The 68,713-nt window shown below is 33.9% G+C and overlaps 3 protein-coding genes across 14 annotated transcripts in view; all 3 read left to right on the forward strand.

The window, feature by feature from the left end:
• LOC111371662 overlaps nt 1-2,076 on the forward strand; it is a 4,444-nt gene extending 2,368 nt beyond the window's left edge. Inside the window, exons 2-5 of one of the 2 annotated variants that reach the window (XM_022993773.1) lie at nt 1-122; nt 702-1,172; nt 1,490-1,599; nt 1,682-2,076. The exon at nt 1-122 is cut by the window's left edge and continues 334 nt beyond it. In XM_022993773.1, the coding sequence (XP_022849541.1) occupies nt 1-122; nt 702-1,172; nt 1,490-1,599; nt 1,682 (704 nt within the window). In that variant the 3' untranslated portion in view covers nt 1,683-2,076. The remainder of the gene's footprint in view (nt 123-701; nt 1,173-1,489; nt 1,600-1,681) is intronic. The other variant, XM_022993774.1, reaches the window with a different exon arrangement.
• Nucleotides 2,077-32,951: 30,875 nt separating this feature from the next.
• On the forward strand, nt 32,952-39,908 carry LOC111371663 (3-isopropylmalate dehydratase large subunit, chloroplastic-like). Of its 9 annotated transcripts, XM_022993777.1 has the most exons (8): nt 32,959-33,215; nt 33,667-33,827; nt 35,165-35,257; nt 35,368-35,502; nt 35,604-35,771; nt 38,805-38,957; nt 39,050-39,118; nt 39,210-39,908. In XM_022993777.1, the coding sequence occupies exons 5-8, from the start codon at nt 35,703-35,705 to the stop codon at nt 39,345-39,347; spliced, it is 429 nt and encodes a 142-aa protein (XP_022849545.1). In that variant the 5' UTR covers nt 32,959-33,215; nt 33,667-33,827; nt 35,165-35,257; nt 35,368-35,502; nt 35,604-35,702; the 3' UTR covers nt 39,348-39,908. The 9 variants fall into 9 exon arrangements, 7 of the variants coding, with proteins under 7 accessions (XP_022849548.1, XP_022849547.1, XP_022849549.1 ...); XM_022993780.1 differs by having other exon boundaries at nt 32,955-33,215; nt 33,697-33,827; nt 35,368-35,771; XM_022993779.1 differs by having other exon boundaries at nt 32,955-33,186; nt 35,368-35,771.
• A 4,093-nt stretch (nt 39,909-44,001) lies between these two features.
• Nucleotides 44,002-50,367, forward strand: LOC111371238 (TOX high mobility group box family member 3-like). 3 transcript variants are annotated; one of them, XM_022993128.1, is made up of 8 exons: nt 44,002-45,085; nt 45,573-45,611; nt 45,986-46,021; nt 47,918-47,953; nt 48,369-48,404; nt 48,823-48,858; nt 49,267-49,302; nt 50,169-50,367. In XM_022993128.1, the coding sequence occupies exons 1-8, from the start codon at nt 45,000-45,002 to the stop codon at nt 50,239-50,241; spliced, it is 378 nt and encodes a 125-aa protein (XP_022848896.1). In that variant the 5' UTR covers nt 44,002-44,999; the 3' UTR covers nt 50,242-50,367. The 3 variants fall into 3 exon arrangements, with proteins under 3 accessions (XP_022848896.1, XP_022848895.1, XP_022848897.1); XM_022993127.1 differs by lacking the exon at nt 50,169-50,367; XM_022993129.1 differs by lacking the exons at nt 47,918-47,953; nt 48,369-48,404; nt 48,823-48,858; nt 49,267-49,302; nt 50,169-50,367 and adding an exon at nt 46,115-46,297.
• The last annotated feature ends 18,346 nt before the right edge of the window (nt 50,368-68,713 follow it).

Raw genomic sequence — 68,713 nt, forward strand, 5'->3', positions numbered from 1 at the left:
TCACCCTATGCTATGATTGTTATCGGTCTACTAAACACAATCACAATGGTCGCACTCAGTTTTTGGACAACTACAAAGCCAAACAAGATTCATCACAGGCAACACAGATTAATCCCTACACGGTATGTCTAACACATTTCGATGATGTCCTATAAAAGTTAATTTTCATTCAGTAGAGGTGTCAATCAGTTCGTACCATCTTCAATATTTTAAGTTCGAGACTTAGATTTTTCATGCAAAAATATCTTTGATGTTCAACGTGTTAATTTTGGCAATTTGTTGCTAAATAAAGTTGTGTTTGACACTAAATAAATTGTTAATATAAAAATTTGAGATTTGTTCATACTATCAAAGACTAGTCACATAATTTAACGAAGAACTTACCAATTTGACATGAAGAATAAAGTAAAATTTTCCTGATAGTTGTTTTTTCTGGCAGCAAACTTACAGTTCACACTATGTACATCATCCAAATCCAAGCCCCAGTGCTTCAACGGTGGCTCATTGACTCATTGTAAAATGCCTCAGTATTGCATTAAACAATGAATCATGGGATGATCGCACTTTTAATGGATTTAATTTAATAAAAAACTTAGGTGACTAATTATAAATTTGAACACAAAGGTTAGCTAACTAATTTGGAGCTTTGCTATAGTTTCTTTTGACCAATGGCGTTTATATTGGATTATATGAATTGACAGAGAGAGATGGAAGAGTTGCGCGAGATTGCAAGAGCTCATTATCACGCAGGTGCTCAACAAGTTCAGGATTTAGCACATGAATTCTTCAATTCTATGGACAGTGATGGCGATGGCCGGATTGATTTTTTTGAGTTCCTAGCATTCGTGAAACAGGAAGGCCATTACCAGATGCATAATCTAAGCTTTTTCAAGGAGTTAGATAGAGATGGGAATGGCTCACTGGATTTTTGGGAGGTAATGACTTTATACTACATCATAAAAAGCAGAAGGCCATTTTGCGATTTTTGTACAAAGTTTGTACCGGGAATATTTTTCTCGTGTGTGGAATGCTCTTTCACCCTATGCTGTGATTGTTATCGGTCTACTAAATGTGATCACAATCACAATGGTCGCACTCAGTTTTTGGACAACTACATGATACTCCAAGCCAAACAAGATTTATCACAGGCAAAACAGATTAATCCCTGCACGGTATGTCTAACACATTTCAATAATGTCCTATTAAAGTTAATTTTCATTCAGGAGAGGTGTCATTCAGATTGTACCATCTTCAATATTTTATGTTTGAGACTTTGATTGTTCATGCAAAAATATCTTTGATGTTCAGCGTGTTAATTTTGGCAATTTATTGCTAGATAAAGTTGTGTTTGACACAAAATAAATTGTTAATAGAAAAATTTGAGATTTGTACATACTATCATAGACTAGTCACATAATTTAACGAAGAACTTACCAATTTGGCATGAAGAATAAAGTAAAATTTTCTTGATAATTGTTTTTTGTGGCAGCAAACTTACGGTTCACACTGTTTCTGGCAGCAAACTTACTGTTCATGCTATGTACATAATCCAAATCCAAGCCCAGTACTTCAACAGAAATTGTTCCAGCAAATAAAGTGGTCAGTTTCTGCATTCTTAAGTTGTTATATGCTTGAAAAAAAATCTTAATAAACTGGGAATTTTTTCTTATTATATCTTCAGAACAAATGGAATGTTGCATTTAAAGCATTTGAGGCAGCCCTAGCCATTGGAAATATCGCTGGCGCAATGTGTACAATCTCATGAAGCCAGATTCTGCTTCAGTAAATGCCATGGCGGAACGTATATTTCCAACAAGGGTTGGGGGATCTAGATTCATGCTGCTTTAAGGGGCTTTGATGTGTTTGTATCTATTACTTTTCCCCTTTTTTTTGGCCGGTGACTCTGTGTCGGAGCTTTGAAGTTTTTGTTTCTTTAAGGGTGGAAAGCTTCAATTGCACAAAACATTTGTGTGCATATATTGGAGTTCTACACGAGTATTGTATTGCAACAACTATAAACGTGAATTTTTTTCACGTCGACTTTTTCAAAAATATTATGCCCCTGTTTCGTATCAATCTTTTCCTCAGTATAAGTATCGCCACAGTTACAAATGCAAAGGGTTGATAAACAAGAACATATGGATTCCATTTGAAGACAGGACAGACATCGATATATGCTAAAAAGGTATAAAGAGGTTTCCTATGATGTTCTCACCGGGAACAAATCATAGTAGTAATCTTCTATAGTCAGCAAACTATTCCATGAGACAAGGGATCCAAGTACAAGAATTAAACCAAGGAGCCACCATTGCCATATTTTTTCCCTGATATTTAACATTAAATTCCTAGCAGCACAATTTGAGAACTTAGGAAAATTCAAAAGAATAAAAATCAACGTCAACCTCAATACTGCTTGGACTGGAGATTCCACTTTGATTAACATTATTCATGGCGGCTGCTCTCTTGTCGAAACCAATAGCAAATAACTGAATATTGTTTCCAGTCTGTGTATTCTTGAATTTAAATATTGAAGCATTTGAAAAACTTGTTTAGATTGATGTAATTGAAGATTCTAATAATCTTGTTGAAAGCAACTGGTTTAATCAAATAAACGTGGGATTACCTCGTTTCATTTAATTATTGAAATAAGAATCCAGTAACTCCTTGCTAAGAAGGGACAACTATCATACCGATATAGAAAAGTATTCTTCCAACGTGTACACTCTAGGTTCTAGTTCAAAAATTGAAAAATCGAATAAGATTCGAATCTCCCTAAATTTTTTTAATTAATTTATTTTAAATATATCAAATTATTTTATTTTTCTAAATAAATTTACTAACTACATAAGTTTCATATTTCTAATTTTCAGTTCAAATCCAATTTAATTAAATTGGCCTAAATTTTATCCAAATCTATTACTCTACCGTTGTGTCGTTTCTACTATTCTGGAGAAATCGAGTAGAAGCTCGACAACGCCTTTATTAATTATTATGAGCTCACAATCTTTATTTTCCTGTGATTTTAACAATCAACTCTACGAAGAACTTAGCAAAGAAAAATGTAAAAGACACATAAGATTGAACTACGTTATTTTGTAAGACTTAAGATTGTATATATCATTAGTTGAATTAATATAACTTTGTAAATAGTAAAATATTTAATTATAACACAGAGACTGGTAACCAAACCCGAATGATTCTATAATTAAATTTGGACCCGATGGTTCAACTTACTAAACGCCCAAAAATTTCAGGTCCGGTATCCTAAAATACAAGCTCATGAGCATCATCTTATATTCTGGATTGTCTTGTATCTCTGACCGTTCCCTAGTCCCTATCATCTCCAAATGAACTGATTCCAGGATTGTTTACGTGGTAACACCAAAATAATCTTTCTCTTTGTGCTAAAAAATAAATGATTCTTATGATTTGCAAGTTAAAATGATGGTTACTCACTTTACAATATTTTCAATTGGCAGCATTCTTGGCTTTAGAATTCTCTACTTTGTTTTATGGAGTCAATGAGATTAGGAAATAAGAGATGGAATTAAGACCGAATCCAAGATTCTGACTTCTCAGTTATTAAAAATGGTATAGGCAATATAGGATTACTTAGAAGTCTCTCATTTTTATTGTAATATAAATTTCATTATTGGTTTTCTTAAGTTTCAGCCCCCTTATCGAAAATCCTGGATCCCTCCCTGGTTGAATTCAATTTGTAATGGCTTCCTCGATCATCATTCCAAGCTCTTCAACATTCGTCAAGGTTTTAACATCTCCATTTGTATCTGCATATAAATTCATGTATGTATTTCTTTTGTAAAATGCTAAAAACAATTAATATTTTTCTCCAATTTTTCCTTTTACTTTCTAGCAGAAAGTGTAAGTGTTATGCACTATATCCAATCCATATAGGTTGTAAATACTTTTAATATGTTTAATGCATTTATTTTTGGCAAGATCTATTATTTTTTTAAATTAATATTTTAATAAATAATATTAAATAATAAAGTCCAAAGATTCAAGTTTAAGTAATTTGTTAATCACAAGAAGTTGTGATTGTGATATGCAAATTACATATGATTGGATCTTGAATAAACCATGGTCATAAATAATAGTGAGATACGAATATTGTTATTATTGATAGATCATCACGTGTGGCATTTCTCACTTGTGAAGTAAGTTACTGATCTCATAAGCCAAAGTTTGGTGACACTTAAATGAACGCGTGGATGTTTTGTTATAGAACGAAACATTGAAGACCCGCTAAAAGATTTCACATGGATAACTATCTGAGTATCAGTGGTTAATCTCTAACGTTCGATAACGAAATTGGTCCTTTGACTTGAGGTCGCCATAGTACCTTGTATGAGAATAGTGATGCTTTGAATGTGTTGGATGTTGCTCTGTCAATGGTCGCTAATACGGCATTGTTCGGGTATGTCAAGAATCATGTGAAGAATGCGATTGACCAATAAAGGATTCGTCATTCTCAAATAGTAAGAGATTGTGACCTGCATTTCATTCAGTTAAGTTGATAACGAAATCATTGGCCAAGGTATACTCAGAAGTCGAAAATGAGTTTTCGACTTATATTGATTTAATAGTTGAATGAAAGATATAATCAATAATTGAGATTGACACATTTCTATATCTCGTAAATGATTGGATCATATTGACGAAAGGATTATAGTTTCATGGTAAACAAACAAGTTTGGTTTTGTCATACCACGTGACATTTTTCATCACATGTATTACCCTGAAACATTGCTAGATGTCAATCTGGGACGGCAAGTATGAATTGGTGATAAATTAGAAGGTTGTTTTAATTTTTCAATTTTGATTAGATCAAAATAATATTTCACGTTGTTAGATATCATGATCGGGAACCTGATGGGTTACACACAAAAGAGAATTGGAAGATTATAATTTGTAAATTAATTAATTTAACAATCGTTGATAAATTAATTAATTTGGTTGGTTATTTATAGGCCCGAATTAATTAATTAGATTAATTAATTCACAGACTGGATTTAATTAAATGGATTAATTAAATATTGGACCAAATTTGGCCAAGCCCGTTTGGGCGGCTTATATAAATACTTGGCTAGGATTTTCTATTCGTAGAGATTTCTCATAATTCTTACTAGCACAAGAGAAGAAAATCTTGGTGGCTGCAATCTACTCTTTGTGCGGGATTTATTGAAGGCTGGATAAGTGGACAGCTGTGGGAGGCAAATTCGAATTGTTGGAGCAAAGATAAAGCAAATGAGTTTGCAGATTCAAGAAAATGTACAACTTTTATTACTATTTCTATCTAAATATAAAGATGAATCATGGTGGAAATTGAAATTCGTTTTATTTTCGCTGTGCATGATAAGTAAATTCCCTACAGTAGTATCAGAGTCTACTTTGTATTTATTAGAAATTGATTTACATGTTTATGAAATCAAAAATTGATTTTTCATGATGTTCTTGAATCTAGCAATTAATGTATTTATATCTCTTTAAATTTTGATTTTGAAAAACAAAAAAAAAATATATATTGGTTAGATCAGGCGGCTTGTCGTTGCCACCGCTGCAGAGTGTAGCGGCGTAGCACTCTGCCGCTGCATATAAGTAGCGAGAAAAGCTCTTGCCGCCGCTGGGCAATCGGCGTCGGTCTTGCCGCCGCGACAGATGAATAAGGTAAAACCAAAAAAAAAAAAACAAATTTTTAAGGTTAGGGTTTTCTTTAGGGTGATGGAGACAGGGGCCTCTAATGCAATTTATGAAATTGCAAGCCACGTATGCAAATTATTTTGGGGAGTTGTCTTGAAAATTTTAAATAAAGGACTTGTCATGTAAATTGGATAGTTGAGGGGCCTGTTTTTAATTTTAACTTGGGTTAAATTGTAATTCTTAAAATGGGTTTTGAATTTAAATTTTAAATGGGTTTTAAAATAGTGATTCTAATTGGGTTTGACCCATGTTTTAATTTGGGCCCAAAACTAAGATTTTATTTAAAATTGACGACTTTAACATTTTTGTTAAAATTAAATATTAACTTAAATATTTAATTGTTAACCCTAGATTGAATTTTGTTTTATTTAGGAATTTTCTCATAAATTAAAATGTTAATTCAATTTTATTAGAGTTGGACTCTAATCTCGTGTTAATTAAAATATGATTTTAATTAAAATTATTTCCCCAATGTATATATTGCAATTGGAGTAGGACTCTAATTTTGTAAATACTTAAAATTTGATTTTAATTATCCCACCCTAAAATTTTAAAGAATTAGAGTTGGACTCTAATATAATATTTGATTAAAATTTGATTTCAATTAAATAACATCGCGCAATAATTATGGAATTAGAGTTAGACTCTATTTCGAGATTTAATTAAAATTTGACTTTAATTAAATCGGCCCGCAATTTGAGTTAATTAATTAATAATTATTTCGATTCATTTATTTAGATAAGTTTTGACGACTATAATTGCTAGATTTTTGAGACATTGTATATAATATTAGATATTATATAGGAAACATTTATGTGATGAATGTCTATTAATGGATGATTATGGACTTGACCATATGGATGTGTTGAATGATTGATTTAATTTTTGCATTTTATGGGCATGCGAGTTCTTAATTGTTTTGGACCTACGAGTCCGTTAGTATTATTGTTGTTATAGGCCTGCGAGCTCTTTATTATTTTTGGACCTGCTAAATCTAAACCATTTCATTTTTTTTCAACCACACATTTAAAAAAAAACAATATTCTAAACATTAAAATTTGAAAAAAAAAATGGGGGCCAAACGAGGGCCAAGTTTACTTGAAATGTGAATTTTTCCTATGTATAATTGTGAGTCCATTATTTTTATATATATATATATATATATATATATATATATATATATATGATGAGACCATGGCATTCTAAATCCCTCGTTAAAATATTAAGTCGCTATTATTTGTCTTCCGTCATTATAGTGAAAAATGAGAATCTTAAATCGATCCCAGCTTATTAAATACACTCAAGGTTGGTCTATTAGGAATATGTTTGACACTATGAAATATTTGATATTTCTGAATGATGGGTTTGATTTAACTAAAATTTATCGATTGTTGAGTACACTCAAGAAGATAAGTTTTAGAGGCATGTTAAGCTAACACATAAGATGTGTGAAGGCAAAGAGTTGTCAGCTTAATGATCTGAAAGTTCTATGGAGATAAAATTGATAATAATATCTACCCAGATGTTTTATTAAGGTTTGTTGAGTACACTCAAGATCTTAATATAATGAATATGATCCAAACCCACTGGGAATCAAATGTGGATTTGAATAATTTATGTATGAAGGTCATGAATTTATTTTAAACAGTGGGAGCACGTTTAATTAAAGTTCATATTGAATTTGTGCAAATGCATTACAATACATATTGATTCTATATTTTTTCGTCATTTATAATTTTTGAATCATGAGTAATCATATGAATTTGGGAGGTATATTGGATGCTAACAAATTGACCGGATGAAATTTTCTTGATTGGTATCGCAATTTGAGAATCGTTCTAAAGCATGAGAAAATTGGGTATGTCTTTGAGCAGTCCCTTCTAGAGATACCTATTGAAAATTCCACTGAGGAAGAGGTGGTTGCTTACAACAAACGCATTGATGATGATAACACTACAGCATGTGTGATGCTTGCAGCTATGTCACTTGAGTTGCAGAAGCAACATGAGGGTATGGATGCTTACACTGTGGTTTTTCATCTCAAGGAGTTGTATGGTGAACAATCTCGTGTGGAGAGGTATGAGACCTCTAAACAACTGTACCGATGTAAAATGGCAAAGGGACTTCAGTCAGTGCTCATGTGCTGAAGATGATTGGTTTCATTAAGAAATTAACTCAATCGGGTTTTATCATGGATCACGAACTAAGTATTGACTTGGTTCTACAATCTCTGCCAGATAGTTATTCATAGTTCATCATGAACTTCAATATGAATAAGATCGAATACACACTCCCTGAGCTGCTTAATATGCTTAAAACTATGGAGCCCAATGTCAAGGCTAGCACTGGGTATGTCTTAGCCATTCAATCCTCCAAGGACACAAAGAGGAAAATCAAAGGAAGTTTTAAGAAAACATTCAAGAAAGCTAAGGGAAATAACAAAACAGTCAAAGCAAGCAAGGACAATATCAAATCGGATGACCCATGCTATCACTGTGGAGTGAAAGGTCATTGAAAGAGGAACTACAAGGCTTACCTCGCTAGCTTGAAAGGAAAGAAGTCTTCTGAAACTTCTACTTTAGGTATTTTTGTTATCGAGGTCAATATGTCTACTTCATTAGCTTCTTGGGTATTAGATAGCGGATGTGGATCTCATATTTGTATAAATATGCAGGGACTAAAGAGAAGTAGACCACTACAGAAAAGAGAAGTTGACCTGTGCATGGGGAATGGAGTAAGAGTTACCGCATTAGCTATAGGGACATACTTCTTACCACTGCCTTCGGGCTTAGTATTAGAATTAGAAAATTGCTATTTCATTCCCGTCATTACTAAAAACATTATTTCTATTTCGTGTTTGGACATGAAAGGTTTTTCAATTAATGTTAAGAACAGATGTTGTTCGTTTTATAAAAATAAGATCTTTTATGGTTGTGGTGTGTTGCAAAATGGAATTTACATTCTTGATACTGAGTCATCTATTATGAGTATAGAAAATAAAAAGCATAAAAGTGATAATTTAAATAATACCTATCTCTAGCATTGTAGATTGGGTCATATAAATGACAAACTCATTTCCAAGTTACATAAAGATGGATACTTGGGGCCAACAATCATTTGATAAATGCGAATCGTGCCTATTAGGCAAATGACCAAATTTCCTTTTACTGAAAAAGGAGAAAGAGCTGCAGAACTACTGGGACTAATACATACTGATGTATGTGGACCCATGTCAATCACCGCTAGAGGTATTTTCTCTTACTTCATCACATTTACTGATGATCATTCTAGATATGGTTATGTATATTTGATGAAATTCAAGCATGAAGCACTTGAAAAGTTCAAGGAATTCAAACTTGAAGTGGAGAAATGGACAGGTAAGAATATTCTCATGCTAAGATCAGATCGAGGTGAAAAATATTTAAAGGAAAATTTTTTATATTATTTAAAAGAGAATGGGATTCTCTCGCGATGGACTCCGCCATATACATCGCAACATAATGGTGTATCTGAACGGAGGAATCACACATTGTTAGACATGGTACGATCATTGATAAGCCATGCAAACATCCCAAAATCATTTTGAGGTCATGCACTAATTGCTACGTGCTACACACCAAATCGTGTCCCATCCAAATCGATCGACAAAACTCCATATGAGTTATGGAGAAAAAAAAGACCAAAATTGTCTCATATGAAAGTTTGGGGTTGTGATGCTTATGTGAAGCGAAATGAATCGGATAAGCTTGAGGCTAAATTTGATAAATGCATATTTTTGGGATATCCAAAAGTGACAATTGGATATCAGTTTTATAATCTCGTTGAGAAGAAGATGTTCATCTCAAGACGTGTCATATTCCTAGAAAAAAGAGTTTATTCTAGGAAAGTGTTGTGGGAGCAAGATAAAACTTGAAGAAGTTCAAGAATCCACAGATACTGTTGACCAATTAGATGAACCTGAGTCTGATACCACACTTGCTAATGGACAAACTCTTAATCAAGATGAAGAGACTCTTGAGGACACTCTAGCTCAGCGTAAATAAAGTAGGATCATTCGACCTCCTAGAAAGTACGATTTCATGATTACTAATCAAGTATTATTAGTTGAGGATGATGAACCCACAAATTATGTAGAAGCGAAGTCAAGCGTTGACTCGAAAAGACGGCAAGAGGCCATGGAATCCGAAATGAACTCAATGTATGAGAGCAAGGTTTGGACCTTGGTCGACCTTCTTGGTAGGATAAAGATATGGGAGAAGCAGCGTATATATTAGAAATCAAGATCTATAGAGATACATCTAAAAGATTGCTTGGCTTATCTCAATCTTCGTACATAAACAAAACCTTGAGAAAATTTAACATGGAAGAGTCCAAGAGAGGTTTGTGTCATATGTCACATGGAATTTACCTCTGAAAAGATATGTATCGTAAAACACATGATGAAAGAAATCGCATGGATAAGATTCCTTATGCTTCGACGATAGGATCTATCATATATGCGATGCTATGTACAAGATCAGATATTTCATATGCTCTAAGTGTTACTAGCAAGTTTCAAGCAAACCCTGGTAAGAAACACTGGAACCCTAGTAAGAAACACTGGATAGCGGTTACGAATATTCTTAAGTACTTGAGAAAGACTAAAGATGTGTTCTTGATCTATGGAGGAGATGAACTAAAGGTTCATGGGTATACTGATACTAGCTTTGACAAGGATGAAGCAAGTCTCAATCTGGATATATGTTTACTCTCAAAATTGAGCTGTTAGCGAAAGAACCGAGGTCTCATCAACGATCCAAACATGTGCTAAGGCAATATCACCTCATCAGGAAGATTATACAAAGAAATGAAATAAAGATAGAGTGAGTTCCCATAGATGACAAAATTGCAGATCTATTGACAAAGCCGTTGTCACAACGAAACATGATCGTCGTGTGGATACTTATGGTATTAGATACATGAGTGATTGGATCTAGTGCAAGTGGGAATTTGTAAGTGTTATGCCCTAGATCCAATCAATTTAGGTTGTAAACACTTTTAATATGTTTAATACATTTATTTTTTACAAGATCTATTACTTATTTAAATTAATATTCTAATAAATAATATTAAATAATAGAGTCCGAAGATTCAAGTTTAAGTGATTTGTTAATCACAAGGAGTTGTGATTGTGATATGTAATAACGAGATACGGATATTATTATTACGGATAGACCATCACGTGTGGCATTTCTTACTTATAAAGTAAGTAGCTGCTCTCATAAACTAAAGTGTGGTGACACTTAAATGAACGCGTGGATGTTTTGTTATAGAACGAAACATTGGAGACCTGCTAAGAGATTTCACATGGATAACTATCTGAATGACAATGGTTAATTTCTAATGTTCGGTAGTGGAATTGGTCATTTGACTTGAGGTCGTTATAGTGCCTTGTATGGGGACAGTCACCCTTTGACGGTGTTGGATGTTGTTTTGCCAAGGGCCGCTAATACAGCATCGTTTGAGTATGTCAAGAACTGTATAAAGGTTGTGAATGACAAATAGAGGATTCGTCACTTTTAGATAGTAAGAGATTGTGATCTGCATTTCATTCAGTTAAGTTGATAATGAAATCTTTGGCAAGGTATACACAGAAGTCGAAAAAGAGTTTTCAACTTATATTGACTCAATAATTAAATGAAAGATATGATTGATAATCGAGATTGACACACTTCCATATCTCGTAATTGATCGAATCATATTAACGAAAGGATTACAGTTTCATGGTAAACGAACAAGATTGGCTTTGTCATACCACGTGACATTCTATATCATATGTATTACCCTGACACATTGCTAGATGTCAATCTGGGATGACGAGTGTGAATTGGTGATAAATTAAAAGAGTGTCTTAATTTATCAATTTTGATAAGATCAAAAAAATATCTCACGTCCTTAGGTATCGTGATCAGGAACCTGATGGGTCACACACAAAAGAGAATTGGAAGATTGTAATTTGTTAATTAATTAATTTAACAATCGTTAGATAAATTAATTAATTGGGTTGGTTATTTATAAACTCGAATTAATTAATTGGATTAATTAATTTATGGACTGGATTTAATCAAATGGATTCATTAAATATTGGACTGGGTTTGGCCTAGCCCGTTTGGGCAGCTTATATAAATACATGGCTAGAGTTTTCTATTCGTAGAAATTTCTCATAATTCTTGCTAGTACAAAAGGAGAAAATCCTGGTGGCTACAATATGTTCTCTGTATGAAATTCATTGAAAGCTGAATAATTGGACAGTTGTGGGAGGCAGATACGAGTTGCTGGAACAAAGACAAAGCAAAATAGTTTGCAGATCCAAGAAAAAGTACAACTTTTATCACAATTCTAATCTAAATACAAAGATAAATCCTGGTGAGAATTGAAATTCATTTTATTTCTACTGTGCATGATAAGTAAATTCCCTAAAGAAAGATGTTGGTTTCTCAGTCTTCTCTCCAAGCCTTCATTTTATATACAGAGTTCCAAGAAAATTGCAGCTGTGATGGCACCACAAGAATCTGAGCGCAAATCATCCACAACTGGTTCAGTGAGAACATTTTTTGGGATAAAGTTTGTGATTGTTCTCCTGGATTTTCCGATTTCTTGGATTTTAATGGTGTGATTTTGGTAAATTTGGGATATTTTCCAGGTCAAAACTGGGTTGACCATGACTGAGAAGATACTAGAAAGGGCTTCAGAGAAAACCCAATTGGTCCCTGGTGAGAACGTGTGGGTGAATGTTGATATTTTGATGACCCACGTTGTTTGTGGCCATGGTGCCATTGGAATTTTCAAGAAAGAGTTTGGAGAAAATGTAAAGTTATATGCTGAAGAACATTTTCTATGATTTGATATTTTAAAATCCTGTGTGAAATTTTTAGTATTTATAGTGCGTGAGATGAGGGGAGATTTTTGGTATGATATACATTGTTGAGATTGAACATTGTTATATGGACTGAATATTATGTTGGAATATGAATTGAAGAGACTTAGAAATTGATTTGACTCTGAATTGTGGATGTTGCTGCTTAATTTCAGATGAGTTGGCATGACTCGCAGGTTTTAAAGGAGTGAATGATGAGTTAAATGATCATATTTTGATAACAAATTGTAACGATTCTGTGATCTCAGGGGTATTTTGGAGCTTGGATTTAGAAACAACGATTGCTGTAGATTAAGATCATCATTTCTTATGTCCAAGGCACATGATGTGACAGATTATTTTATAGAAACATAACATTGTAGGATGAATACATTCCTGCTGTGATACAATTCATTCTATTCGAAGATTCTAAGGTTTCCTAATTCCTAGAGCCAAACCTCAAAATGATTCAATCGAAGCTGAGAACTCTTTCCTTGTTAGCCTTTTAGCAATGGTGAAAATAGATTCTTAGTTGAACATTAGAATTTTGAACATATTGTGTAGAGGAAGTTTATAACAATGAATGTCAATATGGAAATATTGTCTTCTTGTCCCGTGATAAACTTTCATTTAGTAGGTCAGCCATGTTATCTTCCTTATTTTGACTAAAGGATCTCTTTCTAGAATGGTAAGTTGCTGAATCCAAATGTAGAATTTTTTGGAATTTTTTACAATCAAAGGCACAGTAACATTTTCTTGTTTTGAATTGGTCTCTCTTCCTTTTAGGTTTAGGTTGTCACCATGACTCAATGGTTATCTATACAATGGAATGAGCAATTGAACTTCTACCCTTCTTGATAACCTTATGGGATTTGTGCTTTTTTACTTCATTCTCATTCTGAAATTTTCTCTCAGTTGAATCTTCAGTCTGCTCAGCCAAAAAAACCATCCTTTGTCTGGTCCCATGACGACTTCCACTGAGATTATGGATTTGAACTGAAAGAATCTCACACAATTGCTTTAGATGAGCGAAGCATTAATAATACTTTGAAAGTTACGCTATCCAAGAAATCCTTTTCCCCCATATTACTTAAGGTTATTTTAGCTATTACTATTTTTTAATATTTTACCCAAAAATTATGTGTGTTATCCTGTTTGAAGGCTACATTCATGGTTCTGCCATAGTAATGAGTGGTAGAAGCCACTTTGTTTTCCACTAGCGTGTTCTTTAAGATAATTTCTTGTTCATTTTAGCAATCTTGACTCTTGTCATTTTGTTGCTATTTCCTTTTTCCAAATATTCTTGAATGATAATGAAAAGAATTCAAAAACTTTTAAGCTACGCAAACACAATAAACGATCACAATAAACTATGTTTATGTTTTTCTTACTTCCTTCAAAAAAAAGTAAAAGATAAGTTTCATAGTTGAAGAGTTTAGTAGTTAATTACTTTTTCCCTAGTATGATAATAAATATAACTCACCAAGTTTTTTAATTTGTTAGGTCTAAAAGTGTAATTGACAATTCTGTGGACCAAACGAGCTTAATTGTATATTTGTAAAAGTCAGGGACTCAATTGAACAATGTTGTAAAAGTTAGGGACTTAGGGTACAATTTTGTAAAGTTGTTTGGTAGGGACTAGGGTTTAAATCTAAGGATCAAATCAAGAATGCGACACCGAAATTTCGCTAGCTTCTCGCCCAGCCATCGCTCGAGTGTAAAAACCAGAAAGGTCATCGCTCGCTTTTTGCCCCCGTCTCACTCAAGCGAAACAGTGTCGTTTGCTTTTCGCTCGAGGGACAGTGTTATTCGAAAAATCCTATTTCGCATTTTTCGAGATTTTTACATGGCCCAAGACACATATTGACCCCAAGTATAAATAGAACAAGTATGGGATGTGAGAAGAAGGTTGCTACATTATTCTTTCATTGTATAACATCTATACATCTTTGTTCAAAAGATCCAAGGCGAAAATCATTGGTGATTCACATCCATAACATCTTGTGAACCAGGAACCATGTCTTGGGAAAAACATCAATCTTCATAACCCAAAACACCCTGTCTTCCTTTATCTTGTAAGGAAGTGACTCTTTCATTGGGGAATTGAGAGAGGTGGATTGAAGCGCAATTACAAGTACAAGAACAAGCGGTTCTCGATGTTCCAATTGGTAGTACAATCATCTAAGGACCAGGAGGCTATAGTGGACAGCAGATTGGGTTGCAAGAGGTAGATCGGGAAGTCTAGCAGGAGGCTAGAAACATCTACAGTAGTAGATCGTGAGACTAGAACAGCGGGTCTGATTGGGTATGGAGTTTGATATAACTTGTACTTGCTGAATTAGTATAGTGGAGGCAACTGGTTTGATCCTAGAGTTTACCCACGTTGGGGTTTCTCCGTCATCATATATTGTGTTATTTATTGCTTTCCACAATATTATAACTGCGGCATTAAAACATAGGATAATTGGACTTGTATGATTAATCAACTAGACAACTAATTAAAGTGACTTGTTGCTTTAGTTAGATTAATTTCGGACGTAAGGTCAAATTTGTTAAACTATAATCTAGAACGTAAACTCGATAAAGCATAAATTTAAATTTAACATAGCAAAGCGTTCCTAGGTTGAACTTTCAAGTAGTATCAGAGCCTAAACACGTGTCCTGGCCTTACATTAGTCTAGATGAGTACTTCGTTGAATGTGCTGCCCATTTTGATGGAAATAATTATGCTTATTGGAAAGTGAGAATGGGGGCATTTTTGAAATCTATGGATGAGAGGATTTGGTTGAGTGTAGTTAATGGTTGGTCTTCCCTAATACCACAACTAACAATGTAATCCTACCCCCATAGAAAATTGGTCTAAGGTTGAATTGGATAGATGCAATTGGAATAGTAAAGCCTTACATGCCCTATTTATGGCTATTTTCCCTGAGGAATTGAGGAGAGTGTCCATGTGTGAGGTAGCGAAAAATGTTTCGGATATTCTAGAAACCACACATAAGGGAATACGGGTGGTTAAGAATTCTAAACTGCAGATGCTAGCCACTAGGTTTGAAGAGATAAGAATGAGAGATGATGAGACATTTGATGTCTTTTATGCGAGCTTAAATGAAATAGTGAATTCCTCCTTCAACCTGGTGAGAAAATCCCCGAGCCTAAGATAGTTAGAAAAATTCTTAGATCCTTACCCGAGCGTTTCAAGCATAAAGTCATAGCTATTGAGGAAAGTAAGGACATAGACACAATCAAGATAGAGAAGTTAGTTGGATCTCTTTAGACCTATGAACTGACCATAGACAACCCAGCTAAGGAAAAGTCCATTGCCTTGAAATCCGCTAGGAAGAATCGTATGGAATCTTCTGATTTTGATTCACCTAATGATGAGGAGATGGCGTACTTGGCTAAGAAATTCTAAAAAGTGTTTAGAAAGAAGAATCTGCAAGAGAAATCGAGAGGTGGCCTCAGTGAATCTAGGAGGAAATCTAATTCCATTAGATGCCATAACTATCAAGGTATAGGTCATGTGAAGAAAAAGTGCCCTAGGCTAATAGAGTTTGGGAGAAAGCTATGAATGCTACTCTCATTGATGACGAGTCTAGCTCAGACAATTAGAGTGATAAATTCATCGTGAGGAGAGTGGAAAATACGTTGCCTTCGTAGCTGAGGTTAAGAGTAGATCCGAATAGAAGAGTGAAAGAGACGAGGACTAGATGGTGGTGAGGATTCTGGAGATGATCCTATGAGTGATGAAGATATCAAAGAGGCCTATGAGAAAATGTATCAGGAGAGCTTGAAAATTCTCAATAAAACCAAGGCCTTAAGTACGATCCTTCTGGAGCTTCAACTAGAAAAAGCTAAGTTCGAGACATACGTTAAGAAATCTTCCACTGTCTTGAGTGAGATTAAATCTATGAACGAAGCCTTAGAGTCTCAGGTTAAGAATCTCACCGGTGAGCTTAAAAGGTCCTCTAGGAAATAGCGAGTTGACCGCCATGAATGAAACTTTGCAAATCCAAATAGTGAACTTTGTGAGCGATTTAGAGAATTCAAAGTCTCAACTTCTTGCCTTCACAAGTTGTTCGTCAAAGCTAGATAGTCTTCTAGGAAAAGGCAAGCTGGCTAGAAATAGGGGAGGTCTAGGATATAAAAGTAAAAGTCATGATGTTGCTAACACTTCTAAGACCACATTTGTCTTTGCTACTGACCAGCCTAAACATGTACCTAACCTCGAACCTAAAGTTAAGGGATCTGTAGGAGAGAGGTCTACTAGACAATGTAGCACCCCTCGACCTCGGAACCGAAGCCAGAGTTCACATAACACAGGTCCTAGGTTTATCCCTACGTGTTATCTCTATGGTGAGTTTGGTCACATTCGCCCTAGATGTCATGAGTACCTAAACAATATGAAAGACTTGAACTTGAAAAGGAATAAAAATCAGGTGTCAGTTGGTTAGATTGGATTCCTTGCTGATCAAGTGAAACGTTTGACCTAATCGGTGACATAGCTGTCTGGAAATAATCCCCATTCTAGACAGGCTTGAGTGAAGAAGAGCGATTTTTCGAATTTGGTAGTAGATCGCGGTGCTCTTAAAGGAAAGAGCACTTATATACGTACGTAATTAGGTATTTTTTGATGCATGCCTGGTTCTCGTTTGACATATTATTGTTGCATGCATCACATGTATTGTGTTTATTTTTTGTTTTATTTCATGCATGTGCATTTTCACTTGTTTATTTTGGCACATGCATATTTAGTTTTGTCTTTGTTGTTGACCTATAGTTGACTTTTCGTTTTGATTATCACAAACATATCACATTTATTTCTAACAAATTTGTTTGAGTATTGATAGTCAACATGCAAACCAAACTTTGAAGAGGCAAAGTGACGATCAAAGGAAAATCAACATGGTGGAGAAGTCTAAGTAGGCATGTACGTCAAGATAAAGAGTCATATTGAAAATAGTAGACTTAGAACTCTTAATCTCATATGTAAAGGTAATATGCTTCAATAGTTTGGCAATATATTGTAAAAAGACTCAAGTGTCAACTTTATACGCAAATATTTATTATTTCACCAAAACACTTTCAAAATATTTTTCCAAGGTAACAAACTCAATCTTATTTCATGAAATGATAAGTATCTTGAAAAATATCTTAAAAAGTCGTATATAAATATTTCTCAAAGCATTATTTTTATCAAACGATTGGAGAAAATCGATTTTTGCCATAGCGGACATCCGATAGAGAAACGGTAAAATTTTTTAACCATTCTGACTTCATAAAAAGCAATGACTAGTGGACTGTCCGGTATGATAGAGGACATCCTGTAGGCCTCGTCCGGTATGGCAGATATTTGGCGGTTTCACTGCTTTAAAAACCGCTTCACTTTCTCATTTAAACTGACCTTTCCTTGAGCATTAAAGTGAAGTTTTTATTGATCTCAACTACTCTTTTAATTCTTTAGAAGATCAAATTAGTTACATCTTGAAAAAAAATTTGAGTGATCCAAATTATTACAAATATTGTTCTATCTCAAAATTTTCAATGCAACACTTGAACTATATTGATTGCAATCTATTGAAGTGTAAAGCCTACTTCTCTCTCAATTTGGAAAACAAGTAAAAACATCTGTCAAACCTAAACTTTATGTTTTAACTACAAAACCTTTACAACTTTTTCATATGGATCTTTTTGGACCTTCTAAGATGGCTAGTTTAGGCGGTAAATATTACGCCTTTGTTATAGTTGATGATTTTTCAAAATTTACTTGGGTTATGTTTTTAAGCTTAAAAGAAGAAGCCTTGAGAGTCTTTAAACATTTTTGTAAGAAAGTTGAAAATGAAAAAGGCTATTCTATTACAACAATTTGAAGTGACCATGGTGGAGAATATGATAATGATGGTTTTGATGATTTTTTGTAAAGAACATGGATATAAACATAACTTTTCGGCTCCTATAACACCTCAATAAAATGGTGTCGTTGAAAGGAAATATCGTACATTGCAAGAAATTGCTCGTACTATGTTAAATGAAAATAATTTGCCTAAATATTTTTGGGCCAAGGCCGTTAATACCGCTTGCTACGTCATTAATAGAATCTTAGTAAGCAAAAAGAAAACAAAAACACCTTACGAACCTTGGAAAAATTGAATTCCAAATATTAGTTATTTCAAAGCTTTTGGAAGTAAATGCTTTATTTTAAATACAAAAGACAATTGGGAAAAATTCAACTCCAAATTCGATATTGGAATTTTCCTAGGATATTTTTCGACTAGCAAAGCTTATAGAGTCTTTAATAAACGAACTCTAGTCGTTGAGGAATCCATGCACATTACTTTTGACGAGACTAACTATTTTGATCGAGAGAAAGGTAGCGATGATGATGTAGGTTTGGAAGCTCCTTTTGAACAAATAAAAATTCAAGATCAAAATAAGGAGGCACAAAATGAGAAATCAAATGCACAAGAAAATGAAGAAAGACAACCCGAAAAACAAAGTGATCTTCCTTTACCAAAGGAATGAAGATTTGTTTCATCTCATCCTAAGGAGCTAATAATTAGCGATCAATCAAAAGGTATCACTACTAGAACTTCTCATAAAAATCACTTCGGTAGTTGTGCATTTATTTCTCAAATTGAACCTAAAAATTTCAGAGAAGTCGAGTTTGATGAGTTTTGGATTCTAGCAATGCAAGAAGAATTAAATCAATTTGAACAAAAATCATGTTTGGAACCTAGTCGCTAGACCAAAAAGTCAAATCGTTATTGGAACCAAATGGATTTTTAGAAACAAAAGAGATGAAAATGGAATAATTGTACATAACAAGGCTAGATTAGTGGCCCAAGGTGACAATCAAGAAGAAGGTATTGATTTTGAAGAAACATTTGCACCTGTAGCAAGATTAGAATCCATTTGTATGCTTCTTGCATTTGCATGTTACAAAGGTTTTACACTTTATCAAATGGATGTTAAAAGTACATTTTTAAATGGTTTTATTCAAGAAGAAGTTTTTTTTTTAGCAACCTCCCGATTTTAAAGATCACAAGTATTTGGATCATGTATTTAAACTTAGAAAAACTCTTTACGGTTTGAAACAAGCTCCTAAAACTTGGTACGAACGATTGAGCAAATTTCTTCTTTCAAACGGTTTCTCGATTGGAAAAGTGGATACTACACTTTTTGTAAAACTCATAACGAGGATATGCTTATTGTTCAAATTTATGTTTACGATATCAATTTTGGTGCTACAAATGTTCATCTTTGTGAAGAATTTTCAAATTGTATGAGTAAAGAATTTGAAATGAGCATGATGGGTGATTTAAAATTCTTTCTTGGTCTTCAAATTAAACAAGCAAAAGAAGGAATTTTCATAAATCAAAATAAATACATATGAGACATGCTTAAGAAATTTGATATGCATGCCATTAAATCTATGAACATACCAATGAGTTTATCCCTAAAGCTTGATAAAGATGAGCAAGTCACATCCGTGGACGTCACAAAATATCGAGGTATGATCGGATCTCTTCTTTATTTAACTGCTAGCAGGCCCGATATTATGTTTAACGTATGCTTATGTGCTAGATTTTAATCTAATCCTAAGGATTCTCACTTAGGTGTTGTAAAAAGGATTTTTAGATATATATAAGTGGAACTAGAACCTTTGGACTTTGGTATCCGAAAAGCACACATGTTGATTTAATTAGTTATTCGGATGCTGATTGGGCCGGATATAATATTGATCGTAAAACCACTAGCAGAAATTGTCACTTTCTAGGCTTTGCACTTGTGTCTTCGTCTAGCAAGAAACAAAATTTCGTTACACTATCCATCGACGAAGCGGAATACATTTCGACCACAAGTTGTTGTGCACAAACACTTTAGATGAAACAAACTTTTTGTGATTATCACTTACTTTATGATCATGTGCCTATTTTATGTGATAACACTAGCGCTATTAATTTGTCTAAAAATTCCGTCTTGCATTCACAAACTAAGCACATTGAAATTCGTAACCACTTTCTTCGTGATCATCTACAAAAGGGAGATATCGCATTAGAATTTATGAAAATCGAAGACCAACTAGCCGATATTTTCACCAAACCTCTCGCGCATGATCGATTTTCTTATATTAGAAGAGGTTTATGTATTATTGATGAGTATGATATAAACGGATAAAAAAAGTTGTTACTGGTGAGTCCAACGACCTATTCGGTAGAATATTTTGTACCACACAAGTCCAAGCGGACTGTCCGGCACAAGCGTCTGGTTTGGCAAAAGTTTTTGAACTTCTATCCTATCGGACGTTCAATACATTGCGAATCAGATTTTTAAATTGCGAATAAAGGGCTTTTTTCTTCCATTTCATTTTCCTTCCACGCGATTTCTCTCTCTCAGCTCACTTGACTTTCACCATTTTCTCATCTAACTTCTTCAATTAAACTCCAAATTGTTTATTCCCCTTCCTCTATATCATTTTCCACTTCAACATCTTCTAATTTCCTTCATTTTTTTTTAAATTCGAAACCCTAGCCCCATTTCTTTCAAATTTCTTCAAACCTCAAAATGGCGGGCTCAAAACAAACGGGAAAAAAAACAAAAGCAAGGGCAAGCAGGCTTCCACAACCATCTTCTACCAAAGAAATGGATTTTGAGCTCGAAGTGCTGGTAAACCCATTTGAAAAGTCACCCACTCTAATTGGTAAGAATGTAGATTTTTCGAATTTCACTATCGAAGAACCTGCATTTCACATAGAAGAATTTTTTGAAAATTGGGTTGGATATCTGTTTGCACCTTAGAAGAACATGCCTATCCCCGACTGATGAAGGAATTTTATCACAAAATGGTTATCACTTGGTCAGATGAAATTTCTTGTTTGATTAACAATGTACATGTCACAATTACCAAAAACTTAATTCGTGATATCCTTGAACTTGATAGATGTGATACGAAAATTTGTGTTCATAAAGCTCATTTGACATTTGAAGGTTCCTCCCCGGCCGACGCTTGTTGTCGTGTAACTGGAAATTATTTTGAAAATATTACGAAAATTAGTGCAAATCAACTCACTCTTCCATACAAAGTTTTACAAAATATTATTGCGCATGTCATTCTTCCTAGGAAGGGCCATCGGGATGAAGTGAACTACTTTGATCTTTTCATACTAGATTCATCCCTTGTTGGTCGAAAATTAGATTTCCCAACCATTACCGTCGATCTCATGAAGCTTATTCATTCCTCTCGTTATGCAAAGGCATTGCCTACGGCATGTTACTTACGAAAAATTTTAAACACTTTGACGTTCCATTGCATGATGAGGCCTTTGTTAAACTCCATCCCACCGATACTATCAACATACAAACACTCAAACTCATGAAAATTACTAAACCACACGGTCAATGGGTGGCTAAAACAAAAGGGTTTGACCCCACTTCGGGACCCTCTACTTTAGCGTTTGAAGAAGAAAAAGGGGATGAAGAGGAGGCAGAAGATACTTCGCATATTCCTCGTGCTCCATCCAACATTCTCGGCTCAAGTACTTCATGTCCTTTGGGTGGTCGTTTCACATTTACTGAGGACCACTATAATCTTCTAAATGGTCGGATTGATTCTCTTACGACTACTGTTGATGGCCTTAGTGGAATGCTTCATCAAATTCAACATCAACAAGCTCGAATTCAAGCTCAGCAAGATGCCATTTTAGCACAGCAAGAAGAGATGCAGGCTTGGCAAAATGAGTTCTATGTGCAGTTCTTTGTCCACTTTCCTCCTCCAGCTCCTTAGGCCTATCTGACTTTTGTTATCGTTTTACTTAAAATTTTCACTTGGCTAAATATCTTTCCTATGTATTTTGAATGTTACCTTCTATTGTACTTACTTTGATTGCCTTCTTTATCTACTTTATATGTCGTTATTTTTGCTTATGCCAAAAGGAGGAAGTGATATTGGATGATTTTGCATATCGATAGGGGGAATATGAGTATAAAATTTAGGGGAAATATGAATATTATTATGCATATCGATAGGGGGAATTATGTCCAACTATATACTTCTCAATTCTTTTAAAATTGTTTTCATATTGCAAATCATCGTGTTTGTCATAATCAAAAAGGGGGAAATTGTTGACCTATAGTTGAGCTCTCATTTTGATTATCACAAACATGTCACATTTAATTTTAACAAATTTATTTGAGTATTGATAGTCAACATGCAAACCAAACTTTGAAGAGGCAAAGCGACGATCAAAGAATAATCAACATCGTAGAAAAGTCTAAGTACGGCATGCACGTCAAGATAGAGTCATATTGAAAATAGTAGACTTAGAACTCTTAATCTCATATGTAAAGATAATATGCTTCAATAGTTTGGCAATATATCATAAAAAGACTCAAGTGTCGACTTTATACGTAAATATTTATTATTTCACCAAAAACACTTTCAAAATATTTTTCCAAGATAACAAACTCAATCTTATTTCGTGAAATGATAAGTATCTTGAAAAATATCTTGAAAAGTTGTAAATAAATATTTCTCAAGGCACTACTTTTATCAAACGATTTATGCCATAGCGGACGTCCGGTAGAGAAACGGTAAATTTTTTTAACCATTCTAACTTCTGAAAAAACAAGGCTAGTTGACCATCCGGTATGATAGCGGACGTCCGGTAGACCTCGTTCGGTATGACAGATATTTTGGCGATTTCACTGCTATAAATACCTCTTCACTTTCTCATTCAAACTAACCTTTCCTTGAGCATTAAAGTGAAGCTTTTATTGATCTCAACTACTCTTTTAATTCTTTAGAAGATCAAATTAGTTACATCTTGAAAAAATTTTAGGTGATCCAAATTATAACAACTATTTTTCTATCTCAAATTTTTCAAAGTAACACTTGAACTATATTGATTGCAATCTATTGAAGTGTTAAGTCTACTTCTCTCTCAGTACTCAATTGTGATCATTCCATCAAGAGAGAAGTTTTTCACTTGTAATATCTCATTTTCGATTGAGGGTCGTGTTGAGGTCCCAGAAAGTTCAACATTGTAAAATGATCGGTTCTCCTTAGTTGTAAGTCACCGAAAGCTTTGTATAAGGTTGGATTGCACCATAAGTCAATCACATTTAGTGAAAAATGCCTTGTTCGTGACGGAGGGCTTGGTAAGGGGGGACGTAGATCGTGATTGGATCGAACCTCCATACTATATCGTTTGCTTGCTCTTTTTTTCGAAATTATTTTGCTTGCACTTTTTTTTATTTGTACATTAATTATATCACCATTTATTTTCGAAAAAGATTTAAATAACCAATTCACCCCCTTGTTGGTTAGCCGTTCTTGGGCTTTCATTTGTGTGTTTAACTTTATTTTATTTAGTGTATGTCATTTTTGAAAAATGAAAAACACAAAAACATTGAAAAATTGAAAAAGACAAAAATAGTTGATTGTGGAAATTGCTACAGCATTTGAACTTGGACGTTGTGATCATGTAGGAGCTAAAATTGATACAAAGTTGAGTTCAAGTATTATTTTGATACAGGATAAAGTTCATGAATAAATTTGATAAAAAGAATATAGTTCATGTACCATACACATAATTAACTTATCAAGTGTTTGTCACATTATTTACATGTAGAACTCCATTTGCAAGGTGGATTATTCCATTAATTTTGATTGAAGAAAGTTAACTCATGATATTTGATACCAAACCAAATTTTATGTATAGTTTTGATACGTTCATGTACAGTTTGCGCATTTAGCTCTAAAAGTGCTAAGTGTTCTTTGAAAATTAATTCCGACTTAGAAAATTAATTCATAATAATATAACACCTACTTATAGAATTTGTAGGTGAGAATCACACATTTAACATAACTAGCAGGAATAATAATTAGCTAGTAGAATTGCATTGTTAGTCCCTATATTGACATAGTAGCAAACGGATCCTCAGTATATTAATATTGGAATTTAAACTCCCAATTTGTCATTTTATTGCACTGTGGCCCTCAATGAATGGAACCATCTAAACGTAAGTCTTCCATGTGACTGTGTGAGAGGCAAAATGTCATAACTCAATTCAAATAGAAAACAAAAAAGAAACATCACGAAAAAAAAAATAATAATTAGGATAGTAGAAAAAGAAGCCCCCAAAAGCCATAGAAGTGTTCGCTCCCATTTTTACGCATCATGTCACTGTTGACTATCCATTGCCACAATCGGTGGCTTGGGTTTAGATTCTAGAAAAAGAACAACCCAAAAAGAAAGAAAAAAGAAAAAAAATTACAAACTTGCACACTTTCATAAAATGGTAAATTTCAACATTCCTTATAAGCATCTATTTAAAGGCCCACCAAATCGTAAGCCAAAAATTATTTTTCTCTCTTAACAAGGAAATGAAAAAAACTAACAAATGATCTTTCTTTTCTTTAAAATCTTTATACATATTGCCTATGTAATTATGTGAATGTATCAATAATCACATATAAACACATATATTAAGGATAAATATATATGTACAGAGGGGGTTAACAACCATCTCACAATGTATGACAGGCCCCACGTAAATTTAAAAACGACAGTTCGTGGTCCCTACTCTTGTTGTGAGTAATAGGTAAATAAATTCAGTACATGTAGCATTGTCCATTTATTAATCCCATTTTTCATTATGATGTCTTTCCATCCATTGAGGACTATGATGCAATCAGAACGAGAGGGTTGTGATGCATACTAAAAAAAAAAAAAATAGGGTACCATTTTGCTATTTTCAATATATTGGAGACTGATTTTGCAATTTTCCTTAATCAGCTTTTTAGCCAAATTAATCATAAACAGACTAATAGGCTAGCCATCGCACGACACTAATCTCCACCTCATGCCCCCATTTCCTCATTTTATCTAGACTGGATTCTACCAATCTGATGTGATCTAAGAGCCGAGCCAGAAGAAGGCAAGTACGAGATGAGACCCGTTGATAATTGAAGGTGGACCGATGACGCGATCGAGAGCAAAACAAGTGAAACAAGTGATGGGATTGCTCGTTCAAGAAACTATTGATGAAACCATGTTCGAGACTCAAAATGGGACAAGTTTCGTGCTCGGGTCGAAGGCCGAAACAAAATGGATCAATGCATTACAAGCAGCCGAAGAAGAGAGTGGGCAGTATAACCATGCAGTAGCACTGTGCGGCCGCATGACATGATACCGAGAATTCAATGGCCGAAATTTTATTACCATGCAGTAGCATAGTTCATTTCTGGGGCGATTTTCCTTTTTTCCGCGTTTTTCCTTATTTTACTAGAATTTCATTCTAAATCAAACTCCTACCATATTGGACGAATATTTTAGGAATTTTGTTATATTATTAGAATTATATTTCCTTTTGACTCCTATTCGAGGAATAGTATAAATAGGAGAATATCTTTTCATTGTAAAAACCTTTGAACTTTGACTATTGCTTAATATTATAGAGAGAGAATTATTCTTTCAATTTAATTGTTCTTCTTGAATAATCTTGGAACTTATCAAGATTCAATTTCTTGTGGCGTTCTTTCAATCGGATTGTGGGTTCTTTCAATTGTAATCAAGGGGTTTTAGGTTCTTCGCTAATCTAGGGTTTCTTGGTTCAATTCTTGGGGTTCAAGATCCAAAATCGGGTTAGTATTGGCGTTCTTGGGTTCTGCATCAATCTCGTTGTGGGTTTCGTAGTTTCCATTGTTACGGGGTTCGCATCAGTTGGTATCAGAGCTTTGGCTCCAATTTAATCAGGTTATATCCTTTGTTTTCTAATTTTTTTCTTCAATTCCTTGTGTTCTTGTGTCCAAAAGGTTTTTTTAATCTTTGATCCAAAAAATTTCATCAAAAATCTTCAAATTCCATTTTTGGGCTCAATTTTCACCCAAATCAGTTTTAGTTTTCTTTGTTGGTTTTGTTATTAATTTTCAGATTTAAAAAAAAATTACTGTTCATCTGTACAGAAAAAAAACTGTTAAATATTATTGATCCGTCAAATACCAACTTTTATTATTCATTATCGTTTTTAAATTACTTGGACACATTAAATCATTCCATTCCTTCAATTCGAGTCAAGCTTTAAAAGTTTTCTTTGAGTCATTTGTTACAATTATTGAGTCACATCCGGTTTGGAGAATTCTACACGAATTGATTGATTGGTTGAGTTCATTGATTGTTCCTAGAAGCAATTGTTGAAAGAATTGAGTAGTAAAAGGTAGAGAGGTGAGCTTAATAGAGGGTAAAATCTATTATGTGTGTTTTCGAGTGACTTTTGGTGAGGCAGTAAAATAAAATTTTAGTGTCAGGATGTTAGAAAGGGCATAATCAAACTCAAGCCGACAAGGTAATAATAGCAATGCAACGGAGGATTTAGTGCAAAGGTTTGAGAGGGCATTTGGAGATGTGAGAGATAGGTTGGAGAAGCAGGAGGCTTGGATGAATAGATTAGATACATCGGTGGCTAATCTTAGTTGGGGGCATCGAGTGGATGTATCCAATGCCAGAGGATTGGATAGATGGGAGCCTAGGAGGGAAAGGCGAGAGAAGTATGTATATGGGAGTGACATCGGTGAAGATGAATTTCGTGGTGTTGAGATGGGAAGGATGAGGAATAGAGGAGATAGGTTCGACAGGCGAGGTCGGAATGATCGCGGGAAGGAGTTGGATGGAAACTTGGGAAATATAAAAATGACAGTTCCTTCATCCAAAGGAAGGAGTGATCCCGAGGCATACCTGGAGTGGGAAAGGAAGGTTGAAATGATCTTCGAGTGTTATAACTACTCGGAGGAGAAAAAGGTGAAGTTAGCAATTTTGGAGTTCAGTAACTATGCAATTTCATGGTGGGATCAAGTGATTACTTCACAATGTAGGAGTGGGGGAAGACCAATCAGCACTTGGGAGGAATTGAAGTCATTGATGAGAAAGAGGTTTGTTCCTAGCCACTATTACCGAGAGATCCATCAAAAACTGCAAGGTCTATAACAAGGGTCGAAAAGTGTAGAGGACTATCATAAGGAGATGGAAATACTCATGATTAGGGCCAATGTAGTGGAGGATCGGGAGGCTACCATGGCACGATTCTTGAATGGGTTGAATAGGGAAATTGCCAATGTAGTGGAGTTGCAACATTATGTGGAGTTGGAAGACATGTTGCATGTGGTTATGAAGGTAGAGAGATAGCTGAAGAGGAGCGGGGTAGCTAGGCAGCCGTTAGGAACTTCGAGTGTTAATCCATCTTGGAAGCCAGGGTGGAACAACAACAATAAAGGTGATAAAGTTGTACCTAAAGGTAGGAATGAGTGGCAAAAAGGGAAAGAAGAAAGTTCTAGCAAAACAGCACCCAAAACAGATTCACAACTATCAAGAAATAGAGACATCAAGTGTTTCAGATGCTTGGGGTCAGGGCACATTGCTTCTCAATGCCCAAATAAACGGGTAATGGTTTTGTTGGATAATGGAGAAGTGGTGAGTGAAAGTGAAGGAGAGTTTGAGGACATGCCTGCATTGGAGGACATTGAAGAAGAAGAAAAATTGGAGTTTGCTGTTGGGGAATCGTTGGTATCAAGGAGAGCTCTTAACACTCAAGTCAAAGTGGATGATTTGGAACAGCAGCGAGAAAATATATTCCACACATGTTGTTACGTCAACGATAAGGTATGTAGTATGATTATTGATAGTGGGAGTTGCATGAATGTAGCTAGTACAACTTTAGTTGAGAAATTAGGACTAGCATTGTTAAGACACCCTAGACCTTATAAATTGCAATGGTTGAATGAAGGTGGGAAAGTTAGGGTGAATAAAAGAGTTTTAATTAATTTCTCAATTGGGAGTTATAGTGACAAAGTAGTATGTGATGTGGTGCCTATGCATGTGGGTCATATCTTGTTAGGAAGACCATAACAATATGATAGAAGGGTCACACGTGATGGTTATAGGAATCGTTATAGCTTTTTCAAGGATGGTAAGACTATTACTCTTGTGCCATTAACACCAACACAAGTGTATGGAGATCAAATCAAGCTGAAAAGTGAGGAGAGAATAAGAGAGTCAGGAAAAAGGAGAGGCAATAGTGAAATCATCACTAACAGAGAAAATAGTGAGGTGGCTAAGAGTGGAGAAAAGAAAGAGTCAGCTGGGCGGAGAGAAAAGCCAAAGGTCAACTTCTATGCAAAAGAGAGTGAGTTGAAAAAGGCTATGAGCGATAATAGGCAAATAATATTGTTAGTGTACAAGGAGTCCCTCCTCAATTTCGAGGATTCTAATACATCCCTCCCTAATTTGGTTAAGTCTTTATTGCAGGAGTTCGACGATGTGTTTCCTGAGGAGATGCCAAGTGGATTGCCACCAATTAGAGGCATCGAGCACCAAATTGACTTTGTACCCGGAGCTGTCATACCGAATCGACCAGCTTACCGAAGCAATCCTGAGGAGACGAAGGAGCTTCAAAAGCAAGTGGAGGAGTTGATGAGCAAAGGTTATGCCAGGGAGAGCATGAGTCCATGTGTTGTACCTATTTTGATGGTGCCTAAGAAGGATAGGACTTGGAGAATGTGCGTGGATTGCCGAGCTATTAACAATATCACGGTAAAGTATCGTCACCCAATACCTAGGCTAGATGATATGCTTAATGAGTTGCATGGTACTTGCATTTTTAGTAGAATTGATATTAAGAGTGGGTATCATCAAATTCGCATGCGGGAGGGTGATGAATGGAAAACGGCGTTTAAGACTAAGTATAGATTATATGAATGGTTAGTTATGCCGTTTGGACACACTAATGCACCGACCATTTTTATGCGTTTAGTGAACCATGTTTTGCGTGCTTTTATTGGGAAATTTGTTGTAGTTTATTTTGATGACATCTTAATCTATAGCAAAAACCTAGATGAGCATTTAGAATATTTAAATTATGTGCTTGTTGTGTTTCGAAAGGAACAACTATACGCTAATTTCAAAAAGTGCACATTTTGCATGGATAGAGTTGTTTTCATAGGATTTGTGGTTAGTGCTAATGGGGTGGAAGTCGATGAAGAAAAGATAAAAGCTATTAAAGAATGGCCAACACCTAAGACTATAACTGAAGTTAGGAGTTTTCATGGATTGGCTAGTTTTTATAGGAGGTTTGTAAGAGATTTTAGCACCATCACCACACCGTTGACTAAAATAGTAAAGAAGAGTGTAGGTTTTCATTGGGGAGAATCTCAAGAAATTGTATTTAACACAATTAAGGATAAGCTATGTAAAGCATCTATTTTGGCATTACCAAATTTTGATAAAACATTCGAGGTTGAGTGTGATGCATCAGGAATAGGTATAGGAGCAGTGTTAATGCAGGAAAGGAGACCTATTGCTTATTTTAGCAAAAAGTTAAGTGGGGCAGCATTGAATTATCCGACATATGACAAGGAGCTGTATTCACTTGTTCGAGCATTGGAGACTTGGCAGCACTACTTATGGCTAAAGGAATTCGTGATACACACCGATCATGAATCTTTAAAGCATTTGCGAGGTGAAGGTAAGTTGAACAAAAGACATGCGAGATGGGTAGAGTTTATCGAGACATTTCTCTACGTCATCAAGTACAAACAAGGTAACGAAAATATAGTTGTTGATGCGTTGTCTCGAAGGTACGTGCTTTTAAATTCATTAAGTACTAAATTACTGGGTTTCGAGCATATTAAGGGCATGTATGAATCTGATTGTGATTTTTCTAATATTTATGCTTCATGTGACAAAGGTGCATTTGATAAATTCTATAGGCATGAAGGATATTTGTTTAGAGAAGATAAGTTGTGCATTCCTAATTGTTCTTTGCGTGAATTATTGGTAAGGGAAGCACATGGGGATGGTTTAATGGGACACTTCGGGGTTCAAAATACTTTAGACATGTTAGGGGAACATTTTTATTGGCCTAAAATGCGACATGACATAGAACAAATATGTGGAAAGTGCATAACTTGTAAAAAGGCTAAGTCTAAGGTTCAACCCCATGGTTTGTATACTCTTTTGCCTATACCTAGTGAACCTTGGGTAGACATATCTATGGACTTTGTGTTAGGTTTGCCTAGGACAAAAAGGGGTCGGGATTCAATATTTGTAGTGGTCGATAGGTTTAGTAAGATGGCACACTTCATACCATGTCATAAAACTGACGATGCTACTAATATTGCAGACTTATTCTTTAGGGAAATAGTACGTTTACATGGAGTACCTAAAAGTATATTGTCTGATAGGGACGTGAAGTTTTTGAGTCATTTTTGGCGTGTTCTGTGGAGTAAGTTAGGAACTAAGTTATTATTTTCTACAACTTGTCACCCACAAACAGATGGACAAACTGAGGTAGTTAATCGAACTACGACTCAACTACTTAGGACAGTGATCAATAAAAATCTAAAATCATGGGAAAAGTGTTTACCGTTTATAGAGTTTGCATATAATCGAGCCACACATTCTACTACTTCGTTTTCTCCTTTTGAAATTGTTTATGGTTTTAATCCACTAACACCTATGGATTTAATGCCTTTGCCTGTGCATGAACGAGGTAGCTTGGATGGGAAACGAAAAGCCGAGATGGTGAAAACACTTCATTAAAAGGTCAGGATGCAGATTGGAGAGAAAGGAAAGTTGATTGCATCAAAAGCAAATAAAGGAAGAAGACGCGTTACATTTGAGCTTGGAGATTGGGTCTGGGTACATTTCAGAAAAGAGCGTTTTCTAGAACAGAGGAAGCCAAAATTGCAACCACGAGGCAATGGACCATTTCAAATCATCGAGAGGATCAATGACAATGCCTACAAAGTGGATTTACCTGGTGAGTATAATGTTTCAGCTACTTTTAATGTATCTGATCTCTCTCTATTTGATGCAGGTTCAGATTCGAGGATGAATCCTTTTGAAGAGGAAATGGATGATGTGATCCAAGAGCCGAGTCAGAAGAAGGCAAGTACGAGACGAGACCAGTTGATAATCAAGAGCAAAACAAGTGAAACAAGCGATAGGATTGCTCGTTCAAGAAACTATTGATGGAACCATATTCGGGACTCAAAATGGGACAAGTTTCGTGTTCGGATCGAAGGCCAAAACAAAATGGATCAATGCGTTACAAGCAGCCAAAGAAAAGAGTGTGCAGTATAACCATGCGGCAGCACTGTGCAGCCGTACGACATGATACCGAGAATTCTATGGCCGAAATTTTATTACCATGCGGCAGCATGGTTCATTTCTGGGGCGATTTTCCTTTTTTCCGCGTTTTTCCTTATTTTACTAGAATTTCATTCTAAATCAAACTCCTACCATATTGGACGAATATTTTAGGAATTTTGTTAGATTATTAGAATTATATTTCCTTTTGACTCCTATTCGAGGAATAGTATAAATAGGAAAATATCTTTTCATTGTAAAAACCTCTGAACTTTGACTATTGCTTAATATTATAGAGATAGAATTATTCTTTCAATTTAATTGTTCTTCTTGAACAATCTTGGAACTTTTCAAGATTCAACTTCTTGTGGCGTTCTATCAATCGGATTGTGGGTTCTTTCAATTGTAATCAAGGGGTTTTAGGTTCTTCGCTAATCTAGGGTTTTTTAGTTCAATTCTTGGGGTTCAAGATCCAAAACCGGGTTAGTATTGGCGTTCTTGGGTTCCGCATCAATCTCGTTGTGGGTTTCGTAGTTTCCATTGCTACAGGGTTCGCATCACAATCATTGTTCAAACACATTCGCTTAGTCCTTTATCTCACTTTTGTTGATTTTCTTTCTGAAGTGCTTGATGTTTCTCAATTGATTTTTATTTATTTATTTTTTTCCCGGCTACTTAGGGATGGGGGACCTAGTTTGGCCATTTTGGGATGGGTGTGTGTTATTAGTTTGAACTAATTTGGGGATGGCCGATTGTTGGGCTGAAATTGTATAAAGATTTACCAATTTAATTTTAATTGTAAGGATAAATATTATGGTCCCTTTTGGTACTCTTTTTTTTAAAATATATTTTTCTCTCTCTTATTTTTAACCACATATTCTTTATTAAAATAATATTACACGTAAATCAAAAATATTTCCTTATTTCTCAATTACACATTTTTCATTAATTTACTATCTAAAAATGCAATTTTACATAAAAATATCTCACAAACACCCTTTATATTTATGGACAGGTGCGGAGCCAGCACCCGGTGAGGGGGCGCGGCCGCACGTGCTGGCTCGGCCGAAATCTTCAGATCCATCAGGTAGCGCCAGTTGCAGATGCGCGGAGTCCAGTTTTTGTTTTTGATTTTTTTTTTTTTTTTTGCAGGGTTCAAATGTTGGGCCTCTTATAGTTAGCCCAATTGTTAAATGAAAATAACCCAATTTATCAAAGTCCAATTACCCAATAAAATTGAATCAAATGCCCAAATAACTCCCATTTCTCCCAAATCGTGGAACGGTGGAAGGCTGGAAGAAAACCCTTTTCCAATTTATTCAATTCTTCCTTCCCCGCTCGCCCCTACCAGCATGACGCTGCACACAAGTGACGAGACACAATGGTGCCGGAGACCACCGATTTCGCCCCTGCCCTGTAGGCTGCAGTGTGAGACACTTCTTCCTTCGCCAACGCCGGTTCGCCCTTGATTTCTAATTGTTTTTCTAACATGACTTTTAACTTCATTATGAAAATCTTACATCTTTTTGAGTTTTGGAGTAAAGATAGATATATTGTTGTGTTATCTGTTGATATACTAATTAACTATACAACAAGTCATAAAATATTGTATGATTAATAAATAGGGTGGATTAAAATTTAAAAGTACAAAATTTAATTAGAAATACGATTACTGCAACTTGACTTATCTTCAAAATTTACTTCTATTAATTATTATATTCCTCAAATATTGGACTGAGGGTGAGGGATATAATTACATAATTGAACAGTGCCAAAATATTATGTGAGTGCTTACATTTTTTAAATGAAAATTTTCACAAGGTATGAATAGTATGATTGCCTGTTTGTATGTACTGAGTGCTAACTGCTAAATTGACAAATTTAATTTAATTTTATTGTAATTTGTAGGTGCTAACTGCTCAACACCATGTTTAATAGTTTAAGGGTATCAATTTGGTGTGAAATTGGAACAAAATCGCGGAATTCTTTGTCCACTTGGTGAGCTAGTTCTCTGGTTCACTGGTTGGAGACTTGGAGCCAATATTAATGCTAAGGGATTCCTTCCTCAGGTCAGTGATTTAAGTTGATTAATTGATGTTAAATATGTTGTGATTTATTCATTTGGGAATTAAAAAATTGCGAATTGTGATTTATGAATTATGATAAGTAATTTACGTTTTATGAGTTATGATTATTGATTTAAGAATTTATGTTTACGAAATTATATTTGCATTCGTGATTTATGATAAGTAATTTATATTTTGATGAGGAATGATTATTGATTTGGAAATTTATGTTTACGAAATTGTGTTGTGAATTGTGATTTATGATATGTAATTTATGTTTTGTGAGTTATGATTATTGATTTGAGAATTTACATTTAGGAAATTAGTCAAAGTGATAAAATTTAATTGACAAGATGTTGGCCGCTCAATTCAACCCATGTGTACTTGATTTTTTTTTAATCAATTGTAATTGATCGTAATATTGGACTATTACGATCGTCGACGGTCGTCAGTCAACGATCAACGGTCAACCCGCCCTGGCTGGACTTGGATCTTAGATTCACCACTGTTTATGGAGTTACGCATTTATTATTTTATGGATTTGGTGTTTTGTCAATACAAGTTAGGTACCAAACCTCTTGTTTGTTACACAATCAGTTGTTGAATAAAATGTCCAGCTACCGACTAGTAAGCAAGAGCCGCTCGTGTTATGGCTCATTGCTTTTGATGGACTATATGGCAAGTTTTCACTTTTGAGGTTTACTGTCCTTGTCCCCTCTCTGGTTGGCATCACATTTTTTCTGCAATGCTAAAACATGAGTTCACAAGTCCAGAGCACTTAATGAACAAGATTTTCCCGATGTAAAATTAAATGAATTAGTTCTATATTTTCTTTCCCTCATTTTATGGTTTTTCTTCATAATATTGGGAGATTATTGATGCCCATTGAATAGCTAATAATTTACAATGCAGTGTTTAGTATGATTTTTAGGTTCCTGAAATATAAGCTCATAAATGTCATCTTATATTCTGGCTTGCCTTGTATCTCCCTAGTCCCTATCATCTCTAAATGATGCAATTCCTGGATTGTTTACTTGGTAGCACCAAAATAATTTCTTCTCTTTGTGCTAAAAAATACATGATCCTTATGATTTGCAAGTTAAAATGATTGTTACTCAGTCTGCAATATTCCCAATTGGCAAGCATTCTTGGCTTCAGAATTCTCTACCTTATTATTATTATTTTGGAGTTAATGAGATTATGGAATAAGAGATAGCACTAAGAACGCTAGATTCTGACTTCTCAGTTATTAGATGGGAGAGGCAATATATTACAAAGATGCCTCTCATTAGTCATTTTTATTGTATATAAATTTTATTATTGATTTTCTTAAGTTTCAGCCTCCTTATCAAAAATCCTAGATCCATCCTGGTAGAATCCAATTTATAATGGCTCCCTCGACCATCATTCCAAGCTCTTCACCTTTCATCAAGGTTTGAACGTCTCCATTTGTATCTGCATATAAATTCATTTATGTATTTATTGTGTAAAATGCTAAAAAAATTAATCTTTTTCTCCTATTTTTCATTTCATTTTCCTGCAGAAAGATGCGGGTTTCTCAACCTTCTCTTCATAGCCTTCATTTTATATACAGAGTTCCAAGAAAATGGTCTCCAGGAAAATTGCGTCTGTGATGGCACCACAACAATCTGAGCGCAAACCATCCACAACTGGTTCGGTGAGAACATATTTTGGGATAAAGTTTGTGATTTTTCTCCTGGTTTTCTGATGTATTGGATTTAATGGTGTGATTTTGGTAAATTTCGGATATTTTCCAAGTCAAAACCGGGTTGACCATGACTGAAAAGATACTAGCAAGGGCTTTAGAGAAAACCCAGTTGGTCGCTGGAGAGTGTGTGGGTGAAAGTTGATATTTTGATGCCCCATGATGCTTGTGGCCCTGGTGCCATTGGAATTTTCAAGAAAGATTTTGGAGAAAATGCAAAGGTATATGCTAAAGAACATTTTCTCTTGTTTGATATTTTAAAATCCTATGTGAAAATTTTCATATTTATAATGTGCGATAGGAGAGGAGATTTTGGTGTGATATACATTGTTGAAATTGAACATTGTTATATGGACCAGATATTATGTTGATATATGACTTGAAAAGACTTAGAAATTGAATTGAATCCGAATTGTGGATGTTGCAACTTTATTTTAGATGAGTTGGCATGACCCCCCAGGTTTCAGTGGAGTGAATGATGAGTTGAATGATAATATTTTGATAACAAATTGTAACGATTCTATGATCTCAGGTGTATTTTGGAGCTTGGATTTAGAAACAACTATTGCTGTAGAAACATAAAGTTGTAGGATGGATACACTCCTGCTGTGATACAATTCATTCTATTCAAAGATTTTAAGGTTTCCTAATTCCTAGAGCCAAACATTAAAATGATTCAACCGAAGCTGAGAATTCTTCCCTTGTTAGATTTTTAGCAATTGTGAAAATGATTTCGTAGTTGAACTTTAGAATATTGAACATATTAAGTAGAGGTAGTTTATGACTATGACTGTCAATATTGAAACATTGTCTTCTTGTCCCATGATAAACTTTCATTTAGTGGGTCAGCCATGCTATCTTCCTTATTTTGGACTAGAGGATCTCTTTCTGCAATGGGAAGTTGCTGATTCCGAATGTAGAATTTTTTGGAATTTTTTCCAATCAAAGGCACAGTAACATTTTCTTGTTTTGAGTTGGTCTCTCTTCCTTTTAGGCCTAGGTAGTCTCTATGACTCAATGGTTATCTGCACAAAGGAATGAGCAACTGAACTTCTGCTCTTCTTGATAACCTTGTGGGACTTGTGATTAGCATCTAAAAGTGCTTCAAGATATATCATTTACACGGCATTTTACATTCACTTTGTTTAAAAACGCTAATGTTAGTCTCTAATTTTAATTCTCTTGCCGTAAATTCAATTTCCATAAATACATGGTTAAAAATGCAATTAATTGAAATACGTATTTACATGCATGTCAGCATGAGTATTATACATTTGAAAGAGTATCTATTTGATGTATTTCACATGTATTTCCAATTTAGAACAAGTGGAGCAAGTGGAGGAAAATAATGTTGAAAAGTCAAAAATAGTGACTGTCTGAAGCAAGAAGTAGTCGTCGGTAAAATATTCATAACTTGAGCTGCAGACATTGGATCGAGGTGATTCAAGTTGAGTTTCAAAGATAATTAATATTTATACAACTTTCATGTTTTTGAAGAAATCAAATTCGTATCACAAGGAAGCCAAATTTACCGTCCAAAGTCCAGCTTGTTACCTGCCGGATACAGCTTTACCTGTGAAGCAGGACCCATTGTTTTTGTCATATCTGGAGTTATATAAATCCAATGAACCTTATATTTGAACCAATGGAAAGCTAACTCAAGTGACAATAATTAATCTGTTGATCATAAGTCCAAACTCGCTGTACAATGTATCTGAAACTTGGCATCAAGTTGCATGTTCTAGCTGTCTTGAAGCTGGACAGAAACAAGTTGCATTGCCTACTTGAATTTTGGATGTTCCTTTGCCTATAAAAGGAGACCTTGGCCACGATTTTGAGGGAATCCAATCCTCTCCATCATATTCTAGTTTCCTTCATTTTCTTTGTAACATTTTACTATGTATTTCTAAATATTTAGCTAGAGCTAAGGGTGAAACTTTGATGAATGTTTAGTATTGTCTTTGATCTTTCATTTTGTTTTTCAATGTTCATCTTCTTACTTGGTTGAAGTATATGTTCTACAAATGGTTTTGGTTTGTTAAAAACTTTGATTTATTGTTGACAATTTTAGCACAATAAATGCTTAGATAATCTCTACATTCAAACAACTTATTTTGACATATTCTCTCAAACAATTATCAAGATCTATCTTTTAGTATATTTGTGATTAATGTTTTATCTTCCATATGAGATCACTCCTTAGTTGATTTGCATATGAGTTAAATTAAAGATCAAGGGCAATTTTTACTCATTTATCCGAAGTGAATCCCCGACGCTTTAGTGTTCGTCTTCGTCGTATTTCCACCAACCGTTTATTACTCATAGAATAGTTTATTTCATTCCAATTCCCTGTGGTTCAACCTTGGACTTCTGAGATTTACTACTTGCAACAACTTGCACTTGGGTTTACAACCTTAAAGTTGTAGCAACTTGTGCTTTTTGCTTCATTTTCATTCTGAAATTTTCATTTATGAATCTTCGGTCTGCTTAGCCAAAAGAACCATCCTCTGTCTGGTCCCATGACGACTTCCATTGAGATTATGGGTTTAAGCTGAAAAGATCTCACATAATTGCTTTAGATGCGTGAAGCATTAATAATACTTCAAAAGCTAAGCTGTTCAAGTTAAGATCTCACATTATGGGTTTAAGCTGAAAAGATCTCACATAATTGCTTTAGATGCGTGAAGCATTAATAATACTTCAAAAGCTAAGCTGGTCAAGTTAAGATCTCACATTATGGGTTTAAGCTGAAAAGATCTCACATAATTGCTTTAGATGCGTGAAGCATTAATAATACTTTGAAAGTTAAGCTATTCAAGTAATCCTTTTCCACATATTACTAAAGGCAATTTTAAAAGTTTCTATTTTTTAATATTTTTCCCAAAATTGTGGGTTTGAGCCTGTTTGAAGGCTACATTCATGGTTCTGTCATAGTAACAAGCGGTAGAAGCCACTTTGTTTTCCTCTATCGCGTTCTTTATTTTGGCAATCTTAACTCATGCCATTTTGTTGCTATTTCCTTTTTACAAATATTTTTGAATGATAATGAAAGGAATTCTAAAACTTTTAAGCTATAAACAATCACAATAAACTATGTTTAAGTTTTTCTTTTACTTCTTCCTTCAAAAAGTAGTAAAAGATAAGGTTCCTAATTGAAGAGTTTAGTAGTTAGTTACTTTTTCTCTAGTCTGATGATAAATATAACTCACCCAATTTTCAAATTTACTTGTTGCTTCTCTCTTTCACTATCACAGGTCTGCCATCGCGAAAAGGTTGTTATCATACCGGATCATTATATCTTCACTACTGAAGAACGAGCAAATCGTAATGTGGATATCTTGACGGATTTCTGTGTTGAGCAAAATATTAAATATTTCTATGATATTAAAGATCTTGGGAATTTCAAGGTATGGCTACACCATCTATTTGATGCTAAAGGCTTCTTTCTTACATGGGTTTGTATGTAACACAGATTAAAACTTGATGTGCTGACATACAGGTGAATACATATTATAAAGGTGTATGCCATGTAGCTATTGCCCAAGAAGGACATTGCAGACCTGGAGAGGTACTTTGTGTTTACCAAAATTAGAGAACTCTGCTATCGTTCCCTCACTATTTTCCTAAATAATTCTTCGATTATTTATTTCTATCATTAGGTCTTGCTGGGTGCAGACTCACAAACATGTACTGCTGGAGCATTTGGTCAGTTTGCAACTGGAATTGGTAATATTGTTGCAAATTTTGGAGGGTTATCTTGCTTCCCTTACCCATCAAGTTCATCATTCTATACATGAAAGTCAGCTGCAATATCCACCAAAGGGTAATTAGCACAAAACGTCCATACCTTTAAGGTTTATTGCGGAAAATGCCCCACTTTTTTTTTTGACATTTTTGCCCTTATTTCCACCTTTCTTTGTGAAAAACATCCTTTCGTCCACTGACCATCACTTGCTCCATTAATTTAGTACAAAAATACAGTTTTATTTTCAAACATCAAGGGCAAAACAGTCTCAACCCATTTACACCCCTTCTTTCCGCCTTTAAATTGTTATTTCAAAACCAACACTAAGCAGCCAAATGAAAATAATGGATGAAATTATTATACTAAATAAAGAAAAAAAGGGTGAAGAACATTGTATTTATAAACTATGGCTACTATTAGATGGGTTATTGAAAAATTTAAAATAATAAATGAAGATATATATTGAATGGATTATCAATGAACTGGTGATGTTCATTTCCATTTTCATGCTTATTAAGGGTGTAACCAATGGGTAAATTGAGAAGAACAAGTGCAAATTTGTTGCAATGAAGTACCTATAAGATTTCGATGGTGAATGGTCCATTTGGCCCAATGATGCAGTTGAAACTGGTCCTAGCCAAGGTGGAGTTAACTTTGTGATAATAATTCCTACATCGTAATAATTTAGTCTAAAACATCCCTACTTTTAAAATATGTTTGCATAAAATGTCCCTATCTTTCTAAAGTATTTGTGAACAAGCTTTCAAGTTTTCAAAAATCTTTACAAAAGCTATCCCTATTTTATTCTCTTGCAACTTGTTTATACACAGCAATACAAACTCCATAAATATACCAATTCAATCACAGCATCTCAGAGACAAATTAGATAACAATTTAGCCACCAAGTAAGCAAAGTCTCAACACAAAATCAACCCACAAATATAATATAACATTCCAGAGGCAACTTTTCATTTCAACACTGATAAATATCCATTGTGCAACAAAGATATGTTTTGACTATGCTAAAATCTATCCAATAGTTCAGGGATATCAAATAGGTTGTTAACGTGCTACATTATATCAACTAACTTCATTGCACTACCTGTGCAATAAAAGAACAAAAACAAAAGCAAAAAGAAATGAGCAGGAGAACTTGGCAGGCAGATGAATGCTAATTGGGTGCTAGAGGTGGTGCCCCTTTGCAGCCTCTCCTGTTGTGTCATAGTTCACCACATTTAGTACAAGTGATTATCAACCCTGATATTTTTCGTTGACTAGCTAGCGTTCCTTCAAATGTCTGCGAAGTACTGACACTACTCTTCGACTTTCTGGACCTCTTGGGCTGACTTGAAGAAGTCATCTCATTTGCCTCTTTTCCTCTATTTTTCTTTGGCCTCTCAGCCCTTTTGTGTACACTGGTAGATCCAGAGGGTTGAGGCCTGGGGTAGGCCATGATTTCGGCCTTGTTATGGGAGAAATTGATGGTTTGTATGTCTTCATTAATGCATCTTTCTTGTACACGTCATCTACGAACTCCATCACATTAAGGCCTCTAGATACAACTGAGGCTCTCACATGGCAATAGAGAATTTTAGATAGTTGCCAACCACAGCATGTATAGGTTCTTGCCCTTAAATCCACAACATGTAGTATAATCCCGGCATTGTGTCAAACTTGAAACTTTTCATTGCCTACGTATTTAGCCCACTCCATCCTTACAAGCTTACTATTTTTTTTTAGAATCTTCTGAATTCTAGGTCCCACTGCTGTTGTCCATTGATCACAAGCCTTTCTATAGGCTACAATTCTCTTCATCAAATACACCCTTATCTCCTCTAGCATGGTTAATATGGGCTTCTCTCTTGCATTCATAATTGTGCTATTAAACGACACATAAATTATTAAGAAGCATGTCACATTAATTCCACTCTCTAAAGTGGGATTTGCTCCAATGAGCAGCTGGTTTCGGTTTAAGCCAGCCATAAGCAGCCGGGTCCAAGTCCAATATCCGTTGCATGTGCCGCAGCCAATGTGATACAGTAATAGCTCTAGCTGCATCCCACAAACAATTCTTCAAAGTCAATTCGTTGTGGCACAAACTAAAATTCTTGTATAGATGTCTAATGCTCATTTTTTGCTCTGAATTCTCAAACAATGACTCAAGTGCATTAGTCAAACCCTTTTGCTTATTGGAAATGAATGTCCAGTGCTGACTATGACTATTGTGTATATGTAAATTATCCCTCGATAACTCCAAAAACCATCTCCAATTTTTCCTATTCTCAACTTCAACAACTGCGTATGCCACCAAGTACATACCATTGTTAGCATCAACACCGATTGCAGTCAATAATTGCCCGCCATGCTCTTTTTTAAAAAGCAACCATCTATCCCAATTACCCTTTTGCAACCCCTAATGAAACAGTTCCTCAATGCACCAGGGCAATGTAGAGTGATCTGAATTCTCCAGCATGTCCCTCAACTACAGTTGTGGTCCCAACATTTGTCCTCTTCAACTCCTCACAATAATCCTTCAGCATTGTATAATGCTCCACCATGCTCCCTCTAATTTTTTTCAAGTGCATTCTCCTTTGTTTTATACACTTGCCAATGTGAGATGTCACTCAAACCATCCCTCTTAACACTCTCCATTAATGTACTGATAGACATATTGGCATTAGCACTCCAATCAGATAAATAGTTGGCTACCAAATAGGTTGAGGTCACTCCGGAGTTCTTATACACTATAGGGAAAGTATGGTTGTCGACAAACATCTTGATCACAAAACTTGTCTTATTATGCTCTCTTGTAGCATACTAGTCCCATGGACAATTTCCCTTACACTTGGCCCTCAATCTGCGAGTGTCATCCTTTATAAATTTGATCTCTCTGTTGCTTCTAACTGAATATTAGGTGATGGCAGCCTTTAGTACTAACTTTGACTCAAATACTAAGCCTACACAATCAAAAAAAAAAAAATTGCATATAGATCTCATTAAACTAAAGTGCAAAATGGATGTAAATGGAAGTAGAGGATATGTTTCAGTTACCTAACGTGAACACTGGATCCTCCATATCTATCACTACGTTGAAAGAATTATTGGAGACCCTACTTTCTGAAGTTGTATCGCCTCCCTCTTCACTATGAATGCTCCGTAAATCATCGGAGTCCCCGTAGTCGGTATCGGAGTCCCTAACCTGGAGCTCATCCCCTAAACCAAACCCAAAATCAAAATGAATTCTTTGACTACTAGTTTCAGCAGTAGTTATGGGTTCCTGTTCCTGCTTCATCTCATAATCGGATTCCACCAAACTTTCAACTTTTTCTTCTCCCATCGGTTCTTCGTTTTGATCTTCAAGCACAACTTCATCCTCTTCCGAACTCGAATCACTGACATTTGTATCTTTCTCATTCTAGTATCGTAAAGTTCCCTCATACTATAATCACAATTCTTCAACGTTCTCTTGCCGAAATTGGTCAGACCAATTACCTTCAGATATTACACGTAAATCGAAAATATTTCCTTCTTTTTTAACCATTCATTTTTAAAAAAAAAATACTATTCCTTTCATTTTCATTCCCAAAAAATGAGGACCAAACAAGGGTTTAATATCTACCCATTCATTTCCATTACTTTTTATTTTCTTTTTTATTTTCTTCAGTCAAAAGTTGCATGCCGATGGGACCCATACTGTCTATTACTTCACTGAGCCGTCCAATTTGTCATTTGGATGTGAAATTTACAATAAAATAATATTATCATTGTCAACACCAATTACAATACTGTCCTTACAATAGTTTTGAACTAGGAATTGGCAAGTTGAGAAGGAGGGTGAAATTGTAAATCTATTTCCAACTGTTGTGGTCGCATTATTGTCGTCTGACACACGACTTCAATAGTTGGTAGAAATGTCTCTGGCTCGTGGGTTGGAAATGTTGGAAAATGGGGGGAAAATGAGAAATAAAGGGGCTCAAATCGTAATCTATCTTTAATACCAACCGCAATGTGGAGTCTAGCTCGTGTCGGCATTGAAGTCAATCCAAATAGCAAATATACTAGTAATCACAAAGATTAATGCTATTATTGATATTATAAAATCAATCTAGATGATAGGAATTCCTGTTTGTAAGGATTAAATTATATTTATAACAAATTTTAATAAAAGTTTATGAAATATATAGTTGAAAAATTGTGAATCTTATTAAATATGTAGTTAAATTAATTGTTGACTTTAACTTAAATTAAAATCTGAATTTTAATCCTTACTGAATAAGTATTTAAGTAATATTAAATGCGAAATACAATTGCATGATTCTACAAAAGGATTAATATATGTGTACAAAATAATCTACTAAAAGTTTGACAAACTCGACACTTGGCGGCCTCCTGTTGGAGGGGTGGTTGGCTCCACAGCCTCCCCTTCAACAGGCAGCCGCCAAGTGTCGAGTTTGTCAAACTTTTTGTAGTTGGTTTTGTACTTCTAGCATAGTCCTCTACAAAATGTATGATCAACATTAATTGTGAACTTTGACTTGCTCCTCATTTGGCCCCCGTTACTTTTGATTATAATGAGGATTAGTTTTTTTTTTTTTTTTTTTTTTTGAAAAATGGAAGATCGTAAAAGAATGAAAAAATTTTGATTTACGTGTAATATTATTTTAATGAAAATTATGTGGTTGAAAATAGGAGAGCAAAAATTTTAATTTAATTTGATGAAATTTTATGGGGGGCAAACAGGGGCTTGATTAAAATCATATTTTAATTGAAATCAAATATGGACTTAATTGAGTCTATTACATAATGACAACTAAAATGAACATAGTGTAGCATTGATAATGGCAAATTACACTATTCAATTAGTAAAGCCATTCAAAGCTTGAGATGATAAGATCAAGTGAACTTGCCATCTATATTTATATATGTATATATTTAGCCTCTATACGGTGGAAATTATAATTAAATTTTTAGTAAATTTTAATAAAAATTGATAAAATATGTAGTTGAATTGATGTGGATCCCATGAAATGCTTGATTATTTTTTATTTTGACTTTGACTAAAATCGGACTTAGTGTAAAAATGGTCAATTATGGTAACACTCAAAGATTGAAAGGTCAACGATAATGGGATTCAAAGTCTATCATTCCTTTCCAGTAGTGCTTGTCCATGAAATTTTGTGAAAAAGAAAAAAAAAAGGAAGAAAGAAAGAAAAAAGCTCCACAGGGACTTATTACATACTATATATATTGCATTACAGATGCCAAGTGGCACATTTTCTATCCTCTGTTTAAGCTATTTGTAGCGAAAAAGAGAGAGGGAGAGACATGGAAGAATTGTGCGATATTGCAAAAGCTCACTATCGGGCAGGCTCTCAACAAGTTCAGGCTTTAGCACTTACATTCTTCAATTCAATGGACAGTGATGGCGATAGCCGGATTGATCTGGGAGAGTTCCTAGAATTTACGAGTCAGAAATGCCAATCTCGGATTAATAGTCATTCCTTTTTCAAGAAGTTAGATTGAGATGGGAATGACACACTGGGTTTCTGGGAAGTAATGACTTTATACTACATCATAAAAACCGGGAGGCCATTTTTCAGTTTTTGCGATAACTTTATGCCGGGAATATTTTTCTCATGTGTGGGTTGCTCTTTCACCCTATGCCGTGGTTGTTATACGTCTTCTAAATGTGATCACAATCGCAATGGCCGCACTCGGTATTTGGACAACTACACATTGCTCCAAGTCACCCGAGATACAACACATGCAACAGGGATTAAGAAAGACAAGGTAATGTCTAACAAATCTTGATAAAAGTTAATTTTCGCTCAATAGAGGTGTCAATTAGGTCTACCATCTCCAATATATTAAGATGGAGACATCTTCAACATCAATTATTCCAGCACATAAAGTGGTCAGTCTTCTGCATGCTTCTATTTTTAATATACTCGAAAAAAATCTTGCAAAACTGGGACGACTTGAAAATTATTCATATTATATTTTCAGGAAAAAAATGGAATGTAGTATTTTGTACATACAATACATCATACAATCCATCATACAATACAATCCATCATACAATATTATTTTTAGCGTATATTGAGGAAATCTAAATAAATCAAGAAAGATGCTTGGCTGACAGGGTTTTTGGATAGGGCTCTCTATTTGAGTGGTGTTTTCCATAAATCAAAGACTTGTCGCATAATTTAATAAAAAGAGCTTACTAATTTGACATGATGAATAAAGTAAAGTTTTCCTAATAATTTTTTTTTTCCAGCAACCAACTACAACATCAATTATTCCAACATCTGAAGAGGTCAGTTTTCTGCATTCTTCTGTGTTTTATATACTTATTTAAAAAAAATTGGGACGACTTGGAAATTTTTCTTAATATATTTTTCGAAAAAGTGGAACTCAACACTTTGATTGTTCATGCAAACATATCTTTGATTTTCAGCGTGATAATTTTGGCAGTTTGTTGCTAGACAAAGTTGTGTTTGACACTAAATAAATTTCTAGTACAAAAATTTGAGATTTGTGCATACAAGCTATCATACGATATTTTCTTTAGCGTATATCGAGGAAATCTAAATAAATCAAAGATTATTCACATAATTTAACAAAGAACTTACCAATTTGACATGATGAATAAAGTAAAGTTTTCCTAATAATTGTTTTTTTTCTTGGCAGCCAACTACAACATCAATTGTTCCAACACGTAAAGAGGTCAGTTTTTTGCATTATATTGTTTTTATATACTTTGAAAAAATTCTTACTAAACTGGGACAATTTGGAATTTTTTTCTTATTACATTTTCAGAAGAAATGGAAAGTAGCATTTAAAGTATCAACCGTGATATGCTGATAGAAAACTCTTTGTGATACCACACACACAATGGGGGAGTAGGGTTGGCAATGGGAGGCAGGGCAATTGCCCCGTTTACATACCCGTTTAAGTTTTTTCTATATAATTTTTGATAATTCATTTTATTTCTCCCATACATTCAAGTGAGACAATAATATAGTTATTAAATTTTCTAATTAGTTAATTAATTTTTAAAATTAAATTATTGAAATATATTTGATAGACAAAGGTTTTTATTGTTTTTCATATTCCTTAGATAATCTTAATTGCCATCTTCTAATAAAATTAATGAAATTTCATGGAATTTTTTCCATTTAAAGTATTGAATTCTTAAAAAAAATAAAAAATAAATGGGACGGAGTCGGGTGGGGCCCTCGTTGCCCGTAACCGCCCCGTATTTGACTCGGGATGGAATTTCCTGCCTCGTACCTAGTATCGGGTTTGGCGAATATTTCTGTCATCCCTAGGGGAGAAAAAAGTATTTTTTTGGCATTTTTTATTCACGCCGATCCCACGCGTCATGTGAGTGTCGCTCAAGGGTTCTGTTAATCCCTTTTTGGCAACTCAGCTTAATTTTTGAAGTATTGAGGTAGTATTTGCCATTCTCGACACTTTGATTGTTCATGCAAAAATATCTTCGATTTTAAGCGTGTTAATCTTGGCAATTTATTGCTAGATAAAGTTGTGTTTGACACTAAATTAATTGCTAATACAAAAATTTTAGATTTGTACAAACTACCGTACAATATTTTCTTCAGCCTATGTTGAGGAAATCTAAACAAATCAAAGACTTGTCACATAATTTAACGAATAACTTACCAATTTGACATGAAGAATAAAGTAAAGTTTTCCTAATAAATTTTTTCCTGGTAGACAACTACAACATCTATTGTTCAAGCACGTAAAGAGGTCAGTTTTCTGCATTCTTAAATTTTTTTGTATTTGAAAAAAATCTTGCTATACTAGGGTGGCATGGAAATTCTTCATATTTTATTTTCCGAAAAAATGGAACGTAGCATTTAAAGCATTTGAGATAGCACTGGCCATTCTCGACACTTTGATTTTCATGCAAGCATATCTTTGATTTTCAGAATGTTAATTTTGGCAATTTATTGCTAGATTTGACACTAAATAAAATGCTAATACAAAAATTTGAGATTTGTACATACAAACTACCATACAATATTTTCTTTAGTCTATATTGAGGAAATCTAGATAAATCAAAGACTTGTCACACAATTTAACGAAGAACTTACCAATTTGACATGAAAAATAAACTAAAGTTTTCCTAAGAATTTTTTTCCTGGCAGCCAACTACAACATCAAATGTTCCAGCACTTAAAGAGGTCAATTTTATGCATTCTTAAGTTTTTATATACTTGAAAAAGATCTTGCTAAACTAGGACAAGTTGAAAAATTTTCATATTATATTTTCAGAAAATATGGAATGTAGCGTTTAATACATTTAAGGTCTGGCCATTCTCTACACTTTGATTATTCATGCAAGTATATCTTTGATTTGTAGCATGTTAATTTTTGGCAATTTATTACTAGATAAAGTTGTGTTTGACATTAAATAAATTGCTAGTACAAAATTTTGAGATTTGTACATACAAACTATTGTATAATATTTTCTTTAGCGTAAATCGAGGAAATCTAAATAAATCAAAGGCTTATCACATAATTTAACAAAGAACTTATTATTTTGACATGAAGAATAAAGTAAAGTTCTCCTAATAAATTTTTTTTCCCTGGCAGCCAACTACAACATCAATTGCTCCAGCAAGTAAAAAGGTCAGTTTTCTGTATTCTTAAGTTCTTATATACTAGAAAAAAAATTCTTGGTAAACTGGGACAACTTGGAAATTTTTCATATTATGTTTTGAGAAAAAATGGAATGTAGAATTTCAAGCATTTGACGTAGCTCTGTTCATTCTCGACACTTTGATTGTTCATGCAAATATATCTTTGATTTTCAGTATGTTAATTTTTGGCAATTTATTGCTAGATAAAGTTGTGTTTAACATTAAATAAATTGCTAGTACAAAAATTTGAGATTTGGACAGCATTATCGTACAATATTTTCTTTAGCTTAAATCGAGGAAATCTAAATAAATCAAAGACTTGTCACATAATTTAACAAAGAACTTATTATTTTGACATGAAGAATAAAGTAAAGTTCTCCTAATAATTTTTTTTTCCCTGGCAGCCAACAACAACATCAATTGTTCCGGCAAGTAAATAGGTCAGTCTTCTGCATTCTTAAGTTTTTATATACTAGAAAAAAAAAAATCTTGGTAAACTGAGATAACTTGGAAATTTTTCATATTATGTTTTGAGAAAAAATAGAATGTAGCATTTAAAGCATTTGAGGTAGCTCTGGCCATTATCGACACTTTGATTGTTCATGTAAATATATTTTTGATTTTCAGCATGCTAATTTTAGTAATTTATTACTGGATAAAGTTGTGTTCGAGATTAAATAAATTGCTAGTACATAAATTTGAGATTTGTACGTACAAACTATTGTACAATATTTTCTTTAGCTTAAATCGAGGAAATCTAAATAAATCAAAGACTTCTCACATAATTTAACAAAGAACTTAATATTTTGACTTGAAGAATAAAGTAAAGTTCTCCTAATAATTTTTTTTTCCTGGCAGCCAACAACAACATCAATTGTTCCAGCAAATAAAAAGGTCAGCTATCTGCATTCTTAAGTTTTTATATACCAGAAAAAAAATCTTGGTAAAAACTTGGAAATTTTTCATATTATGTTTTGAGAAAAAATGTAATGTAGTAATTAAAGCATTTGAGGCAGTTCTGGCCATTCTCGACACTTTGATTGCTCATGCAAATATATCTTTAATTTTCAGTATGTTAATTTTTGGCAATTTATTGCTAGATAAAGTTGTGTTTCACATTAAATAAGTTGCCAGTACAAAAATTTGAGATTTGTAATATACAAACTATTGTACAATATTTTCTTTAGCTTAAATCGAGGAAATATAAATAAATCAAAGACTTGTCACATAATTTAACAAAGAACTTATTATTTTGACATGAAGAATAAAGTAAAGTTCTCCTAATAATTTTTTTCTTGGCAGCCAACTACAACATCAATTGTTTCAGCAAGTAAAAAGGTCAGTTTTCTGCATTCTTAATTTTTATATTCTAGAAAAAAAAATCTTGATAAATTGGGACAACTTGAAATTTTTTCATATTTTGTTTTGATAAAAAATGGAATTTAGCATTTAAAGCATTTGAGGTAGCTCTGGCCATTCTCGGCACTTTGATTGTTCATGCAAATATATCTTTAATTTTCAGCATGCTAATTTTATCAATTTATTGCTAGATAAAGTTGTGTTTGACATTAAATAAATTGTTAGTACAAAAATTTGAGATTTGTACATACAAACTATCGTACAATATTTTCTTTGGCATAAATCGAGGAAATCTAAATAAATAAAAGACTTGTCACATAATTTAACAAAGAACTTATTTTTTTTACATGAAGAATAAAGTAAAGTTCTCCTAATAATTTTTTTTCCTGGCAGCCAAATATAACATCAATTGTTCCAACAAGTAAAAATATAAGTTTTCTGCATTTTTAAGTTTTTATATTCTAGAAAAAAAAATCTTGGCAAATTGAGACAACTTGTAAATTGTTCATATTATGTTTTGGGAAAAATGGAATGTAGCATTTAAAGCATTTGAGGTGGTTCTGGCCATTCTCGACACTTTGATTGTTCATGTAAATATATCTTTGATTTTCAGCATGTTAAATTTTGACAATTTATTGCTTGATAAAGTTGTGTTTGACATTAAATAAATTGCTATTACAAAAATTTGAGATTTGTACATACAAACTATCGTACAATATTTTCTTTAGCTTAAATTGAGGAAATCTAAATAAATCAAAGACTTGCCATACAATTTAAAGAAGAGCTTACCAATTTGACATGAAGAATAATGTAAAGTTTTCCTAATAATTTTTCTTTCCTGGCAGCCAACTGCAAAATCAACTGTTCCAGGAAGTAAAAAGGTCAGTTTTCCACATCCTTAAGTTTTTATATACTTGAAAAAAAATCTTGATAAATTGGGACCACTTGGAAATTTGTCATATTATATTTTTAGAAAAATGGAATGTAGCATTTAAAGCATTTGAGGTAGTTCTTGCAATTCTCAACACTTTGATTGTTCACGCAAACATAGGGTAATTGGCACAAAACGTCCCTACCTTTCAAATGTATTGTGGAAAACATCACTATCTTTCATTTTTTGGCACAAAACGTCCCTACCTTCCACTTTCTTGGCGCTGAACGTATTTTTCATCAATTTTTGATGATTTTACCCTCCATTCAAATAAAATAAAAAGAAAAGAGAGGAAAAAAATAAAAAAAAAACTAATTGCAACCATATTCCCAAATTTTCTAAAAATTACAAATAGTAACTTGATAATTACCATATTAAATAAATTGAAAAAAATCAAAAAATTAAGAAATTTTTTTTTAAAAAATGGGTTGTCTTCTTCACGACACCCCTTCCCACGCACCCCACCATATAAAATCTCTTTGCACAGCAAATCCTCCAAATCCGAAGCTTCATTACATCTCTCGAGGGTTGTTAATAGCTTACTTTTTTGCTATTTATCTTTTATTATTGTTATTTTTCAGTTTTGATGATTTCTGTGGGTAGTATAGATGGGGAAAATTGGTCAGGTTTAGGGTTAGAAATGAAAGAAAATGAACTTGAAGAAGGAGAGGCTGGCTGTTTTCAGAATGATGGTGACGATTCCACCATTGACCCTGATATTGCACTCTCTTACATTGTAAGTTCATTTTATTTTTTAATCTTTCTTTGTAATTCAGTTTTTCAGTTTTCTAAAGCTGTATGTAGTTTGATTTATGAATTATATCCTATTCAGTTGTGCTGAAAGATGTAATGGGGCTTCGGATTTGGAGGATTTGCTGTGCAGAGAGATTTTGTATGATGGGGTGGGGTGGGGTGGGGTGGGGGAAGAAGAAGATGAATAGTAGGGACGTTCAGCGCCAAGAAAATGGAAGGTAAGGACGTTTTGTGCCAAAAAATGAAAGGTAGGAATGTTTTCTACAATAAACTTGAAAGATAGGAACGTTTTGTGCCAATTACCCCGCAAACATATCTTTGCATTTCGGCGTGTTAATTTTGACAATTTATTGCTAGACAAAGTTGTGTTCGACAATAAATAAACTGTTAGTACGAAAACTTGATATTTGTACATACAAGCTTATATTGAGGAAATCTAAATCAAAGACTTGTCACATAATTTAACAAAGAACTTACAATTTGACCTGCAGAATAAAGTGAAGTTTTCCTAATAATTTTTTTCCTGGTAACCAACTAAAACATCAATTCATAATGAGGTCAATTTTTTGCATTATTAAGTTTTTATATACATAAAAAAAAATCTTGCTAAACTGGGACGGCTTGGAAATTTTTCATATCATATTTTAAAAAAAAATGGAATGTAGCATTTTGAGGTAGCCCTCACCATTCTCGACACTTTGATTGTTCATGCAAACAAATCTTTGATTTTCAGCGTGTTAATTTTGGCAATTTTTTGGTAGACAAAGTTGTGTTTGACACGAAATAAATTGCTAATACAAAAATTTGAGATTTGTACATACAAACTCTCATAGAATATTTTCCCTATCTTATATTGAGGAAATCTAAATAAATCAAAGACTTGTCACATAATTTAACAATGAACTTACCAATTTGACAAGATTAAAGTGAAGTTTTCCTAAGATTTTTTTTTCCTCTGGCAGCCTGCTTCAACATCAATTGTTCCAACCCATAAAGTGGTCAGTTTTCTGCTTCCTTTAGAACAATTTTTTTCTTATTAAATCGGGAAGACTTGAAATTTTTTCTTATTATATTTTCAGAACAAATTGAATGTAGCATTTAAAGCACTTGAGGTAGCCATCGCTGTAGGAAATATCGCTGGAACTGTGTACAATCTTATGAATCCAGATTCTGCTTCAGTAATTGCCATTGAAAAATGTACATTTTCAACAATGGTTGGTAGATCGAGATCCATGCTGCTTTAAGGGGCTTTGAAGTGTTTTTTTCCTTTATAGGGTAGAAAGCATCAATTGCAAAAAACATTTATGTAGATAGACAGGAGTTCTACGCAAGTACTGTATTGCAACTACTATTAACACGAAGTTGTTTCATGTGAACTTTTCAAAAAATATTATGCAACATTTATATATAAAATTGTCCTTTTCCCTATAGATTTTGTACGAAAGGCCCACTTCAAAGACTCAATCACTCTTTTTTTGTTTGAAGGATCATTCGTTCTTCACTTTCTTGGTTATGAATCGAATCCAATTTTCTTGTTGTACCTTGGAAAGAACTTTTTTCCTAGAATCTGAATCCCTTTGGTCAAAAATACACCCTCACTTCAACGAATAAAAAAATAAACTAGAATTTGAGATAGTATTTGAAAATGGTTCGTTTTCGAAGGAAGCGTGGGCTCGGTGCTTCACTTGATAGGACAAAGGCCTCTCATCGAGCCTTATAGTGTGCATCACTTTGAGAACTAGTTAACCTAGCATTCGAATCCAATTGCGGTTAAGGTAATGACTTTTGTTACACTGATAAATTACATGGTATCGACTATTCAATAGATTGAGCCTATTTAATTAAACAATAGCATCTTGGGATTGGAATGGCCTATTTACTCAAGTAACATCATATTAGGCTTGGAGCTCGGCCTATCATGTCCACTTGGCCCATTTAATTTTTTAGAAATATGAGTTCATTTCATAATAATGTATGTTCGAAAACCCTAGCCAAACTACATCTCCCGTCTCTTGCACTCTTTATATTTCATTCCACTGTTGATTTGATCATCAGAGTGCAAAAGATCGTCAAACCTTTTTCTCGATCGATGGTCTTTCCCTTCTAACCAAGTGTTCGAGTGTGCAGGTGTTGCTTGCATGTAGAGGACGTGGTCGGGAGTCTGTTGATGCATTTTTTGAGGTCAACAGATTAGCGTCGTCTATGAAAAATTGATATATTAATAACATTATTACCACATCTAAAAGGTCACCGCAAACTATGGTTTTCCGAGAATATAGATATTTGAAATGGAAAAAATCAATATGTAATGACAATTCAGCATTATTGAGAAACTAAAGCAATTTTCAGTAGTTGTTGCAAAGATAATTTGATTTCATCACCGATTCATTCAAAATTAGCAAAAAATAATTTTGTATTATGATTATATACATTTTAAGCAACTAGCTCAATTCCATGTAACAAACTAAGAAAGCAGTGGCTCAGATGAAAAAGGTCTCAAACTTTGTGCAAATTTTAATGCTTCAAGATAACAACGCTTTACAAAACAGCCAAAGCTTGCCTTGCTGCACTTTTTGCTCAGGTGTTCTCTTGGGCTTGCTTCTAAGAAACATGATAGAATGCAGAGCATCATTGTGAAATACTGCCTCACATTTAACTAGAAAATGGGTCGAAACGTTACTGATGATCACCAAGTCATATTTTCTGCTTGAAATTTATAGGCAGTCCTAATCATCTTGACATGAAACATCATGATGCAATATAATAAGGGATATTATTGTGTTTAGTTTCCAGTTTTAATTAGTATTTTAGGAAACATAATTAGGTTTAATTTAGTTGCTTTTATTATATGTTTCCCAGTGAATCCCTATATAAATGGATATTATGCTTTGTGATAAGACAATCTTTGATATATGAAATAAACTGATTTTTCCCCCAATTTCTATCTTCCGCTTCTTCTCTCTTTTTCCCCTCATTTCTCTTCATCTCCCCTTTTCCATTCTCTTATAATTCTCATAATGCATCCTGCATCAATTTGTTACGAATCCCATAGAAAGGATCTTATGTTTTGTAATAAGACAAGTTTTGATGTATGAAATAATCGGTTGTAGAAGGGGCTGAGGCTGATAGTCAATTTATAAAGTGGGAAAGAAAGTCTCATCTTTTGAACTAGTTTTTGGGGTTGAGAAGGTCAATATCACCCAACATTAGTATCAGAGCCCAAGTTAATGACAAGTCCTAGGCTCAATAGTCATGTGAGTCACGAGTTTGTGTGAGGAGGAGGACGGGTCTAGTCTCATCCATGGCCCATTGTGTGAGGGGGTGGCGGGTTTGGTCTCCCACAGGTCCCGATGTGTGAAGGGAAGACAGGTTTAGTCTCTCGCAATGTTCAATTTGTGAGGGGTAGATTGTTGATGTTGTCCTATATCAATTATGGAAGGGACTGATAGTCAATTCATAAAGTTTGAGCAAAAACCTCACCTCTTGAGCTAATTTTTTAGGTTTAGAATGCCCAATATCACATAACATGCAACGCACATCAACTTTTGGGTTTTCCAACAAACGCATGGGTAGAGATGAAAATGAAGAGGGAAACCACCATTATTTGATACTTCAACCATTAAAAAATTCAACAACAAAGAGCAGAAATGGAGGATATTATTTGTGCTGCTATGGGCATTTGGAAAAAAGAAGCTCAATATCACTCCGGATACACATAAATGGAACAAATGAAATATGATAGAAAATTAGAGACTATGGTTAACAGTACAACCAAGCTTCAAATTAAACAGCTCTACTAGCAACTGAAGAAGAATGAGTTACATTTTTTGGTATTTAACTACTATTGAAACCTTCAAAACCTCCGATGACAACCATTCAACCTTCGGTTCAGCACCTTCAATATACCACTGATAATAGAGTGCTTGGTTGGTTTTTTCATCCACATTAAATTGTGATAGCGACAAGACCATGGTGATGGCATGCTTGGACAAAGATGCATTGTCCAATTCAACTTTTGCAATCTGTGATTGTCAGATAGTTGGTCTTTCTTGAGATTTTTGCAACTCAATCTCTCTTCAAATTTGGGGATTTTGTCATTTGCTAGCTCAAGTTGGCCCATAATGTGATTGGGGTTTCTTCTTTCAAATTGTGGCCTAATAGTTTACAATAAAAAAGTGTTGAAGATTTCTTTTTGGCTCTTCTTTGGGACTGTTCTCAATTGGGCCTAGATATTTACTTTCTTGGGCCCGTTGCTTCTCAGCTTATCCAAAATGCTTGATCTCCTGGCTTCTATACAAGTCTTCTCAATAGTCTTGTTTGGTTGGTAATTTTTCTCATACTGTAGCCTCTATTTTCAAGTATTCATCTTGCTAGTATTTCTTCAAAAGTAAAGAGCATCCCAAGAGAATTCGAGACTTGATGGATGATAAAATATTTTATCATCAAATCCCATTCATTCAATCACCGGGAACCTGCGAAATTATTTTAGCAGTATCAGTGGCAATATTCTTTTATTTGCATGCTAATTTCATAGCAACTACACCATTTCATTTGTGTTCAAATTAATATCCACTATGACAAATTATGAAATGCATGAAACTATTTCATTGTAATTCTTGGTGTTGTTGTGGATGAACTACAAACTTCATTTATGCTAAAGGAATTATATTTGCAATTGCACGGAAAGTGCTCAACCAAATACCTAATCTTATTATTAAAGGCGATCCATAGCTTGTGACCATTTTTTTTATTCGAGGCAAGCTCTAAGAACTTGCATATCCGGGGCTAGCTTGTAAGACCTTGCATCTTCAAAGGCAAACCCCTGCTCGTATTTTTCTTATTATTGAAGAAGAACCCTTAACTTGTAGATTTTTTGTTATTAGAGGCGGCACTTTGGAGGCCTCGTTCCTTGAATAAAGAAAGACACGGTATCTTGAAGTCCTCGTTCCTTGAATAAAGGAAGAGACTAAATCTCAAAGCATTTTTCCCTAGAAAAAGGAGCATCTTTGTGGCCCCAACCAGACGTGTTTGTCCTTAGCCTTTTCTAACCTCATCTCTGGTATGCCTTACTATGCGAGAGTTTATTCCTCACTTTTCAAGATGCCTTACTGTGCGAGATGTTTGTTTCTCAACCGCTAAAAGAGCCTTCCTCGTAGCTAGAGACTCAGAAATCTTAGCTTAGCAGGGTGTTTTCTCATTTCCTTCTCAACTTCTCCTAGTTTCTTTTGGAGAGTTCCGAGCTTCTTTTTCCCAAGAACCCAATTTTTCTCCAATTTATTGGCTCGCAAGATGCAAACTTCATACTCTACCTATTGGTTGTGATGAAGGACAATGGCTCATGAAAGATGAACATTAATCAGATTCATTCTTTGCTTAGGGGTTATTGCCTCTGTGAATTTCTCCCAAGCAAAGTTGAAATACAAAAAATAAATAAATAAAAATTGATCTAACTGCCTTAGAAACAAAAGCAGAAATTAGTGATAAAGCTTTAAGGTCCAATTTCCTGTCAAGGCGAGCATCAAATAAAGCCTTAAAATCTACAAAATGTTCGAATCCCTCCAACATTTTCCCTTTTTCCATTCACAGGGTCCCTCACAAAAGGAAAAGATCGAGATCTGGATACTTGCGAGCCTAAGGCAGTGGAGGTTGCTTAGCCACACCTTCGCCTTTGCGTGAAGCTTTACCCTAAACTCCCTTAGAACCCTTCGCGAGCATATATTCTGAAAGAGAAGTGGAACCCCCTTTTTGGTGTTTGGAAGTAGCACTCATCTTAATCATTATCTTCTTGGTAAACTGAACGATGATACAACACAAATAGAAAGAAGCATGTAATTAAATGTCAAAAAGGAAAGATACTGTAGTAAAAATTGATTTATCGTTTTCCATAAGCATCAAGATAAATAGATTTTATCGAAGGCAAAACCTTTCGTTATCATGAAAAAGGAAAACACTCTTTTTTTCTATATACGGCATTAGAAATAAGAGACTGATAAAGAAAATGAGACTGATAAATGATAGTCCCATATCTGGTATAAGTTCATAGAAAACTACGTAGCCATAAGAAGAAAAACTTAAGACTATTTGGGGAACAATAAGGTTATGACCTCATTCCTCCCAATAAAGTTAAAAGGCCTTAAAGCTACTCATGATCTTTTGAACATGCTTACAAGACTAGCTCTCCAAATCCAAACGCTTCAACACATTCTTTAACCTTAAGTTGGAAACTGGCACTCAATGTAACCCTAAAGGTTACAAGAGATGTTTTTCAATAGTATACTCAACATCAAGGCTCTAAACTTTTTCAAAGAATACCATCAATCAAGTTCATCTCCAAGTAAAAAATGACTGAGGCCAAGAAAAGCATACTTTGTAAAGACAATTCAAGAGAACAAGAAGCATGGAATAAACACAAGCACGTACCTAAATAGAGAGAATGAAGATATCGAAAGGAGAACAGAATCACCGGTAGTCGAAATATCGCCACCGAAAAGGAAATGAATGCAGGGAGTAGAGAAGGCGGTGATCAGAAGAAGGATATATTTATGGTTTCAGACGAAGGGTTTGAACCGTCGACTGAATCAACAAAAGATTTGAGTCATTCAAAAGCTTCCTGTAATCATGGCCGCTAAAGGCCAGTAGGTGCCTAACCAAGTTTCAAAAATGAACGGCCCCCCAGGGCACATCCGAGTTGGTGGAACAATCACTTCGCTGGGACGCTGGAAGCAAGGGTGGAGAGTTCGATTCCTGGAGTTAACACTGGGTGCTAAAATGGAGGGGAAGCCATTTGGTTGAACAAACACCCAGCGAGGAGAGCTCTCTTTGCGGAAGGAGTCCAAATGAGTTGTGGGAACCTGGAAGCCAACAAGGGCACATCCTGCGATTTACCTCCCTGAGCTGCTGAGGGGCCGGAGGTTCAGGGACAAGGATCTAGTCGGACGCAAGCCCGGACACCTTGTAAAAAAAAAAAAAAAAAAGTTTCAAAAATGAACGGATGAAATCAAGCATGGGTAGTACGCACTTGAAATTCTTAAAGGGCCCTACCCTGGAAAAATGCAAAAGAGACCATCTGCCGCGTATGCTAAAAAATTATAGTAATCATAGCATATCTACTCAAAAATGGCACACGTCATATACCACTAAGAAAGGAAACTCGTGCTAGCCAGAGGTTCGCTGTGCTGTTATAGAAATAACAAGTCCTAAAGTTAGTATGAATATTGAAATCAGACTTTAGGGGACTACTAGTTAGATCTCGCAAATACATTCTCGAAATTAGCAGACTATCAACAAAGCATGAGAGGAGATAGAAGGCTTACATAAAGTTCGCAAGCCATACATTATTTACAGGCTAGCAATAAGGTGCACATGGGTGAGTAAATAAAGCATGTTTCATAATCGAAACAATTACAAGCTGACCCGTGAGGTGCCGCTATTTGGCACAATGTAGAAATGATCAAACTACCCCCAATAATTGAAGAAAAATCGATAAATACCTTCTCATTTGAAGAATAATGCATGAAATTCAAATATCTCTCTCTTAAATATTTATTTCTCCTCTTACTCCAGTTAAAGTATCTAGATTGGTGAAATTTATAATTAGGTGAGAGGATTTGTTGATTGTATTTACATTGATAATCGATTATAATTGTTTCGTCAATAAAATTGTTTAATTAAAATTGTACCATCGACAGTAGCTTTGTTATTAGGAAGTAATAAAAATTAAGTTACCTAAACATGTTTAAAGAAAAAAGTTATTTAAAAGTGAATTTTTATTAGGCTTAACCAACTATGCTCTAAATATTTTTTCAAAATAATAGAAGACGTTAAAATCCTAGTAATATTTAAAGATCACCTGTGTATTCTCATATAGGTAGAACTTCTAAATAAAAAAACTTCCCAACCGTTTCCTGTTCTTTAATCGATGAAGGAATTATTATTCAAACTATTTTGTAAGGGAGAGAGATGTAAGGGATGAGAATTGCAAGAGCTTATTATGACAGAGCAAGTGAAGAGGAAAATAATTCAGCACTCAAATTCTTCAAAAGCCTGGATCAAAATGGGGATGGAAAAGTAGGCCTTTTGAAGTTTCAAGGATTCTACAAGCTCGTCGTTATCAAATGGCAATGTCTTAAAGCTAGACATTTGATAGGTTAATTATGCTAGTGGTATATGAACTCTATCCCCAAAACTATATATGAACGTTATTCCCTGTTTCAAAATCATATATAAACTTAATTTTGTATCAAAGTTATACATGTGCTCACAAATTTATATCTCATTCATACATAAAACTCACATATTTCAAAATTAACGAAATAATCATGTGGCAAACGAAGGGCCTATGTAGGGATGTCAATGAGTCGAGTCGAATCGAGCCGGCTCATGAACCAAAATTTTTGACTTGGGCTCGGCTCGAGCTTTTCTAAGGCGGCCTTTTTTTGGCCCGAGCTGAACCGAGCAAAAACTCGGTCAGAAAATTAAGGCTCGACCCGAGCTTTAGGCTAGGGCTTTATCGAGCCGAGCCGGGCCAAGCTCGTTTTCTGGAATTTTTTATTATTATTTTATTATTATTATTTTTTATATGCCTCTTGCTGCCTGTTTGGTAACTTATTTTAGTTGCCAATAGGCAACAGATTTTTCTTCTTTTTTTTTTTTTTTTAAATACGGGCCGGTCTGGCTGGAGCCAACTCTCAAAAATGAGGCTCGGCCGAAGCTTTGGCTCGATGCCCCCGAGCCTCAAGCCGAGCTACGAGCGGCCCAAGTCGACGAGCCCGATTGCCGTCCCTAGCCTACTTGGATATATCGAGATGGATACTTGACATTAATAAACGTCATTTAAATTGCATTTTTTTTAGGAATTTAAAAATGACATTTTATTTCCAAAGAACACAATATACCTCAAAAAAGATTGAGGGAATTTTATTCCATTTAACCACTCTTCATATCAATTTGTTCCCAAATTACAAACATGAGACAAGTTCAAAATCGATCCTCCAAAGCAAACACCGTGATGCGTTTCCTCGTAACCTATAAATGATTGTTGAAGAAAATGTTCCCTCAATCTCTTCGAATTTTGTTGTGCTCTTTTGACATTAAATGCAATTTACATCTCCTAAAAATGAAACTTAAATGACATGGTTTGCATTACAAGATTTTTATGTTTTCCATACAAATTTTTTTTTCTTATTTTTGGTAAGGAAATATTATATTTGTGGGAAAAAAACATTTGCAGATGAAAAAGAAATTGTAGGCATATCTGTAGGGCAAACATCGAGAGAATAGGTATAAGACAATAAATTTTTTAAATTTATGGGCTAAAGATTTTTCCTACAAACCCTTTGGAGACAAATATAATTCGTCACTTAATTTTTTTGCAGACAAAATCATTTGTCTGCTAAAGCTACTTTTGCCCACAAAAGAGTTATACTTTTCTCTACAAATTATATTGTGGGTAAATTGTACTTTTTCCTCCAAATAAATTTTCACGTCGATAGAATATTTGTGGGCTAAGATATAGACTTCTTCTCAACTAAATTGGTAATGTCAAGTGTTTGCCGTATCGTTTTCAAGGGGACACTTAGTTTACCCATGAATTATTCAATTGCTACTGATTGACAAATGTTAATTCATGTATGAATGTAATACAAATTTGTGAGATCATTTATGACTTTAATATAAAGTTGAGCTCATATATTATTTTGATACTGGATAAAATTTCATATAAGAATTTGATACAAAGAATATATTTCATGTACTATACAAATAATTAATTTGTCAAGTGTGTGTCACGTTATTGCCATGTAGAACTCCATTAGCAAGGTGGATTATTCCATTAATTTCGATTGAAGAAAGTTAACCCATGATTTTTTATACAAAGTTGAATTTTATGAATAGTTTTGATACATATGAGAGAGTTCAAGTACTATTTGCGCATTTAACTCTAAAAGTGCCAAGTCTTCTTGAAAATTAATTCTCAACAATGTAATAGTTACAATTAGAGTATCTTCAAGAGACTCTATACTTTCAAAGAGCATATTCTATCATTTGAAAAGTATTTATAAATTTAAAGAGTTAAAATTTTGAAGCACTCCAACAAACTTTTTATATTTAACGCTTAAATTTACTACTTTCAAAAAATATTTATTATCTTTTTCTATTTTTTATTTTAACTAGCTTTACTTTAGATTATTTTATTATTTTTTTATATTGAAAATTGGAATATTTGAATGCATTTAATTATAGAAAGTGAGTTTGACTCTCTAATAATTCTCTAAATTAAAATGTTAATTTGAAAAATCTCTTGAAACATGATTCTATGTATTGACCCTTTAAATTAGAGAACATTCCATGTTTAAAGAATTTCTTGATGATGGTCTAATAAAATATATGGTAGGGAAAACTTAACATTAAACACCATTAATAGGGGGAAAAAGCACACAGATTTGGAAAAAATATAAAGAGAAAAACCACAGTAATAATACATTTAACATAGCCTTGTTTGACAATGATTAACTTAAAACTTTTTTTTTTAAAATACTCATTTTTAACTGTACATTTATACAATAAAATATTTTACATAAAAATTTAAAAATTTTCATACTTTTTAACTACACATTGACAAAAAAAATAAATAAATAAAAATAAAAAAATCTCTTTGAAACTATATTTTATTCAAGTAATGGTTATCAAACAGGGGTATAACTAGTGGGAATAATAATTATTTGGGAGAATCGCATTGTTAGTCCTCATATTGACATAGTAGAAAACGGATCCCCCAATCTGTTAATTTTGGAATTTAAATTCCCAATTTATCATTTTTGTTGCACTATGGTCCTTAATGATGGAACCATACAAAATGTTGTGATATACACACAAGTCTCCCATGTGAGGGGCAAAAATGTCATGACTCAATTCGAAAAGAAAATAATTAGAAACAAAAGGGAAAAAAAATATCTAAGACAGCAGTAAAAGAAGCCCTCAAGCCCCCCAAAAGTCATATAAGTGCTCACTCCCACTCTTACGCATCTTATTATTGACAGTTACCCATCGCTACAATAGGTAGCTCAAGTTCAGATGCTAAGAAAATAGCATAAAAAAAAAAAAAAAAAAAATTAGAGGGATCATTTGCACACTTTCAGAAAATTGTTAGTTTTGACCCTTTTTTTTTCTTTTTTTATTTTATTTTATTTGTAAGTCTCTTTTTGAAGACCTACCGAATGGAAAAAAAAAAAAAAAAAAAAAAAAAAAAAAAAAATTAGAGGGATCATTTGCACACTTTCAGAAAATTGTTAGTTTTGACCCTTTTTTTTTCTTTTTTTATTTTATTTTATTTGTAAGTCTCTTTTTGAAGACCTACCGAATGGAAACCCAAAAATTTATTGGGTTTTTCTTTCTCTTTCAACTAACAAGAAAATGAAAAAACTAAGGAACGATCTTTCTTTTCTCTAAAATCTTTATACATATTGTGTATGGAATTCTATGAATGTATCAATAATCACATACAAACATACAAGCACATATATATTAATCCCATTTTTCATTTTGATGTTTTTCCATCCAATGAGGACTATTGTGCAATCAAAACGAGATTTTGGAATAAATACTCAAAAATAAAATAAAATGGGACCCTTTTGCTACTGTCAATAAATTGGAGACTGATTCTGCAATTTTCCTTAATCAGCTTTTTAGTCAAATTAATCATAAACAGAAACAGGCTAGCCGCCACACGACACTCATCTCCACCTCAAGCCCCCGTTTCCTCATTTTCTCTAAATTGAATTCTATCAATCATTGTTCAAACACATTTGGTTAGTCCTTTTTTATCACTATTGTTAATTTTATTTTTAAAGTACATGAGGTTTCTCAAATTGTTTTTTTGGCTATTTGGGGATGAGGAACCTGGTTTGGCCATTTGCGGTGGGGGTGTGTTATTAGTTTGAGTTAAAATGATCGTTACTCAGTCGGCAATATTCCCAATTGGCAGCAGTCTTGGCTTCAGAATTCTCTACCTTTTTTTTTCTATGGAGTTAATGGGATAAGAGATTGAACTAAAAATGCATTCAAGATTCTGACTCCTCAGTTATTAAGGATGGGAGAGGCAATGTAGGATTACAATGATGTCTCTTATTTTCAATGTATATAAATTTTTAATTGAGCATGTGTTGGAAATGGAGTTCAAGTGAAGGTTGAGTTCATAGGAGTAATGGAGTTTTCTTTGGAGTCTGGTTTCTATCTTGTTTTATATAATACAATTTTTGTACCACAACGAAATTTAATTTATATATCGAAACTTGATGCTTGTGGTTTTTCTTATAACTTTGGTAATGGAATGGTTGAGTTGTTTTATAATTCTCATTTGATTGGAAATGACCTTTTATGTGATAGTTTATATAAATTGTCTTCGACTCCTTTTGTTGATGTCTCGTGTATTACCAATGTATCAAAGAAAATAGCTCTAATCCGTGAATCGTTTTCTGTGTTGTAGCATAAGCGATTAGGTCACATTTGAAGGGATAGAATGGAAAGATTGATAAAAGTTGAGATACTTCCCCCTCTAGACTTCTCTGATTTTGACACTTGTATGGATTGTATAAAGAGAAAGTTAACTAAGTCTACAAGGAAAGGTTACATTAGGAGTGATGGCATTTTGGATTTGATACATACTGATATCAGTGAATCTTTGCCTTTGACAATATGTGGGAACAAATACTTCATATCTTTTATTGATGATTTTTCGCGATATGAATATGTTTACTTGATTAATTGTATATCCCATACACTTGAGAAATTTAAGATTTTCAAAATGGAAGTAGAGAAACAATGTGAAAAAAGTATGAAATTTGTAAGATTTGACCGTGGTGGTGAGTACTATGAAAAATATGACGAATCTGGTCAAAACATGGGTGATTTTGTAAAGTTTTAACAAGAGTGTAGAATAATGCTTCAATACACAATGCCAGGGACACTTGAGCATAATCGCCTTTTTGAAAGACGTGATCGGACTCTAAAAGATTTGGTCAAAAGTATAATGAGTAGAACAAATTTACCTAAATATCTATAGGGTGAAGCATTGAAAACTGCTATGTATATCCTGAACAGAGTTCCAAGTAAAGTCGTTGCAAAGATGCATTTTGAATTATGGACAGGACGTAAGCCAAGTTTGGCCCATTTTAAGGTTTGGGGATGTCTAGTTGAGGTTAGGATTTATAACCCATTTGAAAAGAAATTAGTTTCGAAATCCACTCCTGGATACTTTATTGCGTACTTAGAGGGATCAAAAGAATATAAGTTCTACTATCCAAATCGTGGCACTAGAATTGTTGAGTCCATTACTGCTAAATTTCTGAAGAATGATTTTGGTAATAATGGGAGCTCTACATTGAAAGAATCTTTTGTTGAACTAAATCAAATTATTGTTTTAGTTCCTGTTGTAAAAGAAAGATTTGGTTCTCAACCAGTTGAAGTTATTAATGAAGAGCCGATGAATCAAGAGGAACTTCCAATTCCCCCAAAACAATGGGATCAGTTTCTGAGCCACAAGTTAGGAGATCACAAAGGAAAATGAGATCTACACTGTCCAGTGATTATATTACATATTTATTAAAGAGTGATTTTAATATTGGGCATATTGTTGATCATGTTACTTATAGTCAAGCATTGATAAGTCCTGAGGCTGATAAATGGATAAATTCTATAGAAGATGAAATGAATTTCATGGAACAAAATAAAGTTTGGGAGCTTGTTGAACTTTCTTCAGATGCCAAAGCTATAGATAACAAGCGGATTTTCAAAAGTAAGTTGGATTCAAAAGGGAATGTTGAACGAAAAAAAGCGAGATTGGTTGCAAAAGGTTTCACTCGACGAGAGGGCATTGATTATATTGAAACTTTCTTACCTATCTCGTCCAAAGATTCTTTTCGAATTATCATGGCACTTGTGGCACATTATAATTTGGAGTTTCATCAGATTGATGTTAAGGCAACATTTTTGAATGGAGATATTTCTGAAAAGGTTTACATGAGACAGCTTGAAGATTTTGTAGCAAAAGGAAAAGAAAACTTAGTATGCAAGTTAAACAAATATTTATATGGCCTCAAACAAACATCACGACAGTGGTATTTGAAGTTTGACAAGGTTGTAACCTTTCTCGATTTTGTTAAAAATATAGTTGATCAACGCATTTGTTGCGCCGCATGTTACAAATTTTGATATTGTTGTAGAGTGGAAGAATATGGCAATGTTTTTCGAATGTTGCAAAAAATCATTTCGCAACGTTTCTTGACTATTTCTAATAATGTTTTCACAACATTTAAAAACCATTTTTGCAACGTTTTTTGATTGTTGCAAAAAATTCTTTAGCAACATTTTCTGACCGTTGCCAAAAATCCTTTTGCAAGTTTTAAAAATGTTGCTAATAATGTTTTTGCCACATTTTTAAAGAGTTGCTAATAAAAATGTTGCAAAATATATTTTTAGCAACACTTTGAGAATGTTTCCGAAGCTTGTGACCAGCTTTTTCGCAATGTTCTATAAATGTTGTTATTTACCTTTTTGCAACATTTCTTCAATGTTGCCTTTAACCTATTTGCAACCTTTTTTCACTGTTGTCTTTATTTTTATTTTAATGTTTTCGCAATATTTTTAAATGTTTTCATTATACTTTTACAACATTTTTTAAACGTTGCCTTGAAATTATTTTCAACGTTTTTTTGAATATTGTCATTTCTCCAATTAATTTGCAACGTTTTTAAACTTATTTTTAATTAATTCACCTGCTTTTATATTAACCAATATATTTTTAAAAATTCTATAGTAAAATATGCAAATTAATTTGCCTGCTTTCATATTAACCGGTATATCTTTTTGATAGGGCATGAAAATGAGATTAATCATGTCCTGTTTAAAATCAAGCAGACCTCCTTGAAAATATTACATGAACTTTCTAATCATTTCCTAATGACCACACATGCACTTTGTCCAATAGAACCAAACCAAACTATTGAAGATATACAAATTTTGAAGCAACAAATCAACATAATAAGCCTTCACATAATCTACATTAAGCCAAAACTAAGCCATAGCAGGATTACATGCCATCGCTAACATAACCAGCAATGAAAGATGTAAGAGCATGACATACAATTGCTCATTTCCTGATTCAAACAACATCAAAAATATTAACCTATACAAAAGTGGGCATGCTTCAAAAGATATTACATCTTACAACCAAAAATGATTATCGGCAACACTTTAAAAATATTGCAAAAACATTATTAGCAACACTTTAAAAACGTTGCAAAAGGATTTTTAGCAACAGTCATAAAACATTGCTAAAGGATTTTTTGCAATAATCAAAAAACATTGTGAAAACATTATTAGCAACAGTCATAAAACATTGCGAAAATGGTTTTTTGCAATGTTCAAAAGAAGTTGCAAAAACATTATTAGCAACAGTTGAAAAATGTTGCGAAATGATTTTTTGCAACGTTCAAAAAACGTTATCATATTTTTCTAGTCTACGGCAACATCAAGATTTACAACATACTGTAGAACGTTGCAAAAAGTCTTCAACAACATTTTCACAATGTTGCAAAAAGTTGATTTTGTTGTAGTGTGATCTTGTTGCTAGTAATTATAATTCGAGCAAATTTGGTAACTCAAATGGAGTCAATTGCGAACTTGATGATTTTGTTGTTCGCGGTTATTCAAGCAAATTTGATGCCGAAGATAATTATGCTGGTGAATAGTGCTTGGATTTAGTTCACAGCCATTGAATATGCCCTTAGGACTCTGTGGAAGATGTAAAGAGTTTTTGTTTAGAGTGTTCTGTTCGGAGAATTTTTTGGAGTATATTGAAGAGTTAATTTTATTTCTTGTAGTAAAATTCATGTCAAGGTGGAGTTTGTTAGAATTGAATTATGACCAGAATTCTTATGGAGTATTTGAGTGAAAATATTGTTGGACTATTAGGAGTTGATTGGTAGACTTAAAGATGTCTTGAAGGGGTTCAAAACGAATAAAGAGAAGGGTTTGAAATTTTGGCATTTTTCTCTCTATTTCAACTCAAATACTCCACTATTGATTTTACCTATTGTAATAGGACTCCACCTTATGTTAGACCCTTGTTTGTATTAATTTTCCTAATACGTTATGAATTCTTGTATTATAAATATGTGGAGTATTACAGATATTTATTTGATCAACGCAAAGAGTGATCCAAAAAATGTTGCAAACAATTTTTGGCAACAATCACTAATCTTCGCAGGAAGTTATACACAAATTTTTAGACAACAACGCAGTGAATATTGCAAATAAGTTTTTTTTGGTAACACTAGCAAATGATATTTTGCAACGGTTTTTGAACGTTGTTGTATCCTTCAACTCTACGACAACATTGAAACCCGTAACATACCATGAACATTTCAAAAGGTCTTTTTCAACTTTCTTTGTTTGTTGCAAAAAATAATTTTTGTTGTAGTATATTCCTATGTTAAAATTTTAATTATTGCCTATTACTTTCTTTTGCTATTTATCACCTAATTTATGAACATTTACAAGTGTTTCTTAATTTTCAAAATGTAAATATAAACTATTAAACATATTGACTTATCAATTTGTCAAAAGGGGGGGGAGGGGTTGAAATCATTATGATTTGGGTCTAAGCCCAAAGAACCAACCCATCCTGAATTTAGTTGATTTTGTTATCGAATGGGGTTGGTCGAAAATTTGACCAACCGACCAAGAAGGGTTGTTTTCAATTGGGTCCAAAATCAATTCTACCGAACCCCAATGAAGCTACAAATAACAATCTTCGTAGTGTAAAATCACATTTCAGCTCCAATTGAGGTGATGTCGTTCCATTTAAAGCATCCTATCGATTATTAGAGGTGATTTTGGAGGGTTGTCCTGCTTCCTTACCCATCTAGTTCATCATTCCTTACATGAAAGTCAGCTGTAGTTTATCAAAACATCATGATCTGCTCTCATTTTTTACCTATGGAACCACCATATTTCCCTCACCACAAGACAACCAATTTGGCCGTACACTCCTAAACACCACTGATTGGATATCCCTCATCACACATTTCTCACATCATCAGCACAGTTTCATGACCCACCACCTCCTTGCTACCTCGCCTCACACGAATGTAAAATACATTCTAGTCTTTTTGGTATAGTTATAAATTATATTTATTTTTAGTTGAAGCCCAAGACTAAGTCCATTATCGTCAGCCGTTATTTCAAAATTCATTTTCCTACATATTCATTTTCTGCTACAAATTTACACAATAAAGTATTTTATACGTAAAATCAAAATATTTTTCCTATCTTTTCACCACATATTCCCTTAAAAATCACCATTCAAAACATTTTTTAGGAATAATGATCGTCAAATGGGGGATAACTTAATTTTAGTTTAAACTTGCAAAAGAAAAAATCCATAATAATGTTCAATTCTTAATTCAAATTTTCAAATACTTTTTGTCAAAAAGATTCCCCAAGTGTTTCTGCGAAGTCTCTCTGCTATTTTAAATTAATTAAAATATTAGAAAACTGTATTGAAAGTTCAAAGTCTCTCTGCTATTTTAAATTAATTAAAAAACTAGTAAACTTTATTGAAAGTTCCAAAACTTTTTCTATAAAGAATTTTAATTTAAAAATAGAAAAAACTAGCATCGACAATTGATTCATTTAATCTTCAATAAAGTC

This window comes from Olea europaea, chromosome 22 (genome assembly GCF_002742605.1).
Source record: "Olea europaea var. sylvestris chromosome 22, O_europaea_v1, whole genome shotgun sequence".
Taxonomy (NCBI): domain Eukaryota; kingdom Viridiplantae; phylum Streptophyta; class Magnoliopsida; order Lamiales; family Oleaceae; genus Olea; species Olea europaea.

What these genes read in the sequence shown, in the direction of transcription:
- LOC111371663 (XM_022993780.1), top strand. Translation starts at nt 35,703, where the DNA reads ATGCCCCATGATGCTTGTGGCCCTGGTGCCATTGGAATTTTCAAGAAA. An exon ending in ATTTTGGAGAAAATGCAAAG is followed by an intron (nt 35,772 to 38,804) that starts GTATATGCTAAA and finishes TCACTATCACAG; the next exon opens with GTCTGCCATCGCGAAAAGGT. An exon ending in AAGATCTTGGGAATTTCAAG is followed by an intron (nt 38,958 to 39,049) that starts GTATGGCTACAC and finishes GCTGACATACAG; the next exon opens with GTGAATACATATTATAAAGG.
- LOC111371238 (XM_022993127.1), top strand. Translation starts at nt 44,852, where the DNA reads ATGACTTTATACTACATCATAAAAACCGGGAGGCCATTTTTCAGTTTT. An exon ending in CAGGGATTAAGAAAGACAAG is followed by an intron (nt 45,086 to 45,572) that starts GTAATGTCTAAC and finishes TTTTTTTTCCAG; the next exon opens with CAACCAACTACAACATCAAT. An exon ending in TTGTTCCAACACGTAAAGAG is followed by an intron (nt 46,022 to 47,917) that starts GTCAGTTTTTTG and finishes TTTCCCTGGCAG; the next exon opens with CCAACTACAACATCAATTGC.